The following is a 71,623-nucleotide window of genomic DNA, read 5'->3' on the forward strand; positions in this document are numbered from 1 at the left end:
TGTCCTTGAACTTGCAGAGGTCCCTGTGTCTCTGCCTTCTCAGTGCTCGGATTAAAGGTGTGTGCTACCACACCTTGAACTCACAGAGATCTGTCTGTCACTGCCTCCCAGGCACTGGGATTAAAAGCGTGTCCTACCACTCCTTGAAGTCACAGAGGTCAATCTACCTCTACTCCTTGAAGCCACAGAGGTCAATCTACCTCTGCCTCCAAAATGTTGGGATTAAAGGTGTGTATTATTGCCACAACTCTATGGCATTTCAGGGTCCCTGCCAGAAAGCAAGCTGCAGCATTCTGCTCACAGACCACACTCAGTCGGACTGCCTGCCTGAAAGAGTCAGAGTTTGCCCTGGCAGGACGGCCCAGAAAGCCAGCATTTTAAAATGACACAGCCTTTTTCCTGCTACAGCTGAAAACCGAAAAGCATGTGTTTAGCTTTTATCAACTGTTTAAGTGTTTCTTGGCAGGACCTCTTAAAAGAGCTGCAGGGTTTTGCAGCTAAAGCTGAGTCAGGAAGCCTCTCTTAGATGAGAGCACTTACTTGCCTCTAGCAAGCAGAGCAGACCTGAGAAATTGCTGCTACCAAGAAAACATGCTTTACTCTATTCTTTCCCAAGCTTTCTCAGGCTTTCTGTGGATTCAGTTATCCATGTCTGGGCACCATTAGTATTGATGAGAGGCGAGCAGGCCTGCTGTTCGTCCTGCCCAACTCCCGCATGGCTAGCTTAGCCCCGGAAATAATAACACACAAATTATATTAATTTAAACACTGCCTGGCCCATTAGTTTCAGCCTCTTATTGGCTAATTCTCACATCTTGATTAACCCATTTCTAAAATCTGTGTAGCACCATGAGGTGGTGGCTTACCGGGAAAGATTCTAGCTTACATCCATCTCGGATTGAAGAATCATAGCGTCTGCCTCACTGCCTTCTTCCTCCCAGCATTCTGTTCTGTCTTCCCCACCTACCTATGTTCTGACCTATCAGGCCAAGCAGTTTTCTTTATTAATTAACCAATGAAACTAACAGATAGATAGAAGACCCACATACATCATTTCTGATGCTCAAATCTCTATACATTATCCAAGTAGTCTTTGTAACAATCATATACCTTTCATGAAACAAACAGGGTTAAATCAAGCAACTGAGAACTAAGTATCTAAGAAAGTCACTGACTTAGGTCACTCAGAAGTAACTCCAACCAGCAGGTGGATACAGACTCAGAGTAGGGACATGTTCATGTTGTTTAAAGCCATTCCCCTGAAAGTAGCTCAGTGCAAGGCAACAAACAGTTCAATGAGCAAATTAATAATAGTTTCTAGTTGACACAGAGATCACCTAGTAGTTCCCAGCCTTCCTAATGCTGCAGCCTTTTAATCCAGCCCCTCATGCTGTGCTGACCCCAGCCCTGACATGACTCCATTGCTACTTCCTAACCAGAGTTTTGCTCTTGTTATGAATTATAATGTGGATCTGGTGTGCAACCCCAAAGGGCCGAGACCTGCAGGTTGAGAACCACTGACTTAGGTGCAAAAGCATATGCGAATTAGCTTCAAAATCCTCAGGGAGGGAGCAGAAAGGAGGGAGAGGGAAGCTATGGAGGTGGGGACATAGTTGACAAATACACAGCTGTCTGTAGTGGAGAATTATTCTTTTACATTTATTTATCTGGGCGGTAGGCGGCGTGCCATGGCCTGCACATGGAAACTAGAGAACAGTCCATCAGGAGCTGGCTACCTCCATTTCACCATGTGGGTCCTGAGGCCAGAACTCAGGTCACGGGCTTGACAACAAGCATCCTGGCTTGCTGAGACCTCTCCCCAGCCCACCATGGATGAGTCTTTTTAAAAGATTTATTTTTATTCCATGTGCATTGGTGTAAAGGTGTCAGATCCCCTGGAACTGGAGTTACAGACAACTGTGAGCTGCCATTATGGGTGCTAGGAATTAAATCCAGGTCCTCTGGAAGAGCAGCCAGTGCTCTCAACCACTGAGCCATCTCTCCAGCCCTGAGGCATTTTCTTAATTGAGGTTCCCTCCCCTCAGATGACTTTAGCTTGTTGGCCAAGTTGACATAAAACTATCAACACAGTACTGACTTTTGGGGACCCATTCTCTTTGGATGGATACCTTGTTCAGCCTAGATACAGTAGAAGGCCTTGGACCTTCCCCAATGCAATGAGCCTTACCCTCTCTGTGGAGTGGATGGGGGGGGGGCTGAGGTGGGGGGAAGTGGAAGCACTGGGAGGAGGGGATGGAGTTGGAGCTGGGATTGATATGTAAAATGAAAAAGGGTAGTTTGTTTTCATTTTTAAAAAAATAAAACAATAACTGTGCAACCATACCCATGACATTTAATCTCACATTTTCATCATATAAAAAGAAACCCCATTAGTGGCCATTTTCAGTTCCTCAGATTCACTTCCTTACAATAACTGAACCTGTCTCTTGAGTTGCCTATTCTGGACATTTCATATAAATAGAGCAATACAGCAGTGGACTTTTGTGTCTGGTTTCTTTAACTTAGTATACTGCTTTCAACGTCCATCCATCCATTTTTTTTTAGGTATTTCAAGTCTGAAAAAAATATTCCATCACTGAAGAAGAACGCTTAAAAGAAATCCCACACTAGATCAGAATTGAGTATAATAGAGGGTTATTTATTTAGGGGTAGACTCACAGATCACAATCCTCTGCTGGAACAAGGAACAGCAACCAAATCCCACAGCCAGAAAAGAGGGTGGACGCATGCTTTACTTTGGCAAAAATTGTATAAGAAACCACGTGCCCAAGTGGGCGGGTAACTTAAATGGTACCGGCGGTAGGAATGGTAGGAATTCCTACAGCACGTCATAGGGCTATGTCCCATTTTAAAGCCATGTACCAGCTGAGGGATGTCATCTCCTTTTTTTTAGCACTGTAAATAATGGTACAACGACCATTAGAGTACACGTTTTTCAGTTGGTAGAATCACTTTGGACCACAGTGGGACTTTGATGTTGCACTGTCTTCGGTTTAAGGCCAAGATGTATCATTTACTAGCTGCATATGTTGAGCAAGTAATTTAACAACTGGGTCTTATTCTCACCTATAAATTATAAGTATTTGTACTTGCCTGTTAGTGGATTTCAAAGTCGAAAGGAAGCAATGCATGGCCAGGATTTAGAATAGTGCATAGCACATATATTAGGTCTGTGTAAAATTTATTATTAATTTGAGTTCAGTAATGTCAGTGGTCATTTTCACTATGCCATTGAAATCCCTGGGTCCGATTTTTTTTTTTTTTTTTAAATTTTCGAGACCGGTTTCTCCTGTCCTGGAACTAGCTCTTGTAGACCAGGCTGGCCTCGAACTCACAGAGATCCGCCTGCCTCTGCCTCCCGAGTGCTGGGATTAAAGGCGTGCGCCACCACCGCCCGGCCCGATTTTTTTTTTTTAAGTTAAACACATAGCATACTTATAATTACTTCTGGCATCAGGCCGTGCTGATTTAGACAGCTTTACTTTGAGAGTGAAGGAGAAATCCTAAAGCCGTAAATCGTAGAGGCTTCCCTTCTCCAATTTTCTTACTTTAATGCAGTAAATTATATAACAAGCTGCCTGCTGTTGAGTAGACAAACTGGAATACCTTCCCGTTGTAATTAATGCTTGTAATTATTTCAGAACAAGCAGACACAGCCTAGTGACTTACGCCTCTTCTTGTAAACTGCAAGGGCGAGAAAAACCGCTTTCCCTGGCAACCTGGTAATTGGTTCAGGTGCGCCCCAGGTCGATTTCGATTGGCTCAGGGAACGCACAAGCCCTCAGCCTGAGCTTTTAGTGGCCATTATGGCTCCACATCTGGCCTCAGCCAGCCTCGCAGACACGTGGAAGCGTTGGGCAAGGCGGTACTCGGGAGGACCTAGCTTTTCTCTCCGCCAGAGGGCGCCACCTACTCCTCCTTGCCACCGTCTCATTTCCCATGAAGCCTACGAGCGGCCAATCAACGGACAGCCTCAATACCGCTTTCAAAGTCGGCGGGCCCTTTGCCCAATAGTCAAGCAAATGCCGGCCTAGCGTCAAGATTGATGGCTCGCTTCCCCAATCAGATTATAGATCCCGCGTAGTCCCACCTCCTGGGTGTGGGATTGACGACCCTTCCGACCAATTGGGGACGCCGGGTCGGCGGGTAGATGAACGCGAGTGTCTGTAATGGCGGAGCGTGGCGGGGACGGAGGGGAAGGCGAGCGATTCAACCCGGGGGAGCTGAGGTAACGGGCGCCCTCTTTCCTCCCATCTCGGCGCGCTGGCGTCCCAGAGGCTGGGGCTGGCCCCGGGAGCCCCGGGGGGCGGTGTGGGGACAGGAGCCGCGGCAGTGCGGGGCCGGCCGGACCGCGTGGGGCTGGCGATAGGGGGAAGGGAAGGCGACTTGAATGAGAGCCGGGCCGGGGCTGGGCTGCGGCCTCCTGCGCGCGGCGGGGCGCACCCGAGTCCTTCGGGGCCTGCAGCCCCGATCTGTGCGCCTCCGCCTTAGGCCGCGCTCCCCGGCCTGGCCTGGCCTGGCGGCCCCGGCTGGCCGCTCCCCTCCGCCGCCCTGCCCGACCGGCACTGCCCGAGCCGCCGTGGCCTCCTTCACGCCCTCCGCGGCTTCGCGCCGGCTCGGCCTCCCGCTCCCCCTTCCTCAGCCTGCCCTGCTTTCCTCCGGCCCTTGTTCGCCATTCCGTTTCTTTTGTGAGGGTTCGAAGCCCCGACCGTTTGCTGGGCCGCGACGGCTGCATCTTGAAAGCGCTCTCTTCCCCCCGGATCCTCACCCCGGCTCTGAACGGGTTGCAGGCTCCGTTCGCGGGCCAGAGGCGGCGCCAGGCCTGTCACTCGTCCCCCCCTTCGTGATCGAGGGGACTTCTCAGAGGGGTTGGGGTGGTAGAACGGGTAAAGGTTGGAATGGTGGACCCAGGAAGTGGCTTGATGTGCCTGGGTCCCTAGCCTGCCACCTCGCTCTTTGCTACCCACGCGTTAGCCCTACAGAGACAGTGACCTTCTTCCTCTGGGACCTCCTCTTTCAGTGCCTGTGCAATCCGTGATTAAAGTTTGGTCGGAGTGACCGGGAAATACCGTCTCTTTGTAGGTGGTTTTTGAAGAGAAAGAGGTGACTTACGTTTTTCTGTCCGTACATTTTTTTTTTTTTAAATGTAAGGGAGAATTGCCATTTCAGATACTCAGCTCCCATTCTGAATCGTGCCGTTTTCCCAAAGGAAAACAGCAGTGTTGGTTTCGAGGACTCGTGTTTGCTAGAGTGAGGACTGAAACTTTCTAAGGAAATGGAGATTAGTCTTGCTTGGAAGAAAATAATGGCTTTTGGGTCCAGAATGTCACACACACACACACACACACACACACACACACACAAATTCCCCTCTTTGGCAGAAACAAGGTTTTGTCTTATTTCTGAGGTGAATCTTGACCCCTTTTTATCCCCATACGTGTGTAATGAATGGTGGAGTGCGTTTTCAGGGTCTTCCAGTATTAGTGATAGGAAGTTTATTTTTGATTGTGGTCTCAAGAGGTTACCTTAGCTGGTCTCAGTGTCTTAGCAGAGCCTTGTGGAGCGTGTCTTCAACTTCACAGTTAGTAGTCCTGTGAACTCAATCCTGGTAGTCTAGACTCTAGACAGTATTGCAAAACTGATTTTTAATAAGGCTTTAATTAGATGGCCTGCTGCAAGTATTTGGTACCTTAGCTTCGTGGTTTCGAAGTTGCTTATGGATCTGCGTATGGTGGCAAATACTTGTTAATCCAGCATTCAGGAAGCTGAGAATGTTAGGTTTCAGGCCAGCCTCGATTCCTGTGACTCTTTCTCCTTGCTTTGTAGATAACATTGTAGAGGGTTTAGCGCTGCTCTAGATTTATGATAAGCTGGCTGCTTTGATGGCTGAAACTGGCCTTTGTCTTGTATTTGCATCCCATATATGCTTCATAATAGTGTCTATCATAGAGTCTGAGAAATTCAGTGTGTAGTAGGAATGTGGTAATAAACCAATATTGAGATATGGTTGCTTTATTCTACTACACTTATTATGCAGTCTGTGACAGTTACTGGCCTAGGTCCTGGCAGTAAAGGAAAAAGCCCTCTATTCCCAAAGACCTTCCATTTTAATTGAGGCTGGTCAAATTTGAAAGGAAACTGACCCCATCAAATGAGGAACCATTCTACAGGTGTGAAGCATTGTGAAGCTAGTTGGCTGGGCTGGGACGAAGTCTTGGGTCCCAGCTAATTGATTGTTTCCAATATTTGCTGCCTGTGTGTAAGTAGGTAGCATCTTTAGTTCCTTGCTCATTTGACTAAAGTGTTTTCTCTAAGGATTTTGCTTATCTAGATAGATTACTTCTAGAAAAATATATTTGTATTTTTCAGGATGTCCTTTTGAAAAAAATTAGACATTTTTTTTCTTCAGGCACGTAGACTTCCCCCAAAATGTTGGGAGTTGGTGGGATCTTAAGTCGCTTGCAGTCCCTGAAATTCAGAGATCCAAATGTCATTCTCTGGTTGAGGGCCCTGAAAGTTACTTGCAGACAGTTTTGTGCAGGGGGCTTTGTTTACTACTAATACTTAGGACAAGGTACCCCAAACCTGGATTTCCTTGCTGGTGAAAACAGGAATGAGAATACTCTGGCATTACTATAAACTAGCCGCCGTAACAAGCTACTTTTTTCTTTGTAAAGATGGCATTAAACTCACTTGAGTTGTAAGAATTAAGAGAGTACAGAAAATGCCAGGTAACCGTGCTGGTGAAGAGGAAGTGCCAGCTCATAGGCACTATTAACAGTGAGCGCAGTTCAGTGCACTAAAAGAGCTGGCCCAGTGGCAGTAAAGGTCAGTGGTGGAGGGCTTCATAGCATTTGCTGTGCCTAAAAGAGAAGGCCCGCGAGACAGACCCTAGAGGTGGGGAACAGGCTGAGGTGACATTTGGGCTGAGTCTGAATAATTAACAGTTGGATGTGGGAAGCACATGCCAAACGTGGGAACTGTAAGCATAAACTTCAGCTTAATAAAGTTGATGTATTTGAAGATCAGAAATACTGGAGTCTGGAAATGCCCACAACATCCAGATAAGAGCAGCCTGATAGTAGCTGGGTAGTAACAACTGACATTAATATCAACAGCAGTAATTTAATAGCATGGGACACAAATGTTAATGCAATAACAGTACTGAGTGGCTAGTGCTTTAAAGCATACTGGTAGTTGCTCTTCCAGGTGCTTCATCTGTTATCTAGTCCTCTCTAGGCTTGGGTGAGGAAGTGTTGAAGATCTCAGGACATAGTTTGCATGTAACTGGCATCAGAAAATAGTAACCTTAGGCTATTGCAGCAGGAAATTTTAAACAGCTTTTAAACAGAAATCTGGGAAATTAACTAAGTGCCTTATTTATATAGGTGAAGCTCTGAGACATTGAGAGTAATTGAAAGTGCTAATACAATTTTCTGTATGTTGGCTGGTACCTTAAATTGTTTCACAGGGTTATCTCATTGAGCAGAACTGTGGGGTAGCTTTCATTTGCAGTCTGCATTCATTTCTGCGGTAGGAAATTCAGACTTGGAAATTAATGTAACTCACCTGATGAACAGAGCGGGTATGGCTTCATGGTCCTAGAGGCTCAATGCATGCTTTTTTTTTTTTTTTTTTTTTTTGGTTGTTGTTGTTGTTTTTTTTTTTTTTTTTCAAGCCAAGGTTTCTCTGTAGCTTTGGCTGTCCTGGAACTAGCTCTTGTAGACCAGGCTGTCCTTGAAGTCAGAGACCCGCCTGCCTCTACCTCCCTGAGTGCTGGGATTAAAGGCTTGCACCACCACCACCTGGCTTAAAGCTTGACTTTAAGTTAGGGTAGGAGATGTGAATTCCAAAGAAAGAAATACTGTAGGTTTTTTGAAAAAGGAAAAGTTCACTAAAAGAATATTTGATATTAAGGTATTCATTTTTGTTTGTTTTTTGAGACAAGAGTTTCTCTGTGTAACAGTCCTGGCTGTCCTGCAACTTGCTTTGTAGATGTACACCAGGCTGCCTTCACACTCCCCAAGATCCACTTGTCTCTGCCTCCTGAGTGCTGGGATTAAAGGTGTGCACCATCAAATAGAAAAACCAACCTCCACTCCAAAGAAAGAAAGAATATTATTGTTAATCTAGTTTTTTGGGTATGGAAATTTAGATTGTGTGTAATGTACAGACTTAGTTTAGCTACCTAGAAGATCTGAGTAGGTGCTGTAATTGACTTTGGCAAGTTGAAGCTTTATAAATAGGTTTTTTTTTTTTTAAAGTATTTATTTAGAGATAAGGGTCTTGGGTTGCCTAGATTGTACTCAAATTTATGATCTATTGCCCCCCCCCCAATATCTCACTATGTAGTTTGTCCGTCTGTCCTTCCTTTTTTTTTTTTTTTTTTTTTTTTTTTTTTTTGTTTTTTTGCAAGGTTTCTCTATGTAGCCCTGGCTGTCCTGGAACTTGCTCTGTAGACCAGGTTCATCTGAACTTGCAAAGATACTCCCGCCTCTGCCTCCCAAGTGCTGGGATTAAAGACCTGCATCATTATGCCTGATCTACCTCTGTCTTTGAATAGCTAGGATTGCAGGCAATAACCACCATGTCTGGCAGTAATAAAAATAATTATTGTAGGTTCTGTGTCTCATCCTTGTATGGTAGCTTTTGTATAGTATCACTAAAGTATTCATTGGTTCGTATGAGTAGGATTTTTTGTTTTTGTTTTGTTTTTCTCTGTATCCCTGGCTGTCCTGGAATTCACTCTGTTTAACAGACTAGCTTCAAACTCATAGAGATCTGCCTACCTCTGTCTCCCAAGTGCTTGAATTTAAAGGTGTGCACCACTATGTCTGGCCATATGAGTATTTTTTTTATTACTTATTTTTATTTCATGTGCTCCGGTGTTTTGCCTGCTCGTATGATTGTGAGGGTGTTGTTGAATCCTTTAGAACTGGAGTTGAAGAGAGTGGTGAGCTGCCATGTGGGTGCAGGAATTAAACCTCTCAGAGCAACCAGTGTTCTTATCTGCTGAGCCATCGCTCAACCCCTCAAATGAGTATTCAATGGGCCATACTGTGTCTAGACCTGGCAGTGTGCTGGGGAAATGAGTGAACAGAATCCCCTGAAAGGGCTTAGAGGACATTGACATTTTAATCATTTTAATTCTTGCTTAACCACTGAACCAGCTGTGAGGCCTTGGCCACAGATACATGATAGGATAACTTTTGTGTGCCCTAGTCCTTACCGTAAAATGGGGATAATGGCGGTGTTCACCTCATGTTCTCATAGAAGTATTACTAAACCAGCAGTATTTGAAGAGCATAGCATACTCCTTGGCACCTTATCACCACCTCTAGGGATTTTTTTTTTTTAATCACTCGAGGCAAAGGTTAATAATAGTACTGTGGGTTTTTTTGTTTTTTGTTTTTTTGAGGCCGGGTTTCACTATGTTGTTAGCCCTGGCTATTCTGGATCTCACTATGTAGAACAATCTGGCCTGCAATTCAAAGAGATCCGCCTGATTTTGCCTCCCGAGCTGGGATTAAAGGCGTGCACCACCACCACCTAGCTATTTATGACTTTAGTTATTTACTTAAATGCCGCGGAGAGACTACACTGAGATATTTGGCCATAGCTTGTGGTGGAGGGTGCAGTGAAGGGAAGGTGCACAATATTTGAAGTGTCTTAAGCTACTTATACTCTCTTCTAATAAAAAGAAAATTCTCGCTACATAATATTTTTTGTGTGTGCCTTGATGTCAGGACACTTGCAGGAATTCATTATCCTATCATGTAGATCCCAGGGATCAAACTCAGGTGGTCAGCCTTGGCAGCAAGTACCTTTACCTGCTGAGCCATTTCACCAGCTCCATCCTCCCTTAAACACTTGAATCTCGGCACTCGGGAAGCAGAGGCCATTCCAGTGTACGCAGTGAGTTAGTTCTAGGACAGCTAGAGCCATGTAGAGAAACCATGTTTTAATAAAAACAGTTTAAAAAGCCGGGCAGCGGTGCTGCGCATCTTTAATCCTTTAGTTCTACCTTGCGGATCTGGGGAATCAAACTTAGGGCACCAGGCTTGGCAGTGAGTGCCTTTACCTGTTGAGTCTTTTCACTGCCCAAAACATATATTTATTATTAGATTGAAGTTGTATACGCTTGGTTGGAATATGTGGGGTGTTCCTCTCAGTCATATCCTTAGACAAGGTTAATTATGATAATCTGGTATTGCTTAATTTTCTGATTTGCTTTTCAGTCTACCTTATGACTGTATGTACTGTTGTGGGAAGATATTTTAAAATCATCTAAATTTCCTTCCTCATCTTCATTCACATCTCATTTTACCATGCAGTTGCAAAATAATGGCTTTTCAACTATTGCTTGCACTTGAGCCCTTTAAAAATTGCTCTAGTTCAGTATTAACTACTTTTGTAGTTTTGAGAAACTCTTCACTGTTCTTCCATACAGGATGGCTCAACAGCAGGCCTTGAGGTTCCGAGGCCCAGCTCCCCCACCAAATGCAGTGATGCGAGGCCCGCCACCTCTCATGAGACCTCCTCCTCCTTTCGGCATGATGAGAGGCCCTCCACCACCACCCAGACCCCCCTTTGGACGGCCTCCTTTTGATCCTAATATGCCACCAATGCCTCCCCCAGGAGGAATACCTCCACCCATGGGCCCACCACACCTCCAGGTAAAGAATATACAGATTGCCATTTCTTGGTTGGCATCAGAATCAATTTTATATATAGATTTTGTCTTAAAAACTTGATTCTATTTGTTTTTGTTTAAAGATTCTTCTTTATGTGTATGAGTTTTGCCTACATGTATGTATATGTATGGAAGCCAGAAGCGTGTATCTGATACCCTAAATCTGGAGTTAAAGACAGTTGGAAGCCACTGTGTGGGTGCTGGAAACCAAGCCATCTTTCCAGCACCTAAAGATTTTATTTCATTTTTTAAATGTTTTAATTTTTTGAATGTTTTATATTTTAGTGTGGGGGGTAGGGGAGGGTATCCAATGCCTTCTGATGCTGGAGTTAACAAGCAGCTGTGAACCACTGGACATGGGTACTGGAGACCATGCTTAGCTTCCCTAGAAGAGGAGCAAACATTCCTAACTATTGACTCTGTTCCTGTATTTTTATTTTTTGGAGACATTTTACTGTGATTCTCCTGCCTTAGCTCTTAAATATAGGTGTGAGAGATCTCATCTAACAAAAATTCAAGTTTTCAACTTGTACTATAGAACTATAGAAAATGACACTTAAGGAGACGTGAAGTTATTAATACGGGAGGTCAGCAGGGAGTTAGTTGGGTGGTGACAGAAGACCATTAACACACCTGCCTTGATGACTAGTTTATGTTTATCCTCAGTAACTGGGTTCTCTTCTGTAACCTGTCTGCTGTGTGAGAAGACTTTCACATCTTAATGTACTGACTGGAGGATGCTTCTCTTTCATGGCTTATGTTGCTATCAAGTATATAATAGATGTAGATGTATAAATATAATATTGAATAATTGTCCACTTCTCGAAATGATCCGGGGGTAGAATTTGGAGAATGAAAGTAGATTTAGATTTCAGTTTTTTTTCTTTCTTTTTTTCCCTCGTGATGTACAAAGTGTTTATTTTTCTTCCTTCTTTTTTCCCTTTCTCTCTCTCTCTCTCTCTCTCTTTTTTTTTTTTTTTTTTTTTTTTTTTTTTTTNTTTTGAATTTGATGGGGACTTGCTGTTTAGCATAGGCTGGATTGGACTTGAATTTACTGTGTATCCAAGACTGGCCTCTGGGTGCTGGAATTGTTGACATGCACCACCATATAAAATATGCTAAACTGATATTTAATTGGAGGCTTATCTATAAGTGATGTGGCCTTATATTTACTTGAAGTTACAAAAATCCAGTTTTCTAAGTAGTGACTATAAATTTACTATATATACATTTGATCTAGTGCAGTTGATTTAAAACTATTAGTTGACTATTATTACAATATGTAGTCAGTAAGTGTGCTCCTCTAGTAGTGGAGTGACATGTCTTAAATGCTGTGATTCTGCTTTTGGTCTTGATGGATAATTGTTTTGCTTTACATTAAATCCGCTGAATTATTTGTTGCTTAGGGTTCATGGGACATTAGGGTAGATCTTTTATAAATGGAGTCTGTTGGTCTATGTATGGAACAGAAACAAGTGGGGTAGAGGATACTTTCAGGAAAGTGGGACTCAGTTCCTTGTCCAACTTAAGTTGTTTTTGGTAATTGAATTTTTATATTACATTCAAATTATAGACATCTTTTTATCCTTGTTCAAAATGGCAGTCCCAATATTCATTTTATTTTTACTTCTGAAACTGATGCATAGTGTAAACTTAGTTGATCAAAGAGTACTTTATTATGCTAAAGTTACCAAGCCCCTAGGTATCAGAAGCAGCAGCAACTTCTCTTGCTTCAGATGCAGCTTTGTATGAGATCTTGTTAGTAGTCACTGATGACAGAGGAGGAATTTTCAGGTTCTGTGGACTCTGTTATTTCTAAGGTTTCCACTAAAGAGTAGGATGAGAGGCTCATGCAGGGGTGTGATTCCCAGTGCCAACACCAGACCAGAATAAAAGAAGCCTGAAGATAGAGTGGACAATTGTTTTCTGTATTTGTGACACTCACTGACATTTAATATTAGTTTTATTACTATTGTAGGAAAAATAGGATAGGAAAATACCTATATAGCTACATTTTTCTTGAAGTAAATAATGAAGGGTTATTGCTGTGTGATTTTGTAAAATAATGTTTGTTAGTAGCTACTGTGAATGAGTTTAGGTCATTGATAAGCTTAGTATTTAAACATAGGGACTTGGGATATAGTTCAGGAGTAGAATAATTGCTTAGCATGTACAAGGCCCTGGGTTCAACTCCTACCACCACAAAAACAAAACATGGAAAAAAATCTCCAGAACATTCTAAAAAGTCAACTTTTTCTCTTTTAAAGCAATCCAGTGTATGAAAAATACAATGAAATATAAAGAACAAAAAGTTTACCCATGATGGTATAACCTAGAATTAGCACCTATCAATATTTTGACATTCTTGTTACTAATCATTTTTATTAAAGATTAAACATTTTTCTTATGCAGTAGCCAAATGTATTTGAGCAGACAACTGTTTGCTTTTATAGTTCTTTGCTTATGTGTAGAGGTATAATTTAATAATAACTTGGAGTTTTATAAGTGACCATATTGTTCTTATGTATTCACAGAGACCACCTTTCATGCCTCCACCCATGGGAGCCATGCCTCCTCCTCCGGGTATGATGTTCCCACCAGGAATGCCTCCTGGGACTGCTCCTGGTGCCCCAGCACTGCCTCCCACTGAGGAGATATGGGTAGAAAACAAAACTCCAGATGGGAAGGTAAATTACAAACATATTCAGCTTGTTATTTCTATGGTGCCAAAGTAGTGAAAATTTGATAGATTGAGATTGTAGTACTTCTGTTCATTAAGAATGAGCCTCCAGCAGGGGCTAGACTATAACTCCAGAAGAACTGGCTGCATTAGATTTTGCTGGAGTTACAAGGTTGCATGGAGGCTTGTATTTTAAATGATGTACCACAGATTCTCTAGACTATCTTTAGGCATGGGAATCATTAGCAGGGCTCAGCGTGTAGTTGAACTATAGTAGCTGAGACTACGGTGAAAGAATATAAAACTAACAGAGAAGGTGCCTGAGGTAAAATGTGACCTGAGGGAAATGTACCTCAGCTTACCACAGTCCTCTTAAGGAATGAAACTATGTGTGCTTCATTTTCTTCAGAGTAGAGTGGTGACCACACTTAAGTTTTTCTAGCAGCATGCTTACCTGAGCCTAGAGGTTTTCTGTGGGGTTTTTATTAGAGGTTGGTCATACAGTACCATTAGTCTGGCATTTCCTAAAATCCCAGACTCCCAGAAGGAAAAGAGACTTTCAGCTTAGCTGCATCATTTGCATACACAGTTTAGGCACAGTGCATAGCAACCTCAAGTCCAGTTCTGAACATACTAGTCAACGGCCAATATTGTCAGCAAGGCTTTCCTCTATTTGTAGTCTCAGGCCTTCTTTGTTAACTTCCTTTGCAAAATACTATATTAGCTTTCCTTTCTATTTTATAGACACATAGACTCATATGAGTATTTTGTAACCTTCTCTAAAGTTACTTTAAAAATCTTTTAAGACAAAATATAGTAACATTATTTGTAATATCAGATATTGTGATTATCACTTTCCCCCATTCCTTTGCAGGTTTATTACTACAATGCTCGGACACGTGAATCTGCGTGGACCAAGCCAGATGGAGTAAAGGTTATTCAGCAATCAGAACTGACACCTATGCTTGCAGCCCAAGCACAGGTTCAAGCCCAGGCACAGGCCCAAGCCCAGGCCCAAGCCCAGGCCCAGGCCCAAGCCCAGGCCCAAGCTCAGGCCCAGGCTCAGGCCCAGGCGCAAGCTCAAGCCCAGGCCCAGGCACAAGTACAAGCGCAAGTGCAAGCGCAGGCAGTAGGCGCCCCCACTCCTACAACCAGTAGCCCAGCTCCGGCAGTGTCTACTTCAACACCATCGTCCACCCCATCCTCTACGACAGCTACCACAACAACTGCTACTTCGGTTGCACAGACAGTATCAAGTGAGTACTGTCCTGGTGTGGGTTTGTATTTGGGGTGTAAAACCAAATAAGTACTGTATTCTGAAAAGGTAATTTCTGGCATTACCTTTGATAGTACTTAAAATGTTTTGACATTAAAATTTCTGAGTTAGAGAAAACCAGGCATTTGAGTAGACATACTCTTACTTGCCCAAGTGTAGTTCTTGAAGTTAAACTGTAAAAGTGTAGCTATTTTAATTGACTAACACTAGTGACTAGGGAATTACAAAATTGTGTTCGACCTTATTTTATAGAGTTTTTAATTGAGACTTGAACAAAGGTCAACAAATGAGGACTGATGTGGTTTATGGGATTGGCAGGGAAGTTCTGAGGCAGGACAGTTTATATTGGTCAATAGACTGCGTGAGAGCAAGCCCAGGGGATGGATAGTTTTAAAAAATCAGACAGATGTTCTGGAATGTTCTTTAGGTGCTAGGTCTGGGTGAAACTGAAGTGAGAAGGCTGTTAGTAATTTTACTTTTTTAGAGATTGTGGGCCCTGAGTAAGTTATTTGTAAATGTAGGGGAAACAGTAAGAAGGAAAAAAATTTCAAGTATATAGTTACATCCCAAGACTTAGAACTTTAAAAAATAAAAATAAAAACAAGAATGTATACATACCACATAAGGGCTGAAGAGGGATTTTTTTTTTTAAACAACTATTCTGTATGTTGGTGGTCTCACTCTGGAAACAGACTGGGCCAGAACTCTTAAAATAATCTTGGTGTGATCATTGTTACTGCATTGCACTGACTAGATTTCCTTATATGGGATATTCCTGTTGTTTTACTGTCTGGACAATGGATGAGAAAAACAAGCCACGTATTATACTTGGTAGCTTCAGAAGGTTGGGAATCAGTAGTGTAAAAAAATACTGAAATATACAATCATAATGGATTCAAATTTGAGTATACCTTATTGAGAAAGTAAGGTATGTGTATAGGCATATATGTCCTCCTCCTCTCCCCAGCCCTGGTGATGGAACCCAGGGCCTTATGCATACTAGACAAGCACTCTACTGCTTAGCAATGAATCCCGCCTGGAGAGTTTTTTAGACAAACTGGGGGAAATGTATGAAACAGGAAAACATAGATGTTTTATAAGATGTAAATGGAAGGAAAGTTGTGCTGCCTAACTACGTTGTGATCTTTAGCTTATGGTTTTTATGCTTGAGTGTCCCAGGCCAGTGATGTATGGAGTTCATGGTGATAATGGGAGCAGGGTATTAGAGGCAATATAGCTCTCTATGGAGCCTCCTGTTGCTTAAGGTCTCTCTGATGGCTTGGGAAGGATGGTACTTTGTTTGCTTTAAGGAGTGTGGTTATGTAGGTATTTCAGTTGTCCTGTGTATGCTCCTTTTTCTGAGTGCTCCAACCTTTGCTTCTGTAATTGTCCTGAAAGGACCTTTATTCTCAACATAAGATAACAAAGTCAGTGCTCTTTGCTGCTAGAGTGCCAGTTTTTATGTTGTGTGTGTGAGTTTTCTGGTGCTGTGGTTCTAGTCTCACTATTTCTCCACCTTCTCTACATGGTCACTTGTCTTGTTAGAATCCCACCCTGGGTTAAAAAGCATGAGTTGAGATGTAGCGCGTTGGTAGTTATTTAGCACATGGAACTCATAGGAACTTATTGATTGGCCTTTCTCCCAGGTTTCCCTTTGACTACCCTGCTGTGGAAAGATGAGTGCATACTATTGCCATCTCCTTGATTGTAATCTTTTCTGCTTGAACTTTGATGTCCCTATAAACTCATTTTCCTGGCATTGCTGCTTTGGAACATAATTTTAGTAATATGAATACAAGTAATACTTTAAAATTAGTTCTGTAAGCTAGAGTATAGATCTGTGGGTACATGGGACTAAACATTCAAATGATTTATTTTACTTGAAGTTGAGCAAAGCTCAATTTTTGAAAGTTTATGGAAACTGATCATAAAGTCAACTTCTCAGAGAAATTGGGAAGAAAATAAATAGACATTATACTGGTCTACAGTTGTTGATGGTGGATCTATGGGACTGGGCAAATGTTGCATGTACTTTGTATTTTTCACACTGTTATAAATTATATTAATATGATACTGTACCCTAAGGCTAGGTCTATGCTAGACCAACAATTCATTCCTGGGCCCCTGAAGATACTTGTTTGGCCCTGCTGTCTATTTAGCCAAGGTGAGTTCCTCCTTAACAAGTATGAAATTACTCACATCTTCTGAGCCTAAGTGAGTTTTTCATTTTTAGAAGCAAGAAGGTAATGGACAGATTTTTGTTGTCAGATGGACAGTACAGTTGGGTGGTTTGTATCCAGCTCTGTGCTTTTATTTAGAATTGAAGTTGCTTAAAGATTGGAAAAGCACTGTTATTAATTTGGTAAGTTTATTCTTAGTCTAATGTAGATAGAGTTTGATACTTTCCCTTTCTTTAAAAAATGACTGAAATCTAGTGAATTATCACAGTGGATTTAATTTGGAACTAGGTAAGTTATAAATAAATACTATGTTTTAGTGAATGAGGTAAAACCTTAGAAATGTGAACTATAGACTTTTTTTGATCATTTCTACTTTAAATGTGAATTTAAGAGATGAAGTGTTTTATTTTAAATAATTAAAAATGTATTAGCAGAACCCAGATTACCTTGAATTTTACAATTCACCTGGATATACTGTAGACAGGAAATATGTAAAATATTTTCTTAAATTTTGAAATAATTAAAGAAGGCGTGAGATGTTTTCTGTCTATTCATTCATAGCTAGAGTTTAATTGTTTGCACATTCTTGTTCCTCTGTTCTTACTTGCTTAGATAGTTCCGGTAATGTAATTGATTTCCCTTCTTCTCTTCTTCCTGTGTTAATTCATCACATGAACTCTTTGTTTACATTTATGAAATTATGCTAATAGTGTGAGAAGACACAGTTATACGCAGTGGTGTCCATTTTCCAACTCCATTTTGTCTGCATAAGTGTTGCCCTACCCAGCAGAGAAGTACAGACTTTGTGACCCTTCCTTACTCAAGGCTGGTGTCTTAGGAGTCGAGTGTCCCCTGCGTTTTCTGAACACTTCTGTTGCTCTGTCCTCTTTGCCGTCACTCCTGCTTCTTTTACTACTTGCTTGAATTTCATTTTGCTGACTATTTTCAAGCTTCTTGAAGATGGATTTTGTGAAACATTTCTGCATTGTATGGGATAGTGGGCCTTTAAATGCTGCACGAATGAGTGATAGGTGAATACAGTAAAAAGGTTCCCGAAGGAGTGACATGTGTTTTCTCTTTTATCAGCACCGACAACACAGGACCAGACTCCAAGTTCTGCTGTCTCAGTAGCCACGCCTACAGTTAGTGTATCAACTCCTGCTCCTACAGCCACACCTGTGCAAACTGTACCTCAGCCGCACCCCCAGACGTTACCTCCTGCTGTTCCTCATTCAGTACCTCAGCCAGCAGCAGCAATACCTGCTTTTCCACCAGTAATGGTTCCTCCATTTCGTGTTCCCCTTCCTGGCATGCCAATCCCACTTCCAGGTAAACAACAGATTGCGGTTGCTTTTCTAGCTGTTTTCACATTGTCAGTCTGTTCTCATGTGTCTGTTACGTTTGAATTTTGCCTTGAATCTCACCTGTTTGAAACGTTTTTGAAAGATTCATGGCTAACTGCAATATTTTTTTCCTAAGTTTTGGTAAATGTCTTTTTTGTTGTTGTTGTTTACATATCTTAAAATTTAGTCACATTTAAAACTACACTTATTTTGGATAATAGCCTCAGTGAAAGAAATGATTTTTTTGTTTCTAAATGTGTTCTAAATGTAATTTTTAAAGGGATTGAGTCTATAAAGTTGATGAGTTACAAGCTATAACTGCTAGCACAGGCTGAATAATGTACACAGTATATTGTTCTAACACATGCATTCAGTCTTAAAAAGTTTTGAACCATTGTAGGAGGTAGGTACACAGACAAGTTAAATTACTTCTCCAGTGTCACCTAGCTAAGTGATAGGGTTAGGTATCAATCTGGTACCCTCCGGAGCCAGGTACCAAGCTCTTAATAATTATGTTGTTCTGGGAAGAAAATGTGAGTCAGTTAAGTGTGAACAGATCAGGGTAAGACAAATCAGAAGGTTTCTGTGCAGCATTTATAACATGCATTAGTTAAAAATTTGTTATGGCAAATTTGTATGTGTTGTTGTGATATGAAATTATGAAGACTAGAGAAGGAGTTAAAAGACTTGTGGTTAAGTTTTCTGTCAGGGATTGCATAATAGTGTTGGGCATTCTGATTTGAGTGCATTTGTTGTTGTCAAATGCCTGGATTTCATCCTTGATCCATGATTTATTCTTTATGTGCTGTAGTTGAAAATAGTGATACCTGTAGACAAGTTCACAAGGCTAGTTTGGTGAGGGTGAAGAGAACCCGGCTTCTGTCTCTTAAGTTTGACACTTTTCATGAGCTTACTGCCATTTTATTCTATCAGGTTCTGTTTAAAAATAGAGATGTGCTGCAACTCCATTTAAATAGTAAACATTTGCAAGAACCAAAAATTTAAGAATTGATTTTTTTATTCTAATAAAAATCTTTTAAACATTGTTGATATACTAAAAAATATTCTATATGTGAAGGTGACAAAACTCTAGTTATTTAAAGTAAGAAAAACAGAAGTTGTTCAGTACTAAGGATTGCTTTTTTCTCTTGAGTTAAATTTAAGAGAAGCTGAGTACTTTGTTCTACTGCTGCTTACTACTATTATTGTTATTATTTATTTATTTATTATTTTTGGAGACAGGGTTTCTCTGTGTAGACATGGCAGTCTTGGAACTCTCTCTGTAGCTCAGGCGGGCCTCGATCTCATAAAAATCTGCTTGCTGAGTGTTGGGATTAAAGGTGTGTGCCAGCTCCCAGGCAGCATCTTATTTTTGTAGGGAAGTAGCAAATGGGGTGTAGTTTGATATTTGTCAAAAGCTCATTGTTTTTAAAAAAAAAATTATTATTGAGAGATACAGTGTCTTGCCGTGTAGGCCATCCTAGCCTAGTGTTCCCTTTTCTAGTGGTAAACCGTGAAATGGTGGTCTCCTTTATGGTTAGGGACAGTGTTGGGGCTAGTTCCAGGTTTGAGTTTGGAAGTACTGAGCTGTTAATTTGCAGGGACAGACTGAGAGGTAACATGGTGATGCTTTCACACTATTTTGAGAAACCATTGTCTTCTGAAAGGATTCTTTGTTCTAGTGTTCCTACTTGGAGCAGAGAAAAGGTAGAGGGTATACACACACACTAGCAAGATTTGTGTGGAATGTGGAAGTTTGCCAGATTCTTCATTTTCATACTTCAATTTCTAAATTTAGGGTAGGTAGTGATGACCACAAAATCAAGATACTTTTGAAGTTTGGAAATACATGACAATACATGGCAGCCACTAATAACACTTTGTAAGTTAACTGGAAGGAAACTTGGCCTCCCCCTGTCTCTGTCTCTCTCATTCTTCTTTCCTCTGTGTGCGTTGTGGAGTGTTTGTGTGTATATGCACACGAGTGCAGTTTTGGGAACTGAACTCAGGGACTTGTGCATGCTAGGCAAGTATAATTCCTGAGTTATACTTCCAGCCCAAGAAAACTCCCAACTGGGTAGCAGTTGGGCTGTCCAAGATACCAAAATTCTTTGGAGGGTGTCTTATAGAAAGTAACAGTGATATTTGTTGGTATTACGGTATTTTTGATTCAATATTTCTGTTTTTCTCATTACCCTTTTTTATTCTTAAGTTCTACAAATTAGTTTAGTGAAAATGACCAAAACACTTAGTTTCTCCTCCCTGTATTTTTTATTCTATATAATTAGATCCTCTCTTTTCCCCGTTTTAATGTCAACTTTGAATTAAGGTAAATTGGAAGGTTTTTTTTGTTTGTTTTCTTTTTTTAAAATGATTTTTCAAGACAGGTTTCTCTGTAGCCCTGGCTGTCCTGGAACTTACTTTGTTGAATAGGCTGGCCTTGAATTCACAGAGATCCACCTAGTAAAGGTGTGTGCCAGAACCTGGCTAAATTGGAAGGAGTTATTTTGTTGTTGTTGTTGTTTTAAGACAGGGTCTCTCTGTAGCGTTGGAGCCTGTCCTGGAACTAGCTCTTGTAGACCAGGCTGGCCTCAAACTCAACAGAGATCTGCCTACCTCTGCCTCCCAAGTGCTGGGATTAAAGGTGTGTGCCACCATCGCCCAGGAGTTATTTGTATATTATTTATTTTGCAGCTTGAAATTCTTTAAAATAGCATCATCTTGTTGTAATAAGGATAATTAAGTAAGAGATAAACATGGTGAAGGAAAGTAGTGGAAGAATTAGATGAAATACAAGAATAAGAGGTAGGATTTGAGGGTGGTAACAGATTAGGGTTAGGGGGTGTCTGTTTTTAAAACTGAAATCTTACCTGCAATTTTAAGAAATTTACTGTCACTGACGTCAGAATTATCCAAAATGCTAAGTGGAATTTTCTAATTTCCTAATAGAGCATATTTTGAGGACAGCATAATTTGTAGGAAAATTGGACAAAAGCTCCCCCTTTAAAAAAGGTTAGTATTTCAGATATGTGGTTATTTTGTGAGTGTTCATAATATGCTTGTAATTGTCAGGGAAAGCCTTAGAGTTATTGGTTTAGCTTATAGTAAGGTGGAAAGACTAGAGTTGGCCCTGTTGATTTTTATCATTGGTAGTTAGTTATGTCTGAATATGAATATTTGATTCATTTTAAGTTACATAGTGGAAAATTTTTTGGAGGCTAGTTTAGAAGAATAGAGATGGGAATAAAGTATGTATATTCTAAGGGAAGTGGTGGCTTAATAGATTTGGTGATCTTGTAGATTACAGTATTCATATTAATATTTACAGCCTGTAGTTTCCTTAGTGAAGTGAATTTTTCTTTGCTTTATTTCAACATTAGGGAAATAAAGCTACATATAGAGCTTTCTTCACTCAGCATGCTTTGGTAATTCAAGGATTTTATTTTGATTTAAGTGTGTAGAAAGTTTAGTGTTAATATTCTTTATGTGAAATGGCAAAGAAATTAAAGACACTTCAAAAATGTGTGTGTGCTTGTGCGTGTGTGTCCAGTTTAAATTGTTTGAAAATACAGTTTACTTTCTGAATTAGGAGAGACTTCTTTTCCCTACCTTCCATAGGATTTAATAAATAAAAATAAGCAATAAAGTTTATTTTTAGTAAAGGATTTTAATTTTTTAGATTTGTAGTACCAAACTAAGTTGAGGGTTTTATCCAGGTACAAAAAAACTTATTTCCCCTGTATTCTTCAGACTTACTTTTAAACATTTTGAAATTCACATTCAGTTTTGAACTTCCTCGGTTTTTCAGCTTTTCTTTTCGTTCTTTTTCCATCATTGTAATGCCTTATGATGAGTCTTCCTTCTTCTCAAAACTGTATGTAATATCTGTTCTTAATACATGGGCTACTGTAGCCAGCAGAGTGATAGAGGTGGCTGCTGTTCCCAGCAGACAGTGACTGAGGACATTAAAGGGATGAAGCGTAGTCTTGGCCTGCCTCCACAGTGTTCCATATTCGTGCCATTCCATGTTGTGGGCACCAAGCAGATATTTTGACACTAGTTGAATGCTGCTCTCTCCATCTATGCTTTTGTTTTCACCATTATTTGCAGTGGGATATTTAAATCCATTTTATGCCTTATTTTCTTATTTCCCTTGCCCCTCTGCCCTGTCTTCCTTTCTATTTTTGCATAGTTGTGCTCTATTCTTCAGACCCAGCCTGTAGTTTCAAATGAGCATCAGCATAGCAAAAGTACCTTGTCAGCACAGTGCTGCGTGCACTGCCTTATACTGGCCTGTAAGCAACCACAGCTGGGTTTGGTGTCTGGTGGGAAAAGTTCCCACATGAGAATTTATTACATATGTGTGACAAAGGGGTTTTCTTTCGTTGAATTTAAACTTTGAGACTCCTTCAGATGTGAGAGCTGGTAGGTAATTGGTGTTATAGCTTAGAAATAGAATCATTGGCTTTGGACCACTTCCCACAAAATGTCAACTACTATTTTATTCCATTCGTGGTCTTTCTCATTGGAAATAGATTCTAAATTGTAGTGGTAAAATAGTTCCCTGAATCCCAGTGGTAGCCGACATACAATGGCAGCTTTCCAACCAATGCTTGCTTATCCATTTTACAGGTGTAGCAATGATGCAAATAGTCAGCTGCCCGTATGTAAAGACAGTCGCTACCACCAAGACCGGTAATTTTAAAACATCTTAGTTTGTTTTGTCTGTAAGTTGGCATGGTAGTGAATGTTGTTGTTTATCCTTTTATTTATTTTTTGCCCTAGTGAGTGGAGCTTAAAAAATATTTTTCTTTTTAATGAGCAGTTTAAATTCAGTTATCATATTTGGCCAACACTTAATTTCCCAATTGCCTGTAGTTTTAGCTTCTTTGGTTCACAAAAGCAAATGAGGTCAGATCACTTTATATCTTAATTTATGTAATAAGTGTAAACAACTTCATTCTCATATTCATAACATTTAATTTTATTTTTGATGTATGTTTTTAAGTTAAATATAAAATGTCATTTCCATGTGTAAAATGATGTGATTATGCTTGCATGCAAGTGACTATGTGCGTGTGATATTTGTATATAGCATATGTTTGCATTTTAAAGTGACCAAAGTAAGACTTCCTAGAACATAGATCCTAGGATTTTGTTTTCCATTTGGATTCTTGTATCCATATTTTAACAGTATTTTAAATAATACCGGCTTATTTAGCATTATAAAAAAACAAAAACTGTGGCTTGTCTTTTAAAAATAGATTCTGTCTCTGACTTCTTAAGGGAAAGGATGATCTGATAGTCTGTATGGCTTATCATTTGCAGTTATTAAGTCATTTTTCTTTATTCTGAGAAGTAGGGAATTTGTGTTGAGAATTACACTCAGTGAATTGTTATCTCTTTAGAATTTGAGGAACTTAAAAAAGTATATTTAGTCCATAGAAGACACCTAAACTTTTGACTGTTCTTAAGGTTTGATTTTTGGATCCAGTTTCCGCATCCAGTTGAATTTAGACATTAGAGTCAAAAGACCAAGGAGATAGGGTGACTAATATTTAGTTCACCTTTTATATACTATTCTTGTTCTAAGTATTTATTAATATTAATACTAGGAGGATTTAGCTCGTGGTTTTATTTAGTAGTTGGATCTAACTTTTTATTATTCTCTTTTAGGTGTATTACCAGGAATGGCCCCTCCTATAGTACCCATGATACATCCCCAGGTTGCTATTGCAGCTTCACCTGCTACCTTAGCTGGAGCAACAGCAGTTTCTGAGTGGACTGAATATAAAACGGCAGATGGGAAGACGTACTATTACAATAATAGAACACTAGAATCAACATGGGAAAAGCCCCAAGAACTGAAGGAAAAAGGTATAGTTGTTTTGTGGCTTAGGATGTAGTATGAACTGTAACAAGTAGAATGCTATTTGGAATTCATATTTTGTAAACTACAAAATATTTTTTAAATGTTCATGCATATTACACATTTTTCAGTTATGAAGCATTGTATAATTATATTGTCCTTATGGAAACTGATAACACTGATTAACAAAATTTAGGTCTTTGGCATTTAGTATGTAGCAGGTTTATAATGCTGCGTGTTATGAGTCCTTGCTTCTCCACAGCTTAGTTCAGTATTTTATGGGTAGTTGCTGCAGGCGATAGACATGACCTGAGAATATGTTCTCTTGAAGTCAGCAGGTTAAAGAGTTTTCTAATTATATTAAGAGATAGTACCAAGAAGTACATTTTATGTGTATGGTTATCATTTAGAAATAGAGCATCTCAACTGCTTACTCTGTGCAAGTTCTTTTAAAAATTACAGGAAACTGTTGAATGACATTGTCTTAGTTATTTAACAGAAAAATTAGATGAGAAGATTAAAGAGCCAATTAAGGAGGCATCTGAAGAACCACTGCCAATGGAGACAGAGGAGGAAGATACTAAGGAGGAACCTATAAAGGAGATAAAGGAGGTAAAGGGCCAAGGCATGCTAAACTGGGGGCCAACCTGTGTTGTTTGTAGTATCTACACAGAACTGAACATGTATTTGATGGATATTAAAACAGTTTCAAATTTGACTTTTGAATTTTTGGGGTTCTTTGAAGTTTCTAATATTTTTCCCTTTGAAAGGTTCATTAATATTTTAGGTGTAATAATTTTTGTTTTAAAGTGTGGGTGTGGTTTCATTGCATATATGTGTGGATACCCTTGGAGGCCAGAAGAGAGTAGGTTTCAGATCCTTGGATCTGTAGTTACAGGCAGTGTAAATTGCTTGATCTGGGAACTGAACTCAGGGCCTTGGGAAGAGCAGTACACATTCCTAACAGCTGAGCTATCTCCAGCCCTTTCCTTTTTATACTTAACTGAGGTCCATTGAACGGTAAGGTTTTGATCTAGAGGTTGAAACTAATCTCCAGCCTCTTGATCTGCAGACTGGTTCATGTGAAAGTTAGAAGTACAATTTGCTGTTTGAAGAATGCTGAGTGTATTTCATCTGCCCTCCCCACTGTCCACTTAGTGTGGAGTGGTCCCTTTGTAATCTTGAGTTCTGGTTTGTGGAGCTTCTTTTATTCTCTAAGCTGACAATGATAGCTATGTTTCAGTACTACAAAAGTTAGAAGAAGTAAGAAACCATGTTAAAGGAAGAGGTCTCCTAATTTTCTCTACTCTAGTTATTTCTGCTGTAAGCACATGGCTAGTCTGTGATATAGGGCTAGTTGCTGCTGCTCGTTTCTGCTGAAGTGAGATTCAGCTCTTAATGTAGGACAAGGATGTAGAACTTCATAGAAATTCCTACCCAGAATCTTACAGTTCTTACAATAGGTCTTGGGTTAGTTTCCATTTGAGGTATTTGTGATGATACTTTATTTTTCATTTGTCGTGTACTATTTATTAAATAAAATACTATTTCTCTTAGGAGCCCAAAGAAGAAGAGATGACTGAAGAAGAAAAGGCTGCCCAGAAGGCAAAGCCAGTAGCTACTACTCCTATTCCTGGTACTCCGTGGTATGTACTTAACTGAGGAATTTTATTTACTTGATTCTTAAATGACTTCTGTAGGAAGAAAAAAGGGTTTAAAAGTATAGGTCATATTTTTTTAACTGTTCAATATTTTGATCCTTGTTTGTTATAGTTGGGGTATGCAGACCTAAAATTCAGTTGGCACAAATATTTTCCATAATTACCAAACAAATATCTTCTTCCCTTTATGGTCGTGTCCTGATAGTGCTTATAGTTGTGTATTTGAACCACTGTGAAATTTTGAGCCTGCTTTTTATTATTTAATGTTTTAAATTTGTTTCTATGTACATATAATTATGCATATGTAGATTCCCACTATGTGATTATTACAGAAATCTGTAAAATTACAACTTATAATCCAATTATGGAATAATCTCCTTACTCTTCTTGGGCTTGTTTTTTGCTTCTTGGGTGTGGTTTTTTCCCTTTCTTCCTCTGCCACATTAGTGTTTCTTCCTCTGTTCCTTCTCACTTATTTAACCCATATCCACTGCAGTACTGTGGTGACTTGTTTCTTCTTGAGGCTTTGTACTATTACATAGAGTCTTTCACAACTTATTTTTGTTGCTACTTTTGTCCCTTTCCCTCTCTGCTGCCCCCCCCTCCATTTTTTTTTCCCCTGTGGTGACCCAGCATCTGTGTTTAAAAACCGTATCTGTGAGATAATGTTAAATAGGTTCTTTTCTTTTTGAATTTCCCACAAAATAGCAAGCAGATCTTGAGGGCGATGACATCCCTAGACTAGATTCTATGTTATTAAGGAATGACAGTGGTATGTCCTTGTATTAGCTCTTTTTCTACTTTATTAATGGAAATATCTGTGGAGAGAGACCCTCATTAGCATTGCTATCTTAAGGATTTAGCAGTTCCAGAATAGTTGACTTGAATGTCCTCATTTCTTCTGGTGGAGGTGTTATCTTTACTGATAGATCATCTCTGGGTCTTAAATCACTTCTGATTTGATTCTTTCATATTTCTGTTTCTTTCTGTTGTGACAAGATGTTGAGGCTTGTCTTTCTGTATTTCTGGTTTTGGATTTAGCTATTTTTCCAAGGAGACCTAGTTCATTTTTGTGAGCAGTGACATTTATAGGTCACGGTGTTAAATCTTGGGATAGTACTGCTGTTGTATTCTGACTTTAAAAATACTGTGGTAGATTTAGGTGGAAGACTCATATTTAAAGGTACAGTGTGACTTCATACCATTTCGTGCCACTGAGTTTACAGCACCATTTTTCTGAATGCATCATCTGTCTCACTGAGTTCCTGTTTCTTGCTGTGAAAATGGCTGTTTCTCAATGATGGCAGCATAATTATACTATTTGCCTTTCTCACACGGGTCACAATGTCAGTATTGACACTCTAATGTCGTTGACACTGTCTCTAATGTATTTGCTGAGGCAGTTTAAACTTTTGTAATTTTGTGTGTAGGGAATATCACTAAGGCTTGTAGTAAAAATATGTTTTAAAGACCCTAGGTATGGTTTTCTACATATATTATTCACTGATTTAATAAACTTAAACTCATTTAAAATTATGCAGAATGTTTATATATAAAATCTGAGTTATGAAAATAGTCTGTATTTAATACACATGCTCCTAAGTTTGGTTTATCATGATAAAACTGGTAACCAACCTCATACGTTTGGGGCTTCATGCTCACATGTGGACCTGCTCTTGGAATAGTTGAACATTCCTTTAGATTTTGTGTAATTATTGCTTCTTTATTTTTTCTGTTCTGAAACAGTTGTAATTTATATGTCTTGACATTTGGATCTAGTCTCCCTCCAAACCCTTAACTGTTTTTCTTATGATTTATATCTGTAGGGTTGTTTCCCCCCTCCTCCCCCATTGACCTTTTAAGACTTTTTTTTTAAGGGGGTCAAAGCTTGAGGTTGAGGGTGGGGAGGGACTGAGCAGGGCAGATCTGAAAACAAGGTAGTAGGTGAGGGGTTTAAGCATTCTGGGTCTACGGCCTCCCCACCACCACCAGTCTGCTCAGACTCCCATTCACATCTTCCGTACCAGTAGTCTGCATCCCTTAAGTTAGAGGTTCTTAACACATGGGTTGCGACCCCTTTTGGTGGTCTAGTGACCTTTTCACAGGAGTTGCCTAAGAACATCAGAAAACAGATATTTATATTACAGTTCAAACCCAGAGGTTGGCCTGTCTTTGTGCTGGGATTAAAGGCATGTGCCACCACCACCCGGCTGGTTATATTTTTATATTTCAATTTTGCTATGGTTTATACAAACAGCTTACAATGTCATTTTAAATCTACTCTGTCAGTTCTTGCTTTTATTTGGTATAATGAAACTATTAACAGTTAATGTAAATTTTGATAGCATTGAATTTGAGATATAATTATTTACTGGTTTTCTTTTCTAACCTTTTGTTCCTCTGTTCTCTCTTAATTTATATTTGATTTGTTTAGCATTCTGTTTAACTTACTGTCTTTTTGAGGACATCTCTTTTGTCTTCAGTCGTTACTTCAGGAATTATAGTTCTCATATGTAACTTCCACATTCTTTGTAAAGCAGATGTACTGTTGTATGGATAAACCTTGCAGGGCAGGTCCCTTTAAACCTATACACACTGGCTTATGTCTTAGTTATCTTACATAGAACTGCTGTGTGCATTAAAATTCCATCAGGCAAATAGAATTTCAAAGAACTTAAGAAGAAGATGATATTTTGTATTGACAATTCCTGCCTTCATTGCTAAAGACACAGGCTTTGTTAAGTTATCAGCATGGAAAACGTTCCTTTTCAGACTGGTCTTCTGGGTTGGAACCTATTAGTCCCTTTTCTTTAAAATTCTTCCCCCTTTTGGTTCTGTAGGATGTGAAGTTCTCATTGGTAATTTCTTTTCCCAGAACCTTAATGATGTTCCTTCATATTTTGGTTTGTGGGGCTCTTGGTAAGGATTAAAGTTCGCTCAGAGAAGTTTTGTCATTTCTTTCTCCCATCCCTAGTTATCATGATTTTTGTGCTTTAACAGCTGGTCCTGTCTAGGCCAGGTGTTTTGAAGTTATTTTGTTTGAGGTTTACCTGTATGAGCCAAGTCTGTCCTTTATATAAGCCTTTGGAAATATTATGTGTGTGTGTTTTGTCTTCATGTGTGTCTGTCTCCCCATGCATCATGTGTGTAGTACCCAGGGAGACCAGAGGAGGGCATTGGAGCCATTGAAAAAGGAGTTACCTGTGAACTGCCATGTAGTGCTGCTAATTGAACTAGGTGCCTCTGGAAGAGGAGTCAGTGCTTTTAATTGCTGAGCCATCTCTCAGTTAATCAATTTCCTGTTTATCTTTAAAATTGTTTCTATTTCTTCTCTGAAAACGGCTGTTTTTTTTTCCATTAATTTCAGATACAGTTTTCTTTATCTCATGAAATTTAGTTGTTACTGTGGAATCTGATTATTTCACCATAGGATCCTTTTCTCATTTCAATGTCCAGGTCACTTTGAGCTTAACAGCTGTTAATTTTTGATTGTCTAGAGAGATCTGGTTTCCTTTGGACTTTTAGCTGTCTGCTCTTATACAAACTATCATCAGACTAGAACTTGTAAAGGGGCATAAATGTCTACTTACTTCCTTATAGTTGCCTCTGTAAATTTTGACTCACTGTACTTCTATATATTTATTATGAAACTTATAAATCCTTTCTTACGCTTGTTTTTTGTTGTTGTTATGACTTGAATTTTCAAATTGTAAAAATAGGATTAATGGACTGTAGTGGTTTGTGGGGTTCTAGTGTAGTTCTTTATATTTTATATCACATATAATTAGATCATGTTTGCATTTGATATGTAATTTTGCTTTATTAAGAAATACTAAGAATTTATTGGGTACTGTGACTTGCTTTTTAAGCTGTAGAGTTTTTATGGTGTTAGGTTTTTTTATTATTTAGAGAATACTTTATTAGTTTTTGTAATCAAACCCATGTAGATAAGACCTTTATATTTAATACAGTGTGTTACCCCTGAACAAATGGAAAGAATAATTAAGTTCAACATTTTGAGACCAATATGGTTAATTTCTGTACAATGCTGACTCAATGCAGTAAACTGGGATACTTTTTCCAAAATTGACAGCACAGCTAAAGTTTCCAAAAACTCAAATTATATATGTGTATATATTTATACTTATATGAATAAATCAATAATAACAGTGTGTTATGCATCAACAGCTTTTTCAGGTTCTGCAGTCATTAGAACAAAATTATAGAGATATCTAGCACACTATAGCATTTTTGTTGCCTTTGAACTTTAAATAGTTTAAAATTTAGTGCTGTCAAATTGGGTGAATTCAGTTTGTAAGCATTTTAAACTCTAACCACACATTGGTTTGCATTTTTGTAGCTACTTAGCCCTCTTTTGTTCTCAAAGCCATATGAAAACCATTATTAATTAGGATCTTTCCTTTTCTTACTACTTACTGACCTTTTGTCTTCTGAGAGTTAACATTAAAAGACATAGCCATCAGGGTGCATTTTTGTAATACAGAAAAATGGTATTTTATCTTAATCTTCAGGTGTGTTGTTTGGACTGGCGATGAGCGGGTCTTCTTTTACAATCCCACCACTCGTCTTTCTATGTGGGACCGACCTGATGATTTGATTGGAAGGGCAGATGTTGACAAAATTATTCAAGAGCCCCCTCATAAGAAAGGATTGGAAGACATGAAGAAGCTAAGTAAGTTTTAAATTAGGAACTCATCCTCTGGATTTAACCCCTTTTTATTTTTTGATGGAAGTATAAATGCCATTTAAAATATTTAATGTTTAAAAATAGACTTATTCTGGTTTGATACAATAAAAATGTGAAGAATTTGGATAAGGTTTTGTTTTGTAGAACAGTCTTAACTTTGTGCGAAGGTTTTCAGTTAGTTTGAGATTTTGGAATTGTTGCTATTGGCTTAGTGCTCATTAATGCCACTTGAAACACTCCGTAGATAGCCTTTCGTCTCCTTTTGTTACTAGTGATATATTTTGCAATAATCAGACTATGCAGAATATTTTTATTTTGCTAAAATTTTGTAGACTACACAATGTAAACTTTTATGAAAATATAAGTAGCTAATCCTGCAGTGGCATGTACCTTTAACCCACCATGTGGGAGGCAGAGGCAGGTAGATCTCAGAGCCATGACAGTCTGGTCTTCAAATCATTTGAACTGAATAATAACTTCCTTGATGAATAACGAAATCCTATCTCTTAAGAGATTTTGAAATCTACTTCCTATACTGATAGTATTTCAGAACATTGGGTCAAAGATTTGTATAAAACTTTTTGTTATATGTTTATTACACTTATGTTTATTCAGAGTATTTTATTCAGTTTTTATGGAACTCATTCATAAATAATGTAGAAACATGGTAAGCAAATAATTTAAAACTTCTAATGTAATAAATCTTGATGTGGTCTTTAAAGTGGTCAAGAACTTTACATGGAATATACATGTATATATATATACATATATAATTTCTGTCATTTTGTGCTATAAAGTACTTTGCAGATCAGTGTAACTGCCTATCTGGTACTCTGGTACCATCTCTTTTTTCACCTTCAGCAATATTTACTTTATAGGCATGATGATGTTATTTATAATCATAGTAGTGAATGGTGTCAAAAAATACACAATTTGCTTTTGGGGTTTTTTGGGAACATTTTCTTTATATTTGAGTCACATTTGTTGCATGATGTGCATCTAAGAACACTTCTATGAATTATGAATCAGGAGTATTATTTATTTGTTAAAACTGGGAAAACTTGTACCTTTTAAAGTTAAGGGGTAGGTAGGAAATCTCAAAGTAAATTAAACTGTAGAATTGACTTACTTGGCTCAGTGATTGTTAGGTAGATATTGTACCCTGACTGCGTTTTTTAAAAAAGCTTGTGAATATGTATATATAACTGTTGTAACAGTGTTTGAAATGTCTTTGCTAGGACACCCGGCTCCAACAATGCTGTCCATCCAAAAGTGGCAGTTCTCGATGAGTGCAAGTGAGTGCAGTAACTGTGAATGCAGCGTTTTCATGCATGAACACCCGTGTTCTGACAGTCATTAGCAGAGGAATCAAGCCTGAGAATTCAGTAGTTATCTGCTAATGTTTATGCAGTCTTCTAAATTTTATCTTACAGTTAAAGAAGAACAAGAATTAATGGAAGAAATGAATGAAGATGAGCCTATTAAAGCAAAAAAACGGAAGTAAGTAACACATAGTTTGCATATCCAGGTAGATTTAGAGTATAGAGTTGATAAAATTATCAGTTTATGATTGGAAGTTAAATGTGTAGTATTTGTGACTAGGAAACAGTAGTCATAATTGCCTTCTTGGACCTGATATTAATCTTGTTTTGTAATATAGAGATGATTTCCTTTCTGTTAGAGTTCAGAATACTTGGTTATACAAATAGATATTATGAAGCTAGCTGACATTTTAGAATTCATTGATTAAATTTCTACAGTCTTAAGTAGGTCTAGATGTTATTAAAAAATAAAATTTCTCTCTTATATCAATCTACACAAATGCCATTCAAGGAGTGATATTAAAAATGGACATCTTTTTTTATATGTGCTTAGAGTATGATCTGCCTATTCCTAGAGTCTGGTCATTATTTCCTGGTGGGGAGTGGACTCAGAAAATACTATTAGACATTGGAAGAGGGTTGTAGCATTGGTGTGAATAGTCCTCTAGAACTGGGCAAAATGTGATGTTACTTTTATGGGTGGGAGTAAAGTTGGAGTATAAAGTGTATGTAAATGGGATTATTATTTTGCAGCAAATTAAGAAAGTTTGAGATCATTACTAGGGACTGGTTGATAATAGTTCTGATTGAAAAAGAACAGATTGACTGCAGCCCGGTTGTGGCAAGATGAATAGAACAACTCCTGTAAGAGTGGTTCCTTTAAATACCTGTTGGTTTACGGGCAGCAGTGTTACATTAAGGTCTTATTAAAGAGAATTACTGTAATCTGCAACTGAGCTCTTATTTTCACGATTGACCTTTTCATTGCTTAATCAAATGTAATTTTACTAGTTGTGGTTATTTTATGTTCTTTTTAGAAAATTGTAGAATTAGACATTTGTTTTCTTAATTATTGTAAATGATTGTATTCATTCTGTTTATTTGCCATATTTTTAGATATTTCTGTGATGTTAAACTTTTAGATTGTTTTTAATTGTTTGTTCTTATAGACATCTCTGTAAGGTTTTTAACTGCTTTTATCAGGAGAATGTCAAAGAAGTCCTTTATGTGGATTGCCCGAGCTTCTCTATTTAGGTACAAAGCTAAAAGCCTGTTTTTCCTGGCTTAGTTTTCTTTTTACTTATCTTATTGAGCTAGATAGTGATAGTTTGTATTGTGACATTTAGTATAATTCTGTAAAGGTTGATTCTATTATATTTGTTTGCTGTCTTTGAACTCCTTTAGCTATTTAAATAGTTCTTCAGTAAAGTAAGAAGGTATATTGCTTGGCAAATTGCTTTTCCTGTTTATTTTGTGCATGTCTTAGGTCTCAGACTGTCTTGCTAAGTTCCTGTAGGTCATAGGTGGTGTTTTCTGTTTCTTTTTGAGGCATTCCTTTATTCCCCAATTGCTAATTACCTGTCACTATTAATTAGTCTTTGTAGCTCATAGGCTACCTATAATATACTTTTGAATTTGCAGTAACTCGTGTAGGAAATATAAATGAATAATATTTTATATTCTTAGCAGATCATATTTAAGAAGGAAGATCTGTTCAAATACATTTGAATACATTGGTTTTAGTTTTTGGATTAGATATACAAATATAGTTCTTTTTCATAGTGCACATGTTTTGAGAGGTCACCTGATTTCATGTTTACAGTCTCCTTGTATACATACAAGTATAGGCCCTACCTTAGCCCTGAAGTGCATTTTTTGGATAAACAAGAAGTAAGCTAAGTCTTTGAACCATTTTATTTCCTACTGATCCCTCCCACCTAACTACTCCTGTGCCCTTGTTGTTCTCTGTGACCTGCCCTTCAACTTAAACTTCAGCTTGACACCCAGAAAGTGAGTAATAAAAATGTCGAGTAGGTAAGGTGTTATCTCAGACATCATACACTTGGCCAAGTTAGAAGACACTTTAATTTTATTTCTAAAATAAATATTTGAAATTATTAAGACTTTTTATCATCTTAATAGATTTTTAAATATTTTGAGAATTTATAATAAAATATTTTGGGAAATGCTAATTTTTTCTATGTATCAAGAACTAAAAATATATTCTATTTAATTCTGTCATAATTTTGCAAGCAATGCCTGAAAAGTTTTTTAGTTCACCTTCTATATTAACTGGAGTAAGAGAGAAAGTACATTAACTTTTTTTTTTGAGCAGTATAGCCATTGTAACGTTAGAAATGCATTGTAATTTTATTATTAGAATGAAAGCTATGCCATATATTTTATTTGAGATCCTCAGGATGATTTGTTTAGTCAAAAACATGCTACTTAGTAGTGCCTTGAAAATTCCCCTGATTTTAAGAACTTAGTAAGATTTGTATTAATACCCCCTTACGATTTATTTTTTTTATAGGAGAGATGATAATAAAGACATTGATTCAGAGAAAGAAGCTGCCATGGAAGCTGAAATTAAAGCTGCCCGAGAAAGGGCCATTGTCCCTCTGGAGGCTCGAATGAAGCAGTTCAAGGACATGCTGCTAGAGAGAGGGGTCAGAAAACAATCTTTGGGGGAGATATTTCTGTTTTATATAAGTAATATAAATATGTCTTGCTAAAAGGTCAAATCTAAGGTTAGTGCTCATAAAATTGGGGTGGGAAGGATAAGGGAAGCTATAAAATTACTGTACACTTTTGAAGTGGCCTTTTCCTTGGCTTATATCATGTTAAACTAAGTGGCATTTTGCTGTCCTTAAGTAAAAATAGCATTTAACATTTGTGGGGTCATATAATTTCGGTAACATGAATGAGTATTAACGTTGCAGAATTGCGGACTGCTTCAGATAGGTAAGGTATATATGATTCTTCCACTATCTTCAGAGTGGCTTTTGGCGAAAAAAAACGATACTTTATGATATTAAAAGCTAAATGAGAAACTTTGGTTGTATTCGCAAATGTGTTTGAATAAGTAAGCCATTCTATTTTAAATCACAATATTGCTTTTAAGATTGCAGTTAAGGGTGTGAAATCAAAATGCAAATCTTCAAGGCCTTTTCTGATGTACTAAGGTTAAAATGTCACACAGTAGTGGTTATTTTAATGAGCAATGAAGTGTGTGTTATTTCTTTATAACAAAGAAATGGTCAGAGCCAATTAATGTGGAAATTTGCTGTTGCTAGCCTCCCACTGCTTATCATTTATTAGTGATGGAAACTTCACTATGGTTTTAATGTCTCCTTTATAAACAGATGCCCTGTAGATTTCAAGCAAAATTATGACCTTTCTGCTTAATTATGAGGCAATGCTTTCTTTTTATTTTAAAGGTATCTGCTTTTTCAACTTGGGAGAAGGAGTTGCACAAGATAGTATTTGACCCTCGGTACTTGCTTCTCAATCCTAAAGAAAGAAAACAGGTAAAAGGAAATAAAATAGTGAGAACTTACTTAAAAGAAATTTGATGTTTTAAGTGTTTAAACAAGCTCCCAAGCTCACAGTCCTTCTGCACTGCTCTCATGTGCTGGAGTCACAGCACACACCCTTTAACCTCCATCTGGTTTTTTTTTTTTTTTTAACAGTACTTCACCAACATACTTTTACATCTTAGTGCTTAGGTCAGTGTGGAAGCTTTCCCTGTTCAGAAACAAGGTTATTTTTGCCACTTTCATCTGAACATATATATTGTGCCTTATACTTAATGAAGTTATGTCTGCATTTATCAATTTGTGCAAATGATGTAAATTTAGAGTAGAGAATAACAAAATAGAGTTTAAGAAAGAAAAACACCCATCTGTAATTCCCAGCAGACATGACCATTGTTCACTGCCTTCCTAACCAGTGTGCCAGTTTGTCTGTGTTTGTGAATACTGGGAAGTGTAGTCCTTAGAATGTTTGTGTGCATGAATACTACATGTCTAAGCCACAAAGATGGACTCTTATCTTGTAGCCTCATATTTTTTTAATAGTCCCCTTTCTTCCTTTTTTATTCTTCTTCTATTTCTTTCATCGTCAAGTTTTTCTGCATAGTAGCCGAGAGTCATTTAAGGTTTAAGAGAAATTCGATTAAGTTGCTATTCTTAAAATTGTCTAATGTATTCTATTTCATTTAAGGTAAAACAGACTCTTGACATGGAATGTTTTACATGTGGTCATTGCTATATTCCTCTAAAGTTCTTCTCTGTGCATATTACAGCCACACCAACAGATAACCAACACACTTCCTTTGCATAATCAGTTTGTATCAATATTCTCTTTACCTTTTGTGATTTTGTGTTTTTGAATAGCACCGATAGCTCTAATGATCTGAAATTAGTAGATTGGAGTTGGCAGGGTGACTCACCTGACCTGAGTTTGATCTGCAAACTCACATGATGGAAGAAGAGAACCAGTCCCTGCAGATTGTTCTCTGCTCTCCATATACATACTCCACAGATAGATACACATGTATACATACAAATAGATAAGTGGAAATAAAATAAAATCACATCGTTTATGGTATGTTTCCCTCTCCTGCAGGATGTAAACTCTGTAAGGGCAGCAGTTTAGTTCTTGTTCTATATGGTGTCTGGATCAGTGACTATTATAAAAAAAAAAAACGTAGAAGACTTAACAGCACATTTTTTACATTACTAGGTGTTTAAATTTCTGTCTGAGTGAAACCCAAGTACTATTTAGAACTTAAGTTCTTCAACTTCTGGAGCAGTGGAGATGCTATTTCAAATAGAGCCTCTGTGGAGATACTGTCTTCATAAAGCTGTAGTGGTAGTTCTGAGGGGAAAGAGAAATTCGTATTTGGCACTCAAGTATAAATATATACCTTAAGTACTTGGTTTTATTATTTGCATGTGAATAAAAAATAAAGGATAAAGTAAATAGGTGCTTACTAAACATTTGCACATCATAATTTCCTATCCAAGTTTGTGTTTGACTTCACAAAAATTTCAGTTTAATGTCTTAATCTAAAATTGCATCCTTCAGTTCTAACCATACGTTTTAGCTTATGGTTTGTTTTTAATCTTGTTTTGGATGAAAGGTATCCTAAAGGGTTAGATATTTTTATTATATGTTGTGACAAATTATAAAACAGTGTTTTCACAGAAGTCTGTGGAGGAGTTTAGGCTCTGGTGTAGATAATTACTACCATTTGGATGAGTTATTGCTTTAATGTATGTAATTCAGAGTTTCAGAAAATTGACTGTTAGAATCACATTGCCAGCAGGATTCTTTAGGATTGTGCATCTAGGCGATATTGATATGATGATTAGATAGTCTTGTGTTTTGTAAACATACATATTTATGCAGGTGTGATGTGCATGTGAGTGCATGCATGTGTACATGGAGATTAGAAGTCAAGGATGGGTGTCTTCCTTCCTCATCGTCCACCTTAGTTTTGTTAGTCTCTCGTTGAACCTGGAGTTTACTGATTTGGCTAGACTGGCTGGCCAGTAACCTTTATGGATCCTTTTGTCTTCATCTGCTCCCTCCCACCAGAGCCTGAGGTCCAGATGTACACCATTGTTTCTGATTTTCCTATGGGTACTGGGAATCTGAATTCAGTACTCATGCTTAAACTTTACTGGTGTTGCCATCCTTCAGCCCCATAAACTATTTTATGAAGAAAAAGAACACTTAGAAAAGCAAAAATGATGAGTGAATATTTACAAGAGGAACATGTATGCGTGTAAGTTACCAAGATCAAGAAATGTTACCAGCATCCCCAGAGCTGCCTAGGTGGTATAGTCCTTTTCTAATGTAGTTTTGCTTATGTTTATAAAAGGAACTTAGCTAGGAATTACTTTTAAAACCTATCCACTCTCATTGTAACTGTTGCATTCATGAGTTGAAATTAAAAGAAAATGATGGTTTAAAATAGGGCACATTCAACCAAGTATATTGGAAAGCGTGATAGGAATAAGGAGCTATTTGAGAGCATAGGAGAGAACCCTTATTTTCTATGATGTGCATCTCAGTAATTCATAGCATTCATTGGTCTGGACTGTCTTAAAGGAGGGGATATACAATTCTTTTAAGTATCGAAAAACTTGGTAGAGGCTATTGTGGTAATATTGACACTCAGAAAGCAGAGATGCAGAGGCTTTCATTTATGTTCCTGCTTCAAGGAAAGAAGTTACTTTTAATATATTATGTAATACTTGGGTGATTAGGAAGATAGGAGAAAAGAGGCTTTCCTGTGACTTAAGGAGTGTTGTCTGTCTCTGACAGGGTAAGGTAATCTAGAGTTTCAGCACATACAGTTTTGTTGATGGTGCTGTGTGTAGACTGGCCTGGCGAGAGGCATTTTAGGAAACATTTTCTGTTTATCTCATGTGTATTTATGGGCCTTCTGATGCTGGAGTGAGACATTTTCCCCCACAGCTCTCTGAATTCACCTTCTCTTTGGCTGTCATCTTCAGTGATGAACTCTGATCATTTGGAAGGCCTCTTTCATCCGTTTGTAGGGTTGGCTCCATCATGAGGTTTTTGTCTGGTTTTCATTGGGGTAGGGTAGTACTGTAGATGAAGGTGTTCTATGAGCTGAGTAATGCTCTGCTACTGAGCTCCTCCTTGGTGCATACATTTAAGATGGATATTCCCATGTAGTCTGGGCTGCTTTCAAAATTGTGCTCCATCTACCTTCATTGTGCCCAATCAGAGGTAGTTTTTGTTGTACTTATTTTTGCTGCTTTCATCCCTTTTTAGCTTACAATGAAGTGGGGGGGGGGTGTTGATAACTTACTGAGTTTTACATATTTGAGGAAGCCTTGTTTGTGTCTTTTTTGGCACTGTAGGGCTAAGTATTGTTTCTTAAGGATTTTGCTTTGCTTTTTAATGTTCAGAGATTTTTTGAAGCTATTATTTTCTTGATTCCCTTAGGCCCAGTAAGTATGTACATTCTCTCTCAACCCTTTGTGATCTGATGGTGTTCCAGTGAGATTTGTCCGAGTAGATTACATTATGCAATATGGAAATTGCCGTCTTTCAGTTTTGGGAAATTCTCTTTCATTCATTACTTTTGTTGTCACTATTATTACTTTTTGAGTTTCATACATGCATGCAATGTATTATAATATCAACCCCAGCTCTTCCCAGACCCTCCGTTGCCATGACTGCTTCCCAGCTCACGTCCTCTTTTCATAGCCCACTGAGTCCAGTCCAGTGCTTTCCTGTGTGCAAGGGTATAGGCCACTGACTGGATCACAGGTAACCTATGGGCCATTCTACTCAACAGTCCTTCATTGATGAAGTCTTCATCTTTATGTAAGCCCTGTAGCCCTTCCTTTTTTGTGCTGGACTTTGCCCTGGGCTGGTCTTAACCAGGTCTTTTTCAGGCAGTCATAGCCTCTGGCTCCTCCTCAACATCTGCTTTAGCCGTAGTTCCAATTCCTCTTCCACAGTGCTCCCTGCACTATGGGAGGAGTGTGATACAGGTATCTCATTTAGGATTGAGGACTCTAGAGCTACTCATTCTTTATTAATAGCCATCGACTGCAAAAAGGAGGTTCTATGATGAGGGCTGAAAGCTTGAATAAATTTTGGGTATAGAGATAAGTGTTTAGAAGAAAGTTTGACACTGTACAATTTTATAAAAATAATAATACTAGGTTCTCTGTATGGTGCATGAACTTTGCAGTCACAGTTTCTCCAAATTTGTTTTGTTTTGAAGCAGCAGATTTACTTTTCTGAGTTCTTGGTTCATCCCCAGCCTCTCTCTTGGACCATTTTTCCCCCTTCTTTTTTTTTCTGTGGTATTGGATATTGAACCCCTGGTCTTCCATGTGTCGGGCATGTGCTCTGACGCTGAACTAAATCTATAGCCCTCATCCTTAAATCCTGTTCTTTTCTCTTGATTGTTTTTAAATGTGCTTTCCCTCACTATTGTCAGCCAACTTGTTCAGTTCAAATTCCACATCAATTTCTAAGTTTTTTTAGGTTTCTTTTATAGTTAGTTTCATAAGTTGTTTAAATTGTGTGTGTCGCCCCCCCCCCCCCTTCTTTCCTTTGGAACTTTGATTTTGACAGAGTCCTAAACCAGATTCCTTTGAACTCTTTCCTCATGGTGAAGAGTGAAGCAACAAAGCAGCTTGCCATGTGGGTGGGTTCCCATGGTGACACTTCTACAAAGATGCTCTGGTTATGGCTAATATTGTCAGTTTGACAGAATCTGGACTTACCCAGGAAGACAAGTCTTTGGGCATGCCTGTGAGGGATTACTTAGATTAGTAATTGAGTAATTGAACCCCCATAGTTCAGAGAGAACTGTGCCTCAGTTCTGAGATGCAGTTCTTATTCTGGTATGCTGCTTTCAGAAATCATGTTGCCTCAAGATAGGAGACACTCGGTTTATTTGACCTTTTAGAACAGGGAGCAAACTTCTTAAGGGCCAGATAATAGTGGGGTTTTGTGGTCCACTTGAAACTGAGAACTTGTTATTTTAGTGTGGAAGCATCATAGACAATATGTAAAGCAATGAGTATGCCTGTTCAAACAAATAGTTATACACACCCAGACATTTAAATCTTAGTTAACTCATCTTGGTTGTACAATACTAAGTGGGGAGATAGTATAAAATAGACTTAAGTATTGAAGTAGAATTAAATTATGGACTCTGTGCTTCTGATTTTGCTAGAATGAGTTCAAGAGGACTATGGTTTAGCTTGGAGGTCTCTGTTTGAAATACTTATATATTGTACCATTGGGAGAAAATTATGAAACTTTTCTTTGTTCCTCTTTTTCTATTTTGTCCCAGACTGCTAAATGGAGAGCCATATACTTGTGCACTATTTTGGTGAAACTTTGAAGTGAGATTTGCTGGAGATAACATACTGTTAATTATCTATACTTAGTATACAGGCCCTAGTACAGTTTGGATGGAGTCCTTGTTTTATAATTTTCTATTAAGACTACATTATAAAATTGGTAATTTTTTTTTGTGTGTGTGTGTGTGTGGTAGGTGTTTGATCAGTATGTCAAGACCAGAGCAGAGGAAGAACGCAGAGAAAAGAAAAACAAAATAATGCAAGCCAAGGAAGATTTCAAAAAAATGATGGAAGAAGCAAAGTTTAATCCAAGGTATGTGTTTTACCAGTCACATCTGAGTGTGTATTTCCCCCATAATCAAGTGTGTATGTGTGGCAGAGTGAGTGAGGTAATCAAGTTCTACCTACCTATTTTGTAGATAAGGACAGTAAACAAGAATATTAGGTGGTGGTGACGAGAGGAGTTTGCTGTTGCTCAAAATAGTGTAGGTAGGAGTGGCTTAGTTGGACTGTAGTGGTGTTAGCTTGCTGTTTTAACACAGAAGGTAGTGTATTTTAGTTTTGTATTAACATGATTTTTAAAGGGATAAATAAGCCTTATTTTTCCTTCCCACATGAAAGTGTTTTATTGTTGGAGTAAATCTCATTGTATAAGCTTTATAAAGAATGCTTTGTATTCATGGGAAAGTTACCTTTTTCCTGTTTTTGAAGTTTGGGTATAGTTTTTTTAGATTAAAAAAAAATCCCAGGCCAGGCAAGCTATAAATCTCAGCAGCTGCCTGGAGGAGGAGAATGAGAGGATCCGAGCCATGTGAGCAGGGTCAGAAATCAGATACTGGTTAGACAGGTGGTGCATGATGGGGAGACACTGTAGAGGAAAAGTAAGAAAGCCCAAAGTTCCGGTCAAAGGCCAGCATCTAAAAGAAAGAAATAGCACAGAGGACAAGTTGCACCTTTCTGTTAGGACTGAGAAAGGTAGGCAGACTGAAGCTCATGACTGTTTGGCTTGTAGGAACTTCCCCTTTACCTCATTATGTCCTTAGCCTAGAGCCATTATCTTTGTAGTTGACATTCTGGGGTTGGTGAAGATTTTTAAAATTAAAAATTGGTATTTTTAATTAAATTTGGGAAATTCTGGCTAGTGATTTTTTGTCCTCATGTACTCTTGGCTCTTTTGGGGGTCTGCCTGTTCATGTATTAGTAAGTAGTGCTATGTTCCTGGCTCCCCACCGTCAGTCATTTCTGTGGCTCATCCTTTGTTACTGATCTCACTTTCACATAAATGACCTTCTTAGTGTGTCCATTATAATGTTAAACATACTCAGTTAATCTTTCTTAATGGTTTTAACTTTTGTAAACATTTTTTCTGGTTTGGGTGTGCATGCATTTAATCTCAACACTCTGGAGGCAGAAGCAGGTGGATCTTTGTAAGGTTGAAGCCAACTTGTGTGTTGAAACTTCTTATTAAGATAATTTTCAGTTTGAATTGATTTTTATTTAATTTTCTAGTGTAATTATAATAGCTTGAAAACATTGATTTGTTCTTAGAACAGTATCTGCACGTCTGTCTAGGGTTTGTTTTCCCTGAAGCTATGTACATAATTCTTTGTATGTATCATATTTTTTAATATTTAGCATTACGGATTTTACAAACTCTACTCATATCTTCCATTTGCTAAGCAGACAGTGTAATTACTGGCTTGACTTTTATGTTTTACTAGGGTGGACTTCTGCAAATGGAACTATTTCCCTTATAGGCTTGCTTGATACTATTCTTTCAAAGTCTATTATCTCTGTAGTTTTTTATTTTTAATTATGTGTGTGTGTGTCTATATGAGTGCAGTGAAGTGCAGAGACCATAAAGGGTGTTGGATACCCTGGAAGTGGAATTATAGGTGGTTGTACGCCATCTGAGGTAGGTGTTGGAAACCAAACCTAGATTTCTCTGTGTTAATAGCTCTGGCTGTTCTAGAACTTGCTATGTAGATAAGGCTGGCCTCGAACTCAGAGATCCATCTGCCTCTGCCTTCCTAGTGGTAGGATTAAAGGTGTGTGCCACCATGCCCTGACGCTTTTTCACTCTTAGCTGTGATGACAGCAGAGAAAATGGTTGTGCCATGCTTTTTAACAGGTAGGTTGTGTCTCAGGCCCCATTGGGAATTACCCCTCAATGAGTCTTCTGGGGAATCTTGTCTCTAGGACTTCTTCCTCTGCTCTTTTAGTGCACAGATTCTTGTGGCCACTGTGTTATATGCACCTAGCTCTGCACCTTGGGCAGTTACATGAAGATATATAACAGTATGGTATACCTCATGAATTCTCTCCTTTCAGGTACCGTTACTCCTACCTGTTATCATCTGCTGTACATCAGTTGCCCTATGTACTTTGTTCAGTTTAGGAAGAGTCAGTCAGATAAGCTATCCCATCGTGTTTGAAGCAAGCCTTGGCTACAAAACTTTTGGGTAGTAGATGAGTTATTAAGCCTCTAGATACATTCTTCACCTTGGTGTGTGCCTTTATTAAAAGGTAATTTATTACATTCCCTGATCTTGGCTGGTGGCATACAACCACCAACCACATTTTCAGTTAGGGCCTCTTTCTTTCCTTACTGTGTGTCACTGTTGAGATTTGGGATCTACACATCTGTGGCACATAATTCTTGCTAGGAAAATGGTGTGTTCCTTTTATGCTTGTTTTACAAACAAGTAGTCAACTAAAGCTAGCATACTGACCATTTTCTTACAGAGCTACTTTTAGTGAATTTGCTGCCAAACATGCTAAAGATTCAAGATTCAAAGCAATTGAAAAGATGAAAGATAGAGAAGCATTGTTTAATGAATTTGTGGCAGCTGCAAGGAAGAAAGAAAAAGAAGATTCGAAGACCAGAGGTGAGAAGGTAAGATGGTTTATTTCTAGTGGTCTGTTTGGATGAGGACTAATTATTATACTATTTCCTAACCTTGTTTGTAGGCACAAGCAATTGGATCAGTGTTTGCACAATTGTTGGTATAATATATATTATACACATATTTTTTTTCATAATCCTTATTTTAGAAACCTTAGTAAACTATTTTGAATTGCTATTAAATAAGGTATCTGTTAAACCTGGAACTAGGTTTTAGAACTACATGCTCCATGGTAACTAAAGTGTGTTAAGATTTCAGAAGTCTTTATAAATACTAACATTTGAATTTCAAAGGGCTTCTTAATCTTTTTATTGCATAAAAATATCATTTTAGTAAGTTTCTAATCTTTCAGTAAATGTATCTTACATATGAATTATTGCTTTTCAGAATTAAAGGTCAGCTATTAAAGATTAATGCGTCTGAAATGTCATTTGATAGCAATGTCAGGAATAGAGAGCTCACCACTGTGGAGGCAGAACAGTGGGGAGATGGCACCAGTGGTGTGTGAGCCATCAAAACAGCTACTCTCCTGAGTGTTCCAGTATGCTTTGTAATGGGGGAAATAGCCCCTCTGGAGCCTCATCATTCCTGATACTCAAAATTGCTTCCTATTGTGGGAAGCTAAAATGTTATACATTCTATTAAGAAACGTTGTTAGGGAAATCATCCCAAGTCTCATTGTTCAGAAACCTCAGAAACCTCTTCCAATTAAAATAGTAAGAATATTAGATGAAACAGCTTTTGATGTATAGGAGAACTCTGGTTAGGGTTTCATTATAGGTTGGGCTTCAAAGTAAACTTTTATAGAATTACTTTACAGATAATTTTAAATGATTATGCTTCTTAAAAGAAATGTACAGAATTATCATGTAAACAGAAATTACATGAATATTTTATATATCTGTTAGGATCACATAAATGAATTGCTACTCTTTTTTTTAATGTGTTTTTTTATTTTTATTTTATGTTCATTGGTGTTTTACCTGAATGTATGTTTGTGTGACGGTGTCAGAAACCCTGGAACTGAAGTTACATTTAGTTGTGAGCCGCCATGTGGGTGCTGGGAATTGAACCTGGGTCCTCTGGAAGAGCAGCCAGTGCTCTTATTCTGCTGAGCCATCTCTCTTGCCCCTACTTTTGACTTTTAGAATAATGTATTTAATTAACAAAAACCAAATGATCATTTGCTAGTATATGATTACACTTAATGTAAATTGTTTTTTTTAATAGCTTAATTTTCTATAAACATGCTTGGAATAACTTAATTTTATTTTATAATAAAACTTTGCAGTTTTATTCTATGTGGTTTTTTTCCCCCAATTATAAACTGATTGGCCCAGTATTTCAGGCTCTTCTTATTAACTAATTCTTATAACTTGTATTAGCCAATACTTGTCTATTTTGGCCATGTGGCTTGGTGCCTTTTTTGGCGAAGCAGTCACATCTTGCTTTCTTTGCGACTGGGTCACAACTGCCTTTGTTTTAACAGCTGCCCTGTGCTGCTTTTGGTATTAGGGGATCTCCTAGTTGTGCTGTTGTTGCTTTAGTGTCCTGAAGTTCTGGTCCTTCCACATGTTATTTTTAGAGTTTCCTCTGATATCCCTACAGTGTGGTGTCCCCAGTCAAGAGCATTCAATCAATAGACAGGACAGCAAATAAATCCGAATAAAGACTTCTATAAAATTTATCCTCTAGATTATAAAGACAGATTGAGCTAATTTAAAAAAATGCAAAACAGATTGCTAGAGCATCAGAGAATTTACAAGGGTTAAGTGTAATAGATTTTATGTTCACATTTTGTGGTATTTAGTTAATAAATTTTATCTCTTTTCCTCTGTGTTGTTTCGGTTAATCTTAGACTTTAAAAAGTGTCGCCTTGTTATTGGTAAGACTGCTGGCAGCAGTAGCAGGGTATGGATAATTAGGGTCTGCTTCACTGTAGCTTTTCATTTTGTAAAAACATGCCCTTAGAGGTGATTGGCTTTTACCTGATGGGAGTGTGCATTCTGTTTGTGAAGTCAGTGCTTGAGCTTTTGTTTACTGCTGCTTACTGGGAACACTTCATCCTTTATAACTACACGTTTGAAGACAACAGTAGTGGAGTTAATCGTGTTAGGAAATTTGCATTTTTTTTCTGTCTAAAGTTGTGTGCTGTACAGTCCATTTTTGCTGTGGTAAGGATAAAAAACGGGCTGTGACTTAAGCTAATGGTAAATTTTATTTTCCCCATTCATTTATTAACTACTTTTCTTCATACTTAGTAGCTTTAGTAGGCTTGTCATGGTAATGCCAACAATGAAAAGATTTTAAGAGTTTATTTATAGTATTTATGTATCACATGTTAAAAACTATAACTACTTTATATAGTTTACATCTAGTGTTTGAAGAGTTTTAAGTTAATATAAATTCCCATGGTTTAAATCTTTTTTGACACAAAGTACATGTGTTATTTTAGGATAAATTTCACCTTCTAGTTACCAAATACACCTAGGAATTTGGTTTATTAGATACAAAGTTGACACGTGAGTTTTTATTATACTATTTGCCATTATATCAAATGCTTTAATACTTGAAAAACTGGGCTTATGGGCATTTATTAATTCAAGCTAAGATAAGGTTCAATTTTAATAACAAATTCATGGCTGATTGGCTCAAAAATATTTCTGGTACAGACGTTCTTTGTCTTAGAACTTTACAAGTGATTTTCAAAAAGAACATAACTTCCCATAATCCTGATAGGAGAAATGTGGTTCTGAGAGGACATGATACTAGGAATAGACAGAAAGCATCATCTGTTCATTCTTGTGCCACACATCTTAGATTATTCTAATTCCTTCTTCCTCGGTCAGGAGAAAGGTAGAATATTTAAATCCCAGTGGTAAAAGGGAGACTTAACCGGAATCCTTTGTTGAACTGACTCTGGGTTATCTTCTTTTGTAACAGTACGTAATAATCAAAGGATGAACGTGTAAAACCCAGTGGAGATTCATAAAGCAAGTGCCCCCCACGTTTTCTCCCCTGTTAAACAGACATCTCTTGGGGTTGGGTCTGGGTTTAGTATTACTTAGGGCCTTTGACACTGAATTTGATGATAGTACTTGACAAATGTGTATACTCTAAACTTTATTACAAAGTGAATGTGCACCTACTACTCAAAAAGTAGACACTGGAATACTTTTGTAAACTAATTGTAATTATAAAAATTTGTATAATTTACTTAGGAAAGTAGGTATAAATATTGTGTTTTTAAAGCAAATAGAAGATTTAAATTCTTTTATTTTAGACATTTGATAGCAGGTCATAAAAACTTGCTATTTATGTTCAGTGATTTCTGGATTCTCTCTTAATTTTAATGAATGAAAATTATTCATCTAGTTTTTAAAATGAATCATTCTTACCATCTTCATCTTAAAGTATTTTGCTGTGACCTCATAAGCCTGGATCTTGCTAACACTGTGTGCATCTCAGTTCGAGTTGATGTTCCGTATGAAAACACGCAGCCCTGGACTCAAAGGCTGTAAGCAACTAAATGCTGTTGTCTGTATAGTTTAAAATATCATGGTGGGAATTTGGCAGATTTTAAGTAGTCTGTATGCATCTTGAGTTTTATCTTTTCTTAATAATGGGGGGAATTGCTCTTTCAGTAAGATTCATTGCCCTCCAAGTAAGTGACTTTTAAAAGTTACTATGATCATGTTTAAGGTAAGAAGTAGGTTGTTGAGTTGTTAATTACTTAGACAAGGAGAATTTCTCACAATGCATCATCTTGCTCCCTCTTGTTTTAAAATGTAGATTAAATCGGATTTCTTTGAGCTGTTATCCAATCATCACTTGGACAGTCAGTCTCGATGGAGCAAAGTAAAAGACAAAGTAGAAAGTGACCCACGGTACAAAGCAGTGGATAGTTCTTCAATGAGAGAAGACCTTTTCAAACAGTACATAGAAAAAATAGCCAAGGTAACAGTTAAACTCCCTGATATTATACCCTTGGGTATTACATTGCTTAATGTTGTTGAAGGGTGTATGTTGCTTGGATATTGGGGTGGAATTATGAATCTTGTAGTTGATTGAGAGGACATGTTTAGAAATGTTCTGGGCAAAAATTACACTTGAACACTTGTTGACAAGGTGTTTTATGGGAGAAAAAAATACAAAGAGTTTCTCTCTGTAGCCCCTGGCTATCCTGGGACTTGCTCTATAGACCAGGCTGGCCTTGAACTCATAGATCACTTGTCTTGCCTTCCAAGTGCTGTGACCAAAGGCCCGTGCCCTGCCACTGCCCAACTTATGAAAAAAATCTTAATGATGTTGATAAGGAGGATAATGTAACTTTATTTTTACAGAATTTAGATTCAGAAAAGGAAAAGGAGCTAGAAAGGCAAGCCCGAATTGAGGCAAGCCTCCGAGAACGAGAAAGAGAAGTTCAAAAAGCACGTTCTGAGCAAACTAAAGAAATTGACCGAGAGAGAGAACAGCACAAACGAGAAGAAGCAATCCAGAATTTCAAGGCTCTTCTGTCTGACATGGTACTTTTCTTCTGAATACTGGATGTTGGAGGTCCATTTTATTACCAATGTTCTGTAAATTGATTATGAAATATTTCTTATTTGCGGAGCATTTAAAAATTGAATTCTTGGTATTAGTACTATTGGCATAGGAAAACAAGAAGTTTCAAAGTTCAATGTTTTACAAATAAAAATTTGTAACTTCAAAACAATTTTATTTATTTATTTATTAAAGATTTCAAAACAATTTTTAAGATAGGTTTTGGTGAAGCCATCTTGAAATATTACATACTGCCATTGAAATGCTGCGCATAATTGGACTTTTTTCTAGATGTTTTAGGGCTAGTAGCTCAATTTTCCTAATGCTGTGACCCTTTAGAACAGTTTCTCATGTTGTGGTGACCCCCAGCTGTATAATTATTTTCATTACTACTTCATAACTGTAATTTTGCTACCCTTATGAATCATAATGTAAATATCTGATATCCAGGATATCTGATATGTGAGAACCACTGGTTTAGGATCATTGTTTGATGAGAGGCATCCAGTAGATGGTGTGAGATACAGTGCTGGGGGGTGCTGGCCCAAGAGATGGCTCTGAGACTTTCTTGAAGGTCCTCTCCCTTAGTCCTGAGCTGTTGAGGTCGGGATGGTTCTGCTGTGTGCCCTCCCAGTCACTGCTTTCCCTACACTGTCTCCTGCTACTACTGTCACTCCATTTCTTCCTTGTTCCGTGTCCTGACATTTTCAGTAGTTTGAGATCTCTTTCCTTCCGGACATTCCTCCACGGCTTTTGCTTTAATTGCAGTTGCAATGATTTTGTGAAGAGCAAACCTTATTTTTTGTCTTTCCTGGCTTTGGAAGGAGGCAAAGAGTCTTCATACTCCAGCAGCTGCCTGCCAGTCAAGTTCAACTCTTGACTTTTTTTTTTTTTTTTTTAAATTCAGTTCCTTTGTTTGTTTGTTCTAGGACAGGGTTTTCCTTTGTTGCCCAGACCAGTCTCAGTGACTGAACCTCTTACCTTGACAGGTGTGAAACCCCATATTTAGTTTAGGTCCTTGGATAAAGTTTCTTGTCTGCATTTCTCTATCACTCTTGAGCTCCTCAATCCTTGGTGTGCAACTTTCTTTAACCTAAGGAAGCACCTTCTGTCTGTGGCAGTCCTTCACCTTCCTACCGCAGTGACACACTTTCTCGTTTTTGAAGCGTGCACACTGACTGGACGGTGGTGGTGCATCCATGCGTTTAATCCCAGCACTTGGGAGGCAAAGGCAAGTGGATCTCTGAGTTCAAGGACAGCCAGGGCTACACAGAGACCCTGTCTCAAAAAACCAAATAAATAAATAAGCTAGGCAAAACAGAGTTCATGCCACCCTCTCCTAGAGGCTCTTTCTCACCCATAGCTCCTTGTGTGTAGCATATACCACTGTCATACTTACTACATTTGTCCTATAGAAAATACAAATTCAGAAAGAAATGACAGTTGTTATCTTACTTAGTTGTAGTTCCAGGGCCAAACACGTATTTAGATGTTTGATAAGTGATAGAAGTATTTGTATACTTCTTTCCTCTCGGTCTTTCCATTTTCCCTATTTCCTGTCATTGTAGCGTGACTTAACTTTAGTACTGTGCCATTGATACTGTGGTGGATCAGCTGGACTTGTGATGCTTTCTGTTACTTTGTCTCTTGTTTCCATAATTACATTTTGAAATTTTGAGTGTTTAGTTCTTTGTGCTCAAGATTGTCTTGGCTCTTAGGGTCTTGTGACTCTATAGGAAGTTAATCTGCAGGCACAGAATATTGTTCAACTTGTTTGTTCTTTACTCAGTTTTTCTTTTTGTCAATGTGTAATAGTTTTTAGCATACAAGTAAATTCCTACTCCTGGCTTAAATTTACACCACTATTTTTGGGAGAGTGTTGTTAATGTTGTTGCATGTGAGATTTTCTCATACTTTACATTTTGGTTGCTTGTGAGATTATACTAACATTTGTGTGGTGATTTTTATATCCTTTTATCTTTGCTAAATTTATCATTTTTAATAGTGTTTTGGTGGAGTCTCCAGTTTTTTCTATATGTAGGATCATGTCATCAGCAACTAGAGACATTTTAAACTCTTTCTGTTTAGATGTCTTTTTTTTTTTGTATTGTCTTCTAAAAGTACTGTTTTGAGAGGGAGGTCTAAGAGTGGATGTCCTAATAGCTCACATCTTGAAGGAAAATGTTCAATTTCTCACTGTTAGAGATGATTAGCTATGACTCATCATGGATGGTCTAAATTGCATTGAATTATATTCCCCTATATCCAGTCTACTGCATTTATTTTTGTAAAAGTGTGTGTATGCCCTTGTTCCCTGCAGTATTTTTTTTTTTTTTTTTTTTTTTTTTTTTAAGTTTTTCGAGACAGGGTTTCTCTGTAGCTTTGGAGCCTGTCCTGGAACTAGCTCTTATAGACCAGGCTGGCCTCGAACTCAGAGATCCGCCTGCCTCTGCCTCCCGAGTGCTGGGATTAAAGGCGTGCGCCTCGCAGAACACCTTTCAGGAGTTTGTTCTCTTCTTCTACCATATGGATTCCTGAGATTAGACTCGGGTCATTGAACTTGGCAGCAAGTGCTTTTACCTATTGAACCATCTTGGTGGTTCCTACTCTGAGTTTTTGTTAAGAAAGGGTATTAAATTTTGATATTTTTTCTATATCTAATGATAGTCATATGATTTTTACCCTTAACTGCTTTGTGAATGTGCGTTGCCATGCTCACCAGTTCCCATATATTTGACTTTTGCTGTGGGTTAGAAGTGTTGCTTCTAGTAGATTGGTTAATAAGTCCAGATCTGATTGTATTGCTTTTTGGGGAGGAGATACTGCATGATAGAAGATGACAAAATTAACATTTTTTTAATTTGACACATTTTGAGACTTGTTTAAACTTTTTAGTGGTCATAACTGGAAGATGATCAGCTTCTCATTTTTACCCACTACCCCCAACTTGAGTATTATTCATCATGTAATTGATCACTGGGAGTTAAGGTGTCTGTTCTAAAATAGGTGTTAGGTAACTTCCTAACTAAAATGGCATTAACCACAAGGTTTTTGCTTAAATTACTGGAAATGTACATTGCTTGGTTGTTGATTAACCTGGTGGTAAGCTAATCTCCTGAACAATTTACTTTCTAAATGTTGTACGTAAAGTGGTCTTTTACCACAGGATTCCTTTATGAGGTAATGTAGTCAAAAGGTTGTTTGTTTTTCAGGAAATGTATTTTAGTTTTGAATGTGACTACCTTTGTAAAGCCCAGATGAAGTTAATCATTCCTGACCACAGTGTTGAGCTTCTTACTGTGTGAATACACAAAGTCTACTTGGTGGTGTTTGTGGGTGTGCATGTGCACACACCAAGCACGCACATTGTTCTTTGTTTTTAGGTACGTTCTTCTGATGTGTCATGGTCTGATACAAGGAGAACCCTCCGGAAAGATCACCGATGGGAATCTGGGTCCTTACTGGAAAGAGAGGAGAAAGAGAAGCTTTTTAATGAGCACATTGAAGCACTTACCAAAAAGAAAAGGGAGCACTTTAGGCAGCTTCTGGATGAAACTTCTGCGGTGAGAGTCCTTGTCTTTTATTTCTGGAATCTTCATTTATAGTTTGATAGTACAATATACTGACATAGTTTTTGGTGTCTTGGTCAGACCCATTTTTGAATTCTTAGGCTTTATGACATTCTCTTCTGATTTTCCCCCCTTTAAAACTTGCTACTATGTCACTTGTCAGGAATGGATGAGTTCTTTTTGCAGCTTCCGAATGTATAGCTGCTTCTCTGGGACTGAAATGCCCTTAGCTGTGCATTACCAGTGGGCTCTACTTCTTTCCTTCTGTTTGCAGTGTGGTGCTATAGCCCCTTATCTGGCAGTTTGTATACTTTGTTATCCAGGTTTTGTTCCTGTTTATCTGCTCTTTTTAGTGATGGTTTCTTCAGAAGTTATGATGTTTGCCCATGTAAATACAGGGTTTGCAGGTGATTGTCTTAGGCCACCTTGAAAGTATGGCCATGAGAATAACTCTTGTGTCAAGCCAGCAAAAAGAAATTGTATTAAAGCTGCTCCCTGTCCCTAACTAGTCCAGTTACGCTTGGGCATTACGAGAGATTGCAGGTCAGTGTGTAATATTATGTACCATATGTGCTGCAGTTTGACTCCCTGAGTAAAAGGGAATTGTATTTATGTTTTCTCTTCATTTGTTTTTTTTTTTTTTTTCCAAAGATTACCTTAACATCCACATGGAAAGAAGTGAAAAAAATAATTAAGGAAGATCCTCGGTGCATTAAGTTCTCCTCTAGTGACAGGGTAAGAGGATTTGGGATATCTCTTTATGGCACTTGGGTTTGCATGGAATTAACTATGTCGCTCAGGTAGCACTCTGTAGCCTTAGCTTACAGAGTGCTGAGACTACGGGTGTACACTACAACACCTTGAAGTTTATAAATACTAATAGGTGGACATGTTATTAGTGGCTCGACCAAACATGAAACTGATTTTTACAAACATGATTTTAAGTGAAATAGAAACCAGGATTTAGGCACATTTTATTTATTTGCTTTGTTTTTCAAGATAGGGTTTCTCTGTAAGTTCCTTAACTGTCCTGGAATTCACTTTGTAGACCAGGCTGGCTTCGAACTCATAGAAATCCACCTGCCTCTCTGCCTTCCTAGAGCTGGGATTAAAGGCATGTGCTGAAATGCCTGGCTTTCAAGTACATATTTTTAAAAATTGTGCTCCATACATTAACAAGAAAGCAGTAATCTAAAGCTTAGAATTTTAATTAGTAGGGTTGAGTTTGTGTTTAAGGATCTTACCAATTGAAAGAAACTATACTTAGTTTCTGGTAGGAGAATATTAGGCTGGCAGTTGGTACTCATTTCCTTTGAAGTCACTGACAAACAGTGTGAGGTCCTGAGTTTCTGCCGAGGAGACTACAGTAGCAGAGTCTCCTGTGCATGAGATTTTAAAAGCAGAGCCAAGTTCTTGTGCACTGGCTTCTGTGTAGGAAAGAAACTCACCTGATGTCTCATATAGGAAATAATACAGCAAAATAACTTTCCATAATACACCATTTGTCCCTCTACTGTTACTTATTTTGTCACTGATTGGTATCTCTAGGTCTGACATTGAAAAGCCCAAAGACTGAATTTCTCAAACCTTAGTCAAACTCAACTAAGTTGAATTTTTGATGTGTTTACCACAAAATATGTAGAACTAGGAAAGAGTCATAGACTGATAGCCAGAGGATCCACTGTCAGTTCCTAATTTACCTCACTGCTCATAAGGAAGTGATAGCAAGGTCTACACAGATAATACAGAACTTGCATTACGTACTTATGTTCTGAGTGTTCTCTTGCTCTGTATATCCATACATTATATGGCATTATTCTTTGTGCTGGAAGATTCTTCGTGCCTTGTGTCTCTTGTGCTTACTTCCTGAGGACATTATGAAGACAGCTTTCATTTTAGCTGAATGTACCTCCACACCCTTGTGGTTTTCTTTCTTTCTCCTTAAGAATGTGTAGGTTATATACTACAGTAAGTTCTATAGAAAAAAAATATATCATTTCTTTGTCTTTTTCTATTCTGAATTTTATTACAGGACTCACAGATTACGGCTTTAATAAAGAAGTTGTTTTAAAGTTTATGGGTTTTCTCGTTAATCTTATTTTTTTCCCCTATCCCTGCAGAAAAAACAAAGGGAATTTGAGGAATACATCAGAGACAAATACATCACTGCCAAAGCTGACTTCAGGACACTCTTGAAAGAGACCAAATTCATCACGTACAGGTGCGTGCAGTCAGGTGTTCCACTGGCAGCGGTGTCTCCTAGCCTGTACTCTGATGGCAGAGCATACTGTTCACTCACACACATGTTGACATTGTGAGTTGTAGGGGTCAGAAGATGCCAGCTCTCCGCAAAGGCAGATACAGGCTGTACCACAGTACCTTTTTGATTTTGTTTTGTTTTTTTAAAGAAAGGGCCCAGATGTCAATTCTTATTTTGTGTTATCTACATCCAGTTTTTAAATACACTTTTATTTTTACTTCACTGCTTCTTTTTACTTTTTTGAGGACCCTCAACTCTTTAAGAATTGGAATTCACGAAGAGACTTGAAATGAATCCTTCACTATGAATTATCTTTCCTCCTCTGAGGACGCTGAGTGTGATTAGACTGTTAGTGCCTGAAATCATCTTGTTAAGGCAGAAAAATCTTTTTTTCCCTCTTGGGAAATCAGTTTGCTGGATACATTTATTTTAAAAAAAAAAAAAAAATTAAAAAAAAATCAGAGCCCTTAAAAGAAGGTTTTGGTGTAGCACACCCAGTAATCCATCACCACGAGTAACCTTTCATCAGGAAATCAGTTTGGCATTGCCTTAAGTCATGTACGAGGAACTAGTTATGCTTCCTGCTCCAGCATTTCTTCCTTTAAAGACAACCTTGATGAAGGGTGTGCCGGGAGGATAGATAGTGCTGAGGGTGTGGTTCTCAGGTGTTTTGTCATTTGGATTTTTTTGGTCAGGATCCTTAATGTTTTGCATCAGCTTGGGCTTTTAAATTAGATGTGAAGTAAGACTTCTTTCTACATTTTTATAGTTAATTTAGTGAAAGATGTGAAAGTGAAAGCTTGTGAAAGATGCTGGGATTGGCAGCCCCGCAGACTGAAGTCCTCTGTTCATCCACAGAACAGGTACAGCACGGGCAAGATTTACCTACCCACCCTCAGCCCTGATCTGGAGGGACCACCAGTAGGGGTGGGAGGGTAATTCAGCTTCTGAGGCCCTTTCACTCCTTGGAGTCTTTGCCGAGGCGATTTACAAAGGTGACTGCTGCAGTGAAATTTTTCTTTAAAAAAAGTGGAAACACAATTAGGAACTAGATGGACATTTCCGGCTCATTTCTGAAAGACCAGTGAACAGCAGCCAGTAATTCTTGTACTTTTTTTTCTTATTTCAGATCCAAAAAGCTAATCCAAGAATCTGACCAGCACCTGAAAGACGTAGAAAAGATTTTGCAGAATGACAAACGGTATCTAGTACTGGACTGTGTACCAGAGGAGAGGAGGAAACTGATTGTAGCCTACGTTGATGACCTGGATCGCCGGGGTCCACCTCCACCTCCCACAGCATCAGAGCCCACTAGACGATCAACAAAATAATTCTGAATACCCTTCCCCGGGCTCTCTGTTATTGAAAACGCTTGCATGAGCCAAATGTTCAGGTTTTTACATACATGTGCATTAGTCAACCTATTGCGAAACCACCTGATGAGCAGAAGAAGCAATTGTGAGCAGTCTCTGAACAGAACACTTTGAAAATAGTTAATGCTTTTCTTTGTGTGGCATGACTGACATACATACTCAAATATAGGCTGTCTAGTAAATTTACAATCTTGAAGCTAAAAATCATCCTTTTCTGAGGTGTGGAAGTCAGTGACTTGGTGGTGTTCTCACTAGCAGTGTTACTCAGCAAGACAGGAGCCTTTGTGGTTGGAGCTTGCAAATACCACAAACTCCAAGAAAACTAAGGGGTTTGTTTTGATTTTGGTTTTTTTAAGCGGGTAAAAGAGAAAACACTGAATTGAATTCTTGCGGAGACTATGACTATTCTAATGGACACACTTTGACCTTGTCTCTAAAGAACAGTTTAGTCGTATTTGTTTACTTCTGTGCTTTGATTCTCCCCTCTGAGTTAGAGGCCAAGTCTTGTTTAGCCCAGGAGAAGATTTATTTAGTAATTTCTTCTCAGGTATGAACACATTCTTAACTAACATGTTGACCAGAATAGAATCCTGGTTAAGCATACTTTATTCTCCAGTGAATGATCTTTACCGAAATTCTGAATTAGATACAAAATTACCTTTCTGGGTGTTCCCTGTAAACTACTCCTGTTTGAATGTTGAACTTTTGTTTCTAAAGTTTAATTTTAAGATGTTTGAATGTTCAGTTTATGTATTTGAACTACAATAAACCAACCCTTTTATATATGTGGATTGTAAATGATTATTGTTACACAATATATTTTATAAAAACTCTTAAACCTGTTTTTTTTTTTTTATTTTTAAAGAAAGCAAGTGAGATTTGAGACAACTGACTCTTGGATAGTATGTAGTTTTTAAAGGCTTGACTATGATATGTATTTCCAATATAAAAGACAAGAAGTTTTGTAGAAAGCCTATTCTTCCTTTTCCTTTGTGTGCCTGTGTGTTCAGAGTCTTTTAATGCTACCTGGTGCTTTTAGAAGCAAGAATATTGTTATTTTTATTTTCTTGTTTCTATCTTCTTAACATATCAAAGGTTTGTGCCTTTTGGGCTTCCTTTCAACTTGTCATGTATATACCATGAATTTTCCTTTGATGTTCAGTTAAATTCTCCTGGCTTTCCCTTTTCTCTCTCTCTCTCTGTCTCTCTTGTTATCTTGCTCTCTCTTGTTCTCTCTTTGTAAATCCTCTGTTGTTCTCATAGGTTGCTAGTACCAGGGTGCCACATAAATAAGATGTGTGAGAAGATGGGTTAATTACCTTACCTCTAGTCTCCCACCTTCCAGGATGGCAACAAAGCCTGAGAAAGGAAGGAATACCGGCTGGCCTATTTGTGTTGTGTATGACATTCCTGTCCATATTCTTTACTGTTGGGTGCCATAGAAACTATGAAGCCTGGTATTGATGAGCAGACTGAGCTCTAAAGCTGTGAAAGTGATAGACAAGTAGAATTTGTACACCGCCCCTTTTGAAATTCACGTTTATAAATTTAGTGTTTTTGTTTTGTAAGGAATGCTTGCCAAAAGGAAAACTATTACCGAAGTGTGCCTTCCTTCCCTGAGGCCTTCATTCTGTGTTCCATGTGGTAGTGTCTGCACATCCACCACATCTGTCATAATAGAAAAGAGTAAAGAAACAACTCCATGAGATAGAGCTCCTGCTTTCTAGTTTGGGCACACAGTCTTTGTGTGGACTTTTCTTAGAAGGAGCGAGGCAGTTCTTCCCTTGCAGATTTTTAAAGAGATCAGATCAGACTCTGATGTTCTTAATGAACAATTCATTATAATTATATGTTGTTTTATGTGTAGCTTAAGGTGTTACTGCAGCTTATCTAGAAACCTGGCACTTTGTCACCCTCAGGCTACCTCATAAAGCCTCTTGTTCTCAGTGATGGTTTGAAATGCTAATTCAAGACACAAGACAGCATTAAGTCTGTAACACCTGTCAGAAGTAAAGCATCGCTTTTATTTCTTTACAAGTCAAGATGTCATATACTTGAAGCTTACACTCTACATATTATGTCTATAAAACAAAAGCTTTTCAGTTTCAGTGGCAGCTCTTCATGTATCTGGATTCACAAAGCGGTTATTTTGGAATCTTGGGCTATACTATTATTTATTTTAAAATGACAGGTTCAAATCCAGTTTATCCTGAAACAAGTGAAAAGGAAGGCAGCTTTGCTCTGGTGAATACTACAGCCTTTTGTAGTAAAATCATTTCAAGACTGAATATTGCAAATGACAGTTCTTGGTACTGTACAGAATATTCCCCAAACTCCTCCCTTGCTTGTTTTAGAGGCATTCTTAGTCTCAGAAGTACCCAACAGTGGAAAAATCCCAAAATTCCATTAACAAGGCAGCCAAGAATCCTAAGTGTCTTTTTATCTTTAAAAGGGATGTGTGATCATGCTTTATTGGCCTGCTGCTCTACTCAAATATTCCACATCTAGGAACTCCGAGTGCTTATATTGGTCTTTGCTTTGCATAGTCCTTGGGACCATTCTCGTCTTTCCTAAATTTCATGTTATTATTTGCTGGGTTCTCTCTCTTTTCGAATGTGTACTATTCCATTTTGTTTTACTTGATTATATATCTTAGAAGCCCTGCAATATTTTAGAAGTTGAGGGTATTCAAGTTTGATGACACAGGGAAAGTCCCTCCCCCCATTCTCTTTCATGCTTGTCTTTAACCAGTAGCTAATACCTGTATCATTAGCTTCAGCTTACAGTCTACCTTAAAGAGCAGAGATCAAGGAGAATACTCTTAGAAGAGAAGAGACATTATAGTTTGAAAATTCTCTGCATTGTGATACATAGAGAATGTCATGTTAGGCTACTAATATTCTCAGAATTTGAATCCAAAACTCATTCGGGTATATTTTTCAAGATTGAAACAGCTTTTATACTGTAAGGCAAAACTTGAATTTACTTAAACTTGGGCCCCAAAAGCCATGGTTTGAAGTTAGCCCAGAATAGAAGATGTATTCATTATTTTGTCAATTTTGCTCAGGAAAATTACATGGACTTGATATTAGCATATACTAAAAGCTAATAGAACTACAAGTAAAATTTACACTTTTAAAAAAAGCCAGAGGAGACACAGATTTTGAGCTATGCTTAGGTGAAATATAACTTGCTGACTGACTTGAGGCCAGCAGTTTCGGGAAGATAGAGAGTACATGGGCTCAGTCTGATAAACTACTCCAGCCAGTGCAGTATTTGGCTGTGTTTAGGGGGTACCCTGGGCATATGTTACTGTGAACCCAATAATCACTTTACATAACACTTGTAACGAGTTCTTTAGACAGGGAACTCTGAAGCGTAAGCACTGCATGCCAGTCTACTTACCGGTTGAATGGTTTGGAAATGCAGATAGAAACCTTTGCAATTTCTAATGGTAACTTAGAGTCAGGATAAGGCTAAGCAACGGCCCAAGTAAATACAATAATCACAATTTGTTTTTCTTTGAAAATAAGTCCATTAATTGCAGTCTTCTGTCTCTTGGCCTTCATGTTCCCAGGGTACAGGGTCATTGTCCTGCGCTGAAGGGACCGCATCCCTTTCATGCCAAAACTGCTCAACGTCGGGGAGGATGGGAGCCACTGCCTTGTCAGTTTTCTCTTTGCTGGAGTTGGGAAAGTCAGGTCTGTCTGTCTCTTGAGTGGATGTTTGGGGCTCTGGAGACGGAGTCTTGTCAGGGAGGGCCTCTGTGTTTCCCGCTCGTGCCCCCTGAACCTCCGAGGCAGCTGCAGGCGTTCTGGTTATCATCCATTTCCATAGGCCTTTCAAGCCTGCCTTGACCTCTTCAGACATCACTAGAAAGATGAGAGGGTTTGCTGTAGAGGTGGAAAACATGAGGACTTGAGACAGGGCTATAAAACCCTGTGGTGGCAGCGGACCTCCAGCCTTCAGATGCCATACCCACAGCCAGGCTACCCATTCAGGAAGCCACAGAAGAGCAGAGGTGACTGCAGTGCTTAGCAGCATCACTGTGAGTTGCTTTGAGCGCATCTGGTTTCTAAGGCTTTGCGTTTTCGTACCTCGCTTTTTGCATTGGTTGTAAGCTCGCCAGAAATAGAAGCTGGCTAAAAGTAAAGGAAGGCAAAACACCAGGAGAGGGTAGAGCTTACCGAACATTGACATGAATTCTTTGGCCACAGCTGGCACATCCAGGAGGCACATTTCCACACCTCCGTGAAGTCTGGTGGTGCTAAAGAACCATTCTGGCAGGGGAAGCAGGCTGGCTACAACCCAGATGGCCACCAGCACTGACCAGATGGTGCAGTTGTGGATACTCACTTGCTTGCCTGGGTTTCTTGCATACATGAAGCACACTTTGGCAACTACAGCAGTTGTCAAACTCTTGGCTGCCATGCATGTGTGGATGAACCAGTCAGAGGACTTGCAGACAAACCAGCCGAGATCCCAAACACCTTTGGAGTATGCTGTAGCTCGGACAGGTGCAGAGAAGAGCAGGAGAGAGATGTCAGCCAGGCTGAGATTCAGAATCAGGGAGTGGATCATGGACGGCTTGCTTTTCCAAACACCATGAAGGAGGATGCCAATCACACATAGATTCCCCACGAAGCCCACCAGGCACACAGCCACCAAGAGAGCCGGAATGACGGTCCTCCAGTCCTCGGAGTCAGATGGCAGGTACCCTCCTGCAAAGTGGAAGTGGGCAAACGACACGTTCATGATGCTGGAATTGGAGTCGGCAAAGACAGCGGTCAGCATTGCCTTTCCCATGGAGCTCCTCCCTGCAGATGTTAGCTTCTGGTTTAGGTTGGTCTTTCTCTTAGCCCTTTTGCATAAGAAAAAAAAAAAATACCCTCTGTCGTCCACACTGACGACACTTCTGGACCCTCCCCTTGCGTGTCCGCTGACAATGGAAGGCTGGCCGCTGAGCTTTTGTGCTGCACACAGTATACCTGTAACTGCATGGAATGACGGGCAGCAGGGGCGTGTTGATACAGCTCATTAGCAAGCCTAATACTAAATACCAGCTTCATGAGGTGATAACACATTCCCATAAATGATAAATGAGTTGAAACATACACGTAAGTAGGGGTGCTCCCATGGGGTGAGGGCAGCCATGGGAGGGGAGGATCATTAGAGGTATTTTTCAATCAGTTATTTCTAAACTCTTGACTGGATTTGTAAGTACAGCCTGGTCTGTGGTTGAGTAGACACTACAGGAATCCAGGTCCTTTGAATTTTCACATGCATCAGGATCCAAATAGCTTGATGTTGGTCTAAACAGGGCCCAAGAGTTCTCTCCTACCAAGTTCCCATCGGGTGTTGCTGCTGCTGCTACTGCTGGGAGACCACAATTTAACCAGTGTTCTCTCCCCTCTTGTCTTTTTCCTCTGCAGACAGGAACATTCTCTCTCCTCAACCCTCACTAGCATATCAGTTCCATGATAGCAGGCACAGCTGGATAGTGAAGAAGTTGGAACAGTGTTTTTAAATCCAGTTATGGATGACCTAAGTTTATTGTGAATTTTCTAGAGGTACTTTTTGGAGCTCTGAACTAGTCTCACTAATCAGACCTCAGCAAGTGATGGTGATGAAGCCAAGTGGGAAATGAAGCTTTTCAGAATTTTTATGTTGAAGACTTTTAAGGGGTTTGAGAGAAAGTACCTTCTTAAAGCGGAAAAGCCAGCAACGTGTCACAACTAGTAAAAGCAGTTGCTTTGCAAACTCTGGCGACTTGAGATCCACTCCCCAGAGCTGCCCTCTGTCCTCCACAGGTGCAGTGACACACATGGCTGTGCATATATATCATGCACAAAATATACAGTGACAAAAAGGTTGGGGGAAGTAAAGCTCAGGTGAGCGGAATTTCCCAGGCAGTGGACAGAGGGGGGATCAGAGGAGCTGGCGTTGCTCAGACAGGAATAACCCGCAGATGGTACAGTTTATCCGGGGACTGATCTCCCTAACAGGTTTTTGGAGAAAGTGTGCTCTAGAAAGCCCAAGGCCTAAAAGGCAGTGCCAGGTGGGAGCAGGGAGAACCGTTCCACTGAGTGTGGCTGCTCTTAGGCTTCTAGCTCTAGTGGCCAGATCAGAACAGCCAGGCTATGACGGAGTGACGCCTCCGGGTCCTAGTACTAATTGTGCAGTTTTTCCCAGGGAAGGAAAAGGAGGACACAACAAAAACCCTGGGTGCCGCAGACATACATGCAGGCAAACACTCAAACATGTAAAGTAAAAAGTCAATAAAGCTTAAAAGAACCAAAGCCAAACCAGCAAGGTGTGTAACAGTACAGCCACTGAGAAGGCTGGCCGCGGGGTGGTGCTGGACTGCAGCTTCTGTTCTTTCCCCACACATCTACGAGGTGGAACTGGGAGGGAAAGGACCAATGATAGAAAGGGTCCTCTGAGCTATAAATCGGGACAGTGGGCCTTCTTTTGGTAATGAGAATATTCTAAAATTTTATTGTGGGGTTTTCTGAGCAATTAAATGTACCATTTTACCTTTGATTATATATTCAGAAAGTGCTAATTTGATTAATGTGAACAATGCCTCAGTTTTTGTTTGTTTTGTTGTGGTTGAAACATGGTCTCACTATGTTGCAGTTCTGCCTGTCCTGGAACTCACCGTGTAGACCAGGCTGGCCTTGAAACTCAGGGAGTCGGTAGACAGCATGCCTGGCTTTTCTGGTTTAACAATGGGCCTTCAGAAAAATCTTGTCTGCTTCTACCTCATGCTCAAGTCTAGCACAATGTAGCTGCCACCCCCAGATTTTCTCAGCTGGGTCCATGTGACTTTTTTCTTTAAAGATTTATTTTTTCTTTTTTTTTTTTTTTAAAAGAAAACAAACTTTTTTTTGTTACACATACCAATCCAAGTTCCTACTCCCTCCCCTCCTCCCATTTCCTGCACACATCCTCCCACCCCACCTCTATCCAATTCTCAGAGAGGCTAAGGCACATTGCTTTGGGGAAGGTCCAAGGTCCTACTATGTCTAGACTGATCAAGGTATCCATCCAAAGAAAATAGGTTCCCCAAAAGCCCGTACATGCAGTAGGGATAAATCCTGGTGCCACTGCCAGTGCCCCTCAGTCTGCCCCAGCCATGCAACTGTCACCCACATACAGAAGGACTAGTTTGGTCCTATGCTTGTTCCTTCCCAGTCCAGCTGGAGTTTGTGAACTCCCATTAGCTCAGGTACATGGAATTAGAAAACACTATCCTGAGTGAAGTAACCCAGACCCAAAAAGATGAATATGGTATGTACTCACTCATAAGTGAATACTAGCTATAAACAAAGGATTTATTTATTTTATATATATGAGTGCATGAACAACTCGGTGCCAGAAGAGGGCATCAGATCCCACTATAGATGATGGTTGTGAGCCGCCATGTGGGTGCTGGGAATTGACGTCAGGACCTCTGGAAGAGCAGCCAGTGCTCTTAACTGTTGAGCCATCTCTCCAGCTCCCCATGTGACTTTTCCATTACCTACCATAATGTTGCCAAGATGGATCCTTGAAAATTGAGAAGTGGTTATAAAATGGTGAAAAATCTGAGCTATTGGCATCATCTTCTTATTTGGAGATGGGTTTCTCCACACTGAAGAAGAAATGGGTCACTTTTAGGCTGGCCTTAGGAGAATAGGACCTTCTCAGGAAATGCCAAGATGTTTTTATGGGCCCAGAATGGTCCTGGTTTATACCTAATAAGCTTATTTTTGTTCTATCATTTGGAGGCCAATTTAGTTGTTAAACGATCCATTGCCAGAGCAGTATGGTAGCACATGCCGTACTTGTAACACTCTGAAGGCTGAAGCAGGAGGATTGCAAGTTCAGAGTTAGCTTGGGTTATATAATGAGATTTTGTTATTTTTTGACATTGAATTAAAATGGAATATTTACTAAAATACAGAAATATACCTTTCTCATATTACATTGTTCTTTTGTTGGCTTTCCCCTCACCCACACAACCTTCTTACAAATCTGAGCCCTTGGGGCCTGGAAAGATGGCTCAATGGTTAAAAGCACTGGTTGCTCTTCCAGAGGACTTGGGTTCAATTCCTAGCACCCACGTGGTAGTTCAGAGCTGTTACTCCAGGGGACCTGACACCCTCACACAGACATACACACACAGGCCAAACACCAGTGCACACTTAAAATAAAAACCAACCAAATCTGAACCCTTGATTAAAGGTAAAATTCTAACTGAAAGAAGTCATGTGCATATGTCCCTTCCATACAGACTTGGGGTGCTGGGTCAGCTTCCTCCCATTGTGTCCCATTCCACAATAATCCATGCAGAATTCATTCATGTGTGTCATTTCTGTTGTACGTCTGGATTCTGCTTGTGTGTGTGTGTATGTGTGGGCATGCCTTGGCACAACTGTGGCGGTCAGAGGATAACTCTGTGGGGTTCGTTCTCTCTAATGTGGGGTCTGCTGATTGATCTCAGGTTGGCAGGCTTGTGCAGTGAGCACTTGACTCAATGGGACTTCTCGCCACCCCCTTTAAAAAATCTTTTTATTTGTATTTTAAATTAAATTTCAAAATGTATTTTCTTTATTCTCTTAGTGTGGTGGTGGTCACCGAGTTCCGTGGAGCATGTGTGGAGCTCGGAGGACAACTTTCTGGAGTCGGCTCTCCACTGCCATCTTTATGTGGGCTCTGGGGGTCCCATTGAGGTTGCAGAGGCTTGGGCTGCAGCTTCTTTAAATACTGCGCCACTCTCTGATAACTAGAAATTGTCTCAAAGATAAATGAAAAAGAAGAAGAAGAAGAAGGAGGAGGAGGAGGAGGAGGAGGAGGAGGAGGAGGAGGAGGAGGAGGAGAAGAAGAAGAAGAAGAAGAAGAAGAAGAAGAAGAAGAAGAAGAAGAAGAAGAAGAAAAGAAAGAAAAAGAAAAACATTACAGAAGCCCATTGAAACGCCCTGTTGTATAACTGTTGCCACATTTCCAGTAGCCGCAGTGAGTTATAGTTTGCATATTACAGAATTCAATCATCACATTGTTCAATTACAGATTTATAATGTTCCTATCCTTCCTAGTCAGAGCGGCCAGTCTGTGTGATGATCTCTTTGGCAAAGGGGAGCTGTTTCCATGGTTACTAAACCCAGCGGGACCCCTGGCATCTTGACACACATTTTCAGCATCCCTAGAATAACTATCTCCAAGGGTTGCGTGTTCACTACCTTAATTTCTTGGTGGCGGGAGAAGGGAAGCTACACTGCCCTCTTCGAGATGACCGTGAACCCATTTGTGACCTAGAGATACCGTCTGCTCTGCAGGCCATGGGTATTAATTGAAGTTTCTCCATGCCTTAAAATAGCCCTAAATCCTACCCTCGAGGAGGAAGATGACACTTCTCCCAGCTCTCCCTGTGGCCACATCATGAGTACATTTTTTTTTCCAGAAGTGTTTTTACTGATTGCATTCCTTTGCTTAGGTAACATTATTTTTTAACATTGCCAATTACAAAACATATCAGAAAAAATCCAAAGGAAGAATAGCTCTTCTGATGGAGCAGGGAAGCTGTAAGCTCCTGCTAAGTGTCCGCACCCCGCCCCCGCCCCGGGTACAAAATGTTTGTGAATCACCGTTTCTGCTGAGAACACTGAGACGAAGAGCTTGAAGTACCCCGCCTTTTCAGTGCAGCGCGTGGTGAAGCCGACAGCAAAGTCCGTTTTCACCAGCATTCTTCTATCTTATTATTTATCCCCTTGTATTGAGAAGTGGAAATATCTCTAGTCTTTATCTTCCTAACTTTTGTTTTGTTTTTCGAGACAGTCTCTCTGTGTGGCCGCCCTAACTGTCGCGGAACTTGCTCTATAGACCAGATTGGCCTTGAATTCAGGGAGATCCGCCTGCCCCTGCCTCTTGGTGTTGGAACTGGTGTGTACCACCATGCCTGGCTCCTAACGTGTTAATTAGCTAAAGGAGTTGACCATAAGCATTTTGTAGAAGAAGGAAAAGGTGCCTCGGAGATGGCGACCTGCTTATGGTTACAAAACCCATTAGTTGCTGAACTGAGACAATTCTTTCTTCCCCAGATGAAATTTACAGATAAGGGGGTGGGAATCTAGGTCTAGACCATGTGAAACAGGTGTTGAGGTGGGATCAGAGCCCTTGGTTTTGAAGTCCCACTCCTCTACTGTGACCGTGCCCTCTGAAACTCTAATGGAGTCCTGAAGAGCAGCCGGAGCTGGTGGCACAAGTCTAGAAGCCCAGCACTCAGGAGGCCGAGGCAGAAATTCAAAGCTAGCCTGAGCAAGATGACATCTGTATCCAAAAAAAATTGTTTTTAAAGATAAAATACCAAGGAAAAACAGTTTTAAATGCCCAGAGGCAGGAGAGTACCTGGGTCTGTCAGGGGAGGCTCTGTGGCAAAGGTGAGGAGTGATGCCTCCCAGATCTCTCCATCTGCCTATTTCCAAATCCATTCCACCCTGTACGTGATTTTGAAGGGACCACAGCTTGTACTGGTGGCGGCGGCGGCAGCAGCAGATAGGGAGAGAGACCCTAGCTTTGCTGTTATCCAGCAGCAGCAGCAGCAGCAGCAGCAGCAGCAGCAGCAGCAGCAGCAGCACCACCACCACCACCACCACCACCACCACCACCACCACCACCACCACCACCGGCAGCGGCAGCGGCAACAGCAGCAGTGATAGAGACCTAGCTTTGCCGTCACCCACGAGCCTAAGGTGCTCCCCGAATCAGACACGCTGGCTCAGGTCAAACCAGATGCTTAGCTTCCACGCAGCAGAACATTTCAGGACAAGCCAGTATGAAGTACAGCGGAAGGTCATTAGGCGACATTTTGAAAAAGAGCTCGGAAGCACAAGGCTTCAGGGAATGAGGACACCTGGGGAGAAAACGAGTCACTCCTGAGTGTGACTGTGGGCCTCTCTGTGTCACCTCACTGTCTCTAGCCTTAGAGATCATTTTGGAGATCTTGAGGTTATCTTCAAAAGGTTGCTAAGGAAACTATATGAGGTCACATGTTGCTCCCCGAGGGCCACCAAACAGGATCTAATTGGTGAGGTAAAACTCTAGGTCACCGGGAAGCTGAGAAGTTGGATGGCTTTACTGTCAACAGTCAAGAGTTCTATTTGTGGGTTTCTCTGAAAATGAACAGGAGGGGAATGAGGCCTGTGCTGGCTGGATGACAACGTGGCACGGGCTAGCATCATTCTGGAAGAGGGAACCTCAGTGGAGAAAATCTGCCCACTAGACTGACCTGTAGGCAAGTCAGTGGTGCATTTTCTTAATTGGTGATTGACTTGGATAGGCCTAACCCAGAGGGGGTGGTGCCAGCCCTGGGTGGCGTAAGAAAGCAGGTTGAGGCAAGCCACGGGGGAAAGTCCATGGGGTAAGCGTGTTTCTTCATGGCCTCTTTGCTTTAGTTCCTGCCTCCAGGTTCGCCTTGGGTTCCTACCCTGACTTCCCTTAGTCACAAAGTGTGACCGATGAGTTGTGTGCCAAATTAAACATTTTCCTCCCAAAGTTGCTGTTGGTCATGATTTTTAAATGTTTATTTACTTGTATTTTATGTACATTGGTGTTTGGCCCACATATATGTTTGTGTGAGGGTGCCAGATTCCCTGAAACTGGAGTTACACAAGCTGTGAGCTGCCGTTTGGGTGCTGGGATTTGAACCCAGGTCCTCTGCAAGAGCAGCCAATGCTCTTAACTGCTGAGTCATCTCCTCAGCCCGTCATTATATTTTATCATGAAATAGAAAACTAACCAAGACAAGACCCTACCTAAGGCCAGGTGCTATCAGGCCTGTGCTGGCTAGTTTTATGTCAACTGGACACAAGCTACAGAGGAAGCCACAACCAACCGAGGAAATGACTCCCTTAGACCGGGCTAGAACCAAGCCTGTAGGGCATTTTCTTAATTAGTGATTGATGTGGGGGTGTCCAGCCTATTGTGGGTGGTGCCACCCCTTGGCTAGTGATCCTGGGTTCTACAGGAAAACAGGCTGAGCAAGCCATAGAGAGCAAAGTCAGTAAGCAGCTCTCCTTCCATGACCTCTGCCTCAGCTCCCTTCTCCAGATTCCTGACCTTGAGTTTCCCTTGTTGGGCTACATAAGCCAAATAAACCCCATCCTCAAGTTGCTTTTGGTTGTGTTTCATCATAGGTCATAGCAATAGTAACACAATTAGGACAGAAATTGGTACCAGAACAATGGGATATTTCTGTGACAGATACGATGACCATGTTGTTTTGGGGAGGATTGTGGAAGGACTTTGGAACTTGGGGCTAGGAAAACCATTGAGAGTTTAAAGCTTGGTGAGCTTGGAAGATAAGAATGTTGGGAGCCATGCAGACAGCGGAGGCCTGGCTTGTGACGTTCCAGAGGGATTTTTGGGAGTCACTTACAGACCGCACCATTTTTATGGTTCAACTTAGCTAGGGCTGAACAACCCACTGAGATTAACAAGAGACCAGACACTGGTTAGTTGGAGGTAAGAAATGAACAGTGATTAAGAAGAGGCCAGCACCACTGAGGTGTCATCTGGGAAGTGTTTCCTTAGAGTTAGCCTACAGCTGTGATCCCGAGGGGCCAGGGTTGCACCTTGCGCTGGCAGCTTAATTGGTGAGTCACCCAGCCGGTCCTGGTTTTAACAGCATGAAAAGCAGCTGAGGCTTGGCGCTGTGAGAGGCCAGGGGTCGCCTCAGTAGAAGCTGAAGTCTTAGGATTCAAGGGGTCATAGGGAGAAGCTGAGGCTTGGAGCCTTGAAAAGAACCCAGGACAGGCCATTGGTGAAACTGCAGCCCTGTTACCGCAGAGAATCCAGGATGTTGGAGATGCCAGTACCAGGGGATGAGTACCAAGACCAGCAGCAGAGCACAGTTGAGAGACTTTAAACTTTTAAAAAAAGAGATTGGGAGGTTCACAGAGACTTTGAATTTAAAAAAAAAAAAGCCTGGATATTTTTAAGGAGACACCCTTAGATGTGTTTGATTTTGTAAGGCTGTGGGGCATTTTATATTTATAAAATGTTTTATATTGTGATGTCTTTATTAATAGGTGATGGTGGGGATGAACAAGAAAGGAAAGGTTGTGGCTGGACATCGAAGTGTTTGTGTGTCAAGGTGGCCAGGGGTCAGCTGTGCTGGCCAGTTTTATGTCAAACAGACACAACTTGAGTCATCTGAGAGGGAACATCAATTGAGAAAATATTTCCATAAGATTGGGATGTAGGCAAGCCTGTAGGGCATCTTCTTTTTTTCCCTTCTCCTTCCTGCTTTCTCTTTATCATCTTCTCCCTTTTTCTTCTTCTTCCTTCTTCATTTTTTTTAATTAAATTAAATTTTTTTGAGACAGGGTTTCCCTGCATAGCCCTGACTGTCCTGGAACTCACTCTGTAGACCACGCTGACCTCAGACTCAGAGATCCGCCTGTCTCTGCCTCCTGAGTGCTGGGATTAAAGGTGTGCGTCACCACCTGGCCAGCATTTTCTTTCTTTTCTTTTTTTTTGGTTTTTCGAGTCAGGGTTTCTCTGTGGTTTTGGAGCCTGTCTTGGAACTAGCTCTTTAGACCAGGCTGGTCTCGAACTCACAGAGATCCGCCTGCCTCTGCCTCCCAAGTTCTGGGATTAAAGGCGTACGCCACCACCGCCCGGCTCAGCATTTTCTTAATTAGAGATTGAGAGTGGAGGGCCCAGCTCATTGTGGGTGAGTTCACCCCTGGGCTGGTGGTCCGGATTCTATAAGAAAGCAGGCTGAGTAAGCCAGTAAGCAGCTCTCCACCATGGCCTCTGCATCAGCTCCAGCCTCTAGGCTCCTGCCTTGTCTTCCCTCAATGGATTGTGACTATGGCTCTATATACCAAACAAATCTTTTCCTCCCCAAGTTGCTTTTGGTCGTGGTGTAATATTATACCTGTCTAGGACCGGCCTTAGGCCTGGTTCATTGCTATTTTAACATATCAATATGTAAAACGATTTACGGCTCTGTGTCTGCAACCTTCACAGTAAATGTTGTCCTGGCATTCTCGCTTCCAACTGATGACTCAGACAGCCTGTAGGGGTGAAACTCATTTTCCTCAAGTCCCCATAATTTCCTTTTGTTTCTATCTTGTTTTAATATGACTTTCATTTTCTCTTCCTAATATGTCATAGGTAACTTTTGTTTTTTCAAGATGGCTAGACTCAGACTTGCTTTGTAGCTGAGGGTTACCTTGAACTCTTGACTCTCCTCTTTCTCTTCTCAGGTGCTGCGACTACAGGCGTGTGCCACCACATTCAGAATAAGTAACTTTCTATGCTGTCAGTGCTAAGGACGCACAGCGTCCTCTGAATGTGAGAGACAAAAGGCTGGCCAGGCAAGATGGGTGTGTTCTTTAATGATCTCATGTTAACTGATGTAAGCCAAGCCACCTCATCAGTGTTGGGTATATTCCTTGCTTGGAAACAGCAATTATTCCTTAGAACGGAGCATCCATACCTGAAAACAGCAGATAATGTTAGACATCAACGGCAAGGCGTTAAAAGCTTGCCGTAGCTTATTTTCCCGCTTGTCACTTCGCAATGATTCTGTCAGTTCTAAAGATGGAGAGAAAAGGCAGCGGCACAACAGTAGGGCAGGCAGCCCGGGATCCTTGGCGGGACTCCCACAGCGTCTGCCTTTTGTTTTCCCAGCTTCCTTTCACCGTTAACTCGGTTCGAGTAATTACACAATCGCCCTGCCTCCCAGAGAGCGCTGCGGTGGAGCCTGAGATTAGTGAGCAGCGCCCCCTTGTGACGATTTAAAATACTACTGCCGAGCCAGGAGAGCAGGCAGCTTGAAGAGCCTTGGGTAGCAGGAAAGAAGAGGTCTGGAGAAAACAGGGGACAGTTGAAGGGGATATGAATGGAGTTACTGAAGAATTTTTAATCAGCACAAGAATATTTATAAACAGGAAAATGAACACATGGGCTAAAACGAGGCTCAACATGATGGAGGAAAAGAATCAGCTTCTCTTCTGACTTCTGGGGTGTGCTTCACACGTGTGCCTACACCCCCACACCCCCACCTCCACGATCACCCCTGTCCCCAACCTCACATCCCTTCCATCCCTTCCACGTGTTAGAAAAAGTTCACAGCATCCAGGAGGAGAAAGGTACAGCCTTCACCGCGGTTTGAGGGCGAGCCGCAGACTGACTTGGCATCTTGCTGGATGAACAGAATCTCTGGCCCCACGCTGATCTTCAGAGGTAGAACCCAGACCGGGTCAGCTCAGGCGCTCGCATGCGCAGTGGAGCACAGCAGGAGCGTTGACTACGTGGATCCTAAGTTTAGCCTTGGGTTGGCTGCTAGCACTACTTAACCAGCTGTGGGAGATTAGGTACCATGTGCACCTCAGTTTTCTTAATTGTGACTGATGAATACTCGTGTCTGTATTGGCAGACCACCAACCCCACCATCGACTCCAAGGTTTAACGAGGAATTATTACATTCTAGGCAACGTTTGAAGCTTTTCCACTTTCTTATTTTGGTATTTTAATTAAAGCTTAATTCATGTTTCCTCCCAATAGTTTTATTTTTCAGTTAACATACAAAATCATAGATTATAATTTTATCCTAGGGTTTCTATTGCTGTGAAGAGACACCATGACCACAGCAACTCTTATAAAGAAAAACATTTCACTGGAGTGTTTTGCTTACAGGTTCAGAGGCTCAGTCCATTATCATCATGGCGGGGAGCATGGCTGTGTTCAGGCAGACGTCGTGCTGGCTACATGTTGACCAGAAGGCAGCAGGCACTGGACTGAAACACTGCGTGGTATCTTGAGCGAAAGAGACCTCAAAGCCTGCTCCCACAGTGACACACTTCCTCCCGCAAGGCCACACCTCTTAATAGTGTCCCTCTGTTTGGGGGCCCCACAGATATTTTCATAGTATTCGTCATTGGCCTTAGCTGAGTTTTGCCTCCACGCTGCTTCCGAGTCCCTCCTCCCCGTCTTCAGAGGTCCCCTCGCGCTCACCAATGTTTTCGTTTCATATGCAAATGTGTATGTGCGCACGGCTAAATTTGGATTCTGTGTATGTCAGAAAACCTGCAACAGTTTTCCTTTCTTCCCTCTCCCAGGTCCCTTTCCCATTCCTCCCTTCCCGTCAGGTACTTCCCACACTCTAGTGTCTTCCTTCCACTTTTGGGTCCTATTTTATTAATTTATATTAGATAGATTCAGATGCTTAGATCTAGATCTCTTATGTGCGAGCACATATTTGTCCTTCCAGCTGTTCAGCTGGGCTGACTTCACTTGGCATTTAACGGCATTTGGTCCCAGTCACTTCCCAAAGCGGGCACCATTTCATTCATT

General features: G+C 39.7%; 2 protein-coding genes across 7 annotated transcripts; one reads left to right on the top strand and one right to left on the bottom strand.

Moving 5' to 3' along the window:
- The first annotated feature begins 4,129 nt into the window (after window positions 1-4,129).
- On the top strand, window positions 4,130-56,061 carry Tcerg1 (transcription elongation regulator 1). Of its 6 annotated transcripts, none has more exons than XR_007595297.1 (24): window positions 4,130-4,249; window positions 10,472-10,697; window positions 13,249-13,401; window positions 14,269-14,650; window positions 17,937-18,179; window positions 22,826-22,888; window positions 23,870-24,070; window positions 24,562-24,674; window positions 25,620-25,708; window positions 30,256-30,416; window positions 31,670-31,726; window positions 31,865-31,931; window positions 32,957-33,007; window positions 34,287-34,422; window positions 35,194-35,283; window positions 40,818-40,936; window positions 43,369-43,519; window positions 47,322-47,486; window positions 47,873-48,055; window positions 51,458-51,637; window positions 52,295-52,378; window positions 53,764-53,864; window positions 54,673-54,766; window positions 55,033-55,181. XR_007595297.1 is itself a non-coding variant. In XM_050161609.1 (24 exons), the coding sequence occupies exons 1-24, from the start codon at window positions 4,191-4,193 to the stop codon at window positions 55,232-55,234; spliced, it is 3,246 nt and encodes a 1,081-aa protein (XP_050017566.1). In that variant the 5' UTR covers window positions 4,130-4,190; the 3' UTR covers window positions 55,235-56,061. The 6 variants fall into 6 exon arrangements, 5 of the variants coding, with proteins under 5 accessions (XP_050017566.1, XP_050017561.1, XP_050017576.1 ...); XM_050161609.1 differs by lacking the exon at window positions 54,673-54,766 and having other exon boundaries at window positions 14,269-14,394; window positions 14,425-14,650; window positions 55,033-56,061; XM_050161604.1 differs by lacking the exon at window positions 54,673-54,766 and having other exon boundaries at window positions 55,033-56,061.
- A 2,752-nt stretch (window positions 56,062-58,813) lies between these two features.
- On the bottom strand, window positions 58,814-60,082 carry Gpr151 (G protein-coupled receptor 151). Its single transcript, XM_050161117.1, has one exon. It carries the CDS (start codon window positions 60,080-60,082, stop codon window positions 58,814-58,816), a length of 1,269 nt encoding a protein of 422 aa, XP_050017074.1.
- Window positions 60,083-71,623: the final 11,541 nt, after the last annotated feature.

Source organism: Alexandromys fortis, unplaced genomic scaffold (genome assembly GCF_014885135.2).
Source record: "Alexandromys fortis isolate MF-2015 unplaced genomic scaffold, M_Fortis_MF-2015_v1.1 scaffold_17, whole genome shotgun sequence".
Taxonomy (NCBI): domain Eukaryota; kingdom Metazoa; phylum Chordata; class Mammalia; order Rodentia; family Cricetidae; genus Alexandromys; species Alexandromys fortis.

What these genes read in the sequence shown, in the direction of transcription:
- Tcerg1 (XM_050161604.1), top strand. Translation starts at nt 4,191, where the DNA reads ATGGCGGAGCGTGGCGGGGACGGAGGGGAAGGCGAGCGATTCAACCCG. An exon ending in AGTCGCTACCACCAAGACCG is followed by an intron (nt 22,889 to 23,869) that starts GTAATTTTAAAA and finishes ATTCTCTTTTAG; the next exon opens with GTGTATTACCAGGAATGGCC. An exon ending in ACATAGAAAAAATAGCCAAG is followed by an intron (nt 47,487 to 47,872) that starts GTAACAGTTAAA and finishes TTATTTTTACAG; the next exon opens with AATTTAGATTCAGAAAAGGA.
- Gpr151 (XM_050161117.1), bottom strand. Translation starts at nt 60,082, where the DNA reads ATGGGAAAGGCAATGCTGACCGCTGTCTTTGCCGACTCCAATTCCAGC.